This window comes from Petromyzon marinus, unplaced genomic scaffold (assembly GCF_048934315.1).
Source record: "Petromyzon marinus isolate PM22_M1 ecotype Great Lakes invasive population unplaced genomic scaffold, UKy_Petmar_22M1.pri1.0 PM_G_Scaffold_2, whole genome shotgun sequence".
NCBI lineage: Eukaryota > Metazoa > Chordata > Hyperoartia > Petromyzontiformes > Petromyzontidae > Petromyzon > Petromyzon marinus.
In genome coordinates this window covers 5452056-5524144 of record NW_027422761.1, presented here as the reverse complement: position 1 = coordinate 5524144, position 72089 = coordinate 5452056, and the positions used below count along the sequence as shown (strand labels likewise).

At 49.1% G+C, this 72089-nt stretch overlaps 2 protein-coding genes across 2 annotated transcripts; both read left to right on the top strand.

Moving 5' to 3' along the window:
- The first annotated feature begins 1593 nt into the window (after positions 1–1593).
- Positions 1594–5183, top strand: LOC142912338 (gap junction gamma-1 protein-like). The gene is made up of 3 exons (XM_076060507.1): positions 1594–1994; positions 2143–2484; positions 4421–5183. The coding sequence occupies exons 1-3, from the start codon at positions 1792–1794 to the stop codon at positions 4854–4856; spliced, it is 981 nt and encodes a 326-aa protein (XP_075916622.1). The 5' UTR covers positions 1594–1791; the 3' UTR covers positions 4857–5183.
- Positions 5184–12031: 6848 nt separating this feature from the next.
- Positions 12032–50483, top strand: LOC142912370 (uncharacterized). Its single transcript, XM_076060534.1, has 13 exons — positions 12032–12212; positions 22874–22933; positions 31778–31947; positions 37273–37409; positions 38015–38071; positions 38306–38384; positions 40663–40758; positions 43238–43411; positions 44288–44341; positions 44736–44872; positions 45738–45794; positions 46262–46346; positions 50445–50483. The coding sequence occupies exons 1-13, from the start codon at positions 12032–12034 to the stop codon at positions 50481–50483; spliced, it is 1326 nt and encodes a 441-aa protein (XP_075916649.1).
- The last annotated feature ends 21606 nt before the right edge of the window (positions 50484–72089 follow it).

Here is a 72089-nt window from a genome sequence, read left to right as displayed (position 1 = left end):
GAGTACTTTGTGCTATAGAGTCACTAAATATACTGTTATAGAGTCACTAAATATACTGTTATAGAGTCACTATTAATACTGTTATAGAGTCACTATTAATACTGTTATAGAGTCACTATTAATACTGCTATAGAGTCCCTATTGATACTGTTATAGTCACTATTAATACTGCTATAGTCACTAATAATACTGTTATAGAGTCACTATTAATACTGTTATAGAGTCACTATTAATGCTGTTATAGTCACTATTAATACTGTTATAGAGTTACTATTATTACTGCTATAGAGTGACTATTAATACTGTTATAGAGTCACTATTAATACTGTTATACAGTGACTATTAATACTGCTATAGAGTCACTATTAATGCTGTTATAGAGTCACTATTAATACTGCTATAGAGTCACTATTAATACTGTTATAGAGTCACTATTAATACTGTTATAGAGTCACTATTAATACTGTTATAGAGTCACTATTAATACTGCTATAGAGTCACTATTAATACTGCTATAGAGTCACTATTAATACTGCTATAGAGTCACTATTAATACTGCTATAGAGTGACTATTGATACTGCTATAGAGTGACTATTAATACTGCTATAGAGTCACTATTAATACTGCTATAGAGTCACTATTAATACTGCTATAGAGTCACTATTAATACTGCTGTAGAGTGACTATTGATACTGCTATAGAGTCACTATTAATACTGTTATAGAGTCACTATAAATACCGCTATAGAGGGACTATTAATACTGCTATAGAGTGACTATTAATACTGTTATAGAGTCACTATTAATAATGCGATAGAGTGACTATTAATACTGTTATCGAGTCACTATTAATACTGCTATAGAGTCACTATTAATACTGCTATAGAGTCACTATTAATACTGCTATAGAGTCACTATTAATACTGCTATAGAATCACTATTAATACTGTAGAGTCGATATCTACTGCTATACAGTCAGCATGTACTACTGTACAGTCCATTAATACTGCTATACAGTCAGCATGTACTACTGTAGAGTCGATATCTAATGCTATAGAGTCAGCATGTACTACTGTACAGTCCATTAATACTGCTATAGAGTCAGCATGTACTACTCTAATCATAGCAGGTACCACCACTTTCGCTTGCCCTGCTCTAATCATAGCAGCTTACACCACAGTATGCATGCACTGCTGCAGGGAAAGCAGGTACCACCACACTATGCACTGCTGTAGTAATAGCACGGACCACCACAGTCACTATGCACTGCTGAATTAATAGTGCTCAGTTGTGGCGAGAGTGCAGAGTTTCTCACATCTGCCCAGTGTGCTCATGACCGGCTCCGGTTTAACACCAGAGTGTGTGAGGACGGGTGAGACATCCTCTAACACAAGTGCGGCTACGCTTTTTTTTGGTCACGCTGCACAATGGTGCCGATCGCCGGGACTGGTTTACTACGGCCTTTGGAGCGGCTTTGCCAGTTTCGCCAGATCGGCCCAGGACCGCTGGATAATGTCGGATGATAATCGTGTGGTGACGGATAATCGATGACGATCGACGGTGTCTCGAGCTGAATGCGGTGCCCAACGTGCGACATTGGTTGACGCGCGGCCGGCCAACGCGCCGTCTAAATCCGCGTCTCTCTTCTGGAATTCTCAGGCGGGCAACGCTTTTGGTGAGCCGGCGGTCGCAATTAGCTGGAGCTTCCTGACCCGTCTGTTGGAGGAGATATCTCTGCACTCAACGTACCTGGGCAAGCTCTGGCTCACCACGTTCCTGATCTTGCGCATCATGCTGACTATCGCGGCGGGCGAATCCATCTACCACGACGAGCAGAGCTCGTTCATGTGCAACTCGCAACAGCCGGGCTGCACAAACGTCTGCTACGACTCCTTCGCTCCCCTCTCCTACGTGCGCTTCTGGATTTTTCAGATTATCACCGTGGCGGCGCCCAGCATTCTCTACCTCGCCTTCGCCATACACAGGATACAGAGGTCTAGTAGAGTTACGACGATGACGATAATCGTGATGATGATAATGACGATGAAGGCCCCCCCCCCCAAAAAAAAAAACCTTAATTCCACTCTTTGTTTTGGTGAGAAGGATATTTTTAAACTTTCATTCCCGCGTCGTTATCCGCAGGTCAGAAGGCTCGACCGGCCACAAAAAGCACCGACGGACCGAGCAAGCCGAGGAGAATGTCCAAGCGGAGAAAGGAGGGGAGTTTGCCGACGAGGCTGGCGAGGTCAAGAAGAACGACCACAGATGGCACGACGGGCGCCGCGCGATCCCGGCCGACGGCCTCATGTGGGCATACACGCTGCAGCTCGTCCTGCGCACGGTGGCCGAAGTGGGCTTCCTTCTGGGCCAGTACGTGATGTACGGCTTGGAGGTGATCCCCCGCTTCGAGTGCCCCCGCCGCCACCCTTGCCGCCACCGCGTCGACTGCTTCGTGTCGAGGCCCACGGAGAAGACCGTCTTCCTGTACGTGATGTACGCCGTGGGCGGCCTCAGCCTGGCTCTCGACCTGGCCGAGCTGACTTGTTGCCAGGCAGCCGAGCCAAGCGCCAGCAACGGTCAGGGCTGGATTAAGGTTCTTGTAGGCCCTAGACACTTCTGTCTCGTAGGCCTTCAGTCAGGGCCAGATTAAGGTTCTTGTAGGGCCTTGACACTTCTATCTCGTAGGCCTTCAGTCAGGGCCAGATTAAGGTTCTTGTAGGCCCTAGACACTTATATCTCGTAGGCCTTCAGTCAGGGCTGGATTGAGGTTTATTGTAGGCCCTAGACACTTATATTTCGTAGGCCTTCAGTCAGGGCCGGATTAAGGTTCTTGTAGGCCCTAGACACTTCTATCTCGTAGGCCTTCAGTCACGGCTGGATTAAGGTTCTTGTAGGCCCTAGACACTTATATCTCGTAGGCCTTCAGTCAGGGCCGGATTGAGGTTTATTGTAGGCCCTAGACACTTCTGTCTCATAGGCCTTCAGTAAGGGCTGGATTAAGGTTCTTGTAGGCCCTAGATACTTCTATCTCGTAGGCCTTCAGTCAGGGCCAGATTAAGGTTCTTGTAGGCCCTAGACACTTCTATCTCGTAGGCCTTCAGCGGTAATGTTCTACAGCTGCTACTGCTGCTAACCCATGTCACTAACTCCCTCCGCTGTCACTCGGCTTCCTTCACGCGGTACTTGAAACTGGACGTGCGTCGTCGCTGCTGACACGTTCATTACTTAGCCAGTGCCCTCGTTCGACGGGAGGGCGCGCTGCGTGCCCGCACTTCTGCAGATTCCTACTTGAAGTCATTGGGGAGAGGAGCAAAAATATATCACGCGAGGTAAGCCTCGAAATATCGAACGCGGAAATGTCTTCCGCTATTTATTTTTTGACCGCGGCTATCGCGTGGGATGCCGTTTGTTTTCACCGATAACAAATTCGACGTCACCATGGGACCTCCCATGATGTAGCTGCACATGATGTAGCTGCTCACAACGAGCTCTCAATGTGCTGATAGTGGCATTGTGTCTGTGCTGTTCGCCTTTTGGCATCCTCTGGTCTAACACTGTTTGAGGCTAGGCTCTAAAGATAGCTCTCCCTGGTGTGGACCAATCAGTTTCAAAGACAATGCATCATATACTACCAGAGCATGTTTGTTTGCATGTTCACCACAAGTGTAGCGACATAAATGGTGTCACTACTCTGTAGCGACAGTAGCGAGTGAAGAGTGGTGCTGTATGCGTGGTGCCGCTCTATGGTACCAGAGTGAGCACGGCACGGAATGGCTCACTAGAGGGCAGGGTCCGGGTGTCGCTGAGGTCGGGTCAGGACATGATATCCTGGGTGAACCCGAGAGGGCACGTGACTGGACGAGGGGGCAAGGGGGGACGTGAGGGTTACGTGATAAGGACCCAGGGTCCATCCCGGAAGGATCTGGAAGGGGGCGTGGCCAAGGGCAGAGCCGGCCACGCCCCCTCCCGGAAGGATCTGGAAGGGGGCGTGGCCAAGGGCAGAGCCGGCCACACAGTTATAAACCAAGTCCCGGGTGGGAGCGGGGCTGCTGGGTCAACTCTGGGAATGAAGCCGCCATCTAAGGTCCTCGGTCTCCGGTCTCCGCTAGTGGACCAGGCAGCGTGTTGAGCTGTCCTGGTCCGGTAATATAATTAGCTAAGTTGGGAGCGGTGGTTACCGCCCTATGTCGTCATCCTGTTGAGAGTTACCTGTTGCCTCCAGTTCTAGTGTGCGCCTAAATGGAACCCACCACACAAGTGCTGCGTGTGGTTAATGTGAACTTGATTCCATGCAAAAGGTTTCTATTTGGCGTTCCAACATCTGAACACAACTCGTGCTTTATTGCCAGAAAGGGTACGGGCTTCCTCCCTGACGCTCAAAACGTGCCGTTCCCGCTGCTACTGTCGTTGCCATGAACAGGATTGCGAACGGCGATCCTCCTCCTCCGCCTCCTCCTCGTCGCGCGGCCGAGACGGAGGAGGCCGCCCCCCGGCAGGTGGCGATAACGCCGGCGGCTGCGTCGCAGCTGCAAGGTTACCTGCGCGCGATACAGCGGCGGCTGGAGCTGACGGTTTCCCCACCACCCCGACGGGCCAGGGCAACGCGGGGATACGGGGAGAGCGGAGCAGGGAGAGGTGGGGGAGGCGGAGAGGGAGGACGGCGGGAGACTCCGGCCTTACGCTCGGCCGCGGTGGCCGTGAGCAAAAACCCCCAAGTGCAGCTCGGCAAGAAATACGAAGTGGCGGCGGCGGCAGACGAAGTAGGAGATTCCGGAGAAGAACAAGGAGAGGTCAAGGCCGCCTCTAGGAAGGGAAGGGCCGTCCGAACGAAGAAATATCCAACCATCTCAGTTTAAGTTTCCTTACTCTTTGGTCCTTTCGGTAAAGTCACGTCGGTAGAAATAAACATTTTACTTTTTATTCTTGGTTCTTTCGGTAAAGTCACCACGTAGAAGGGAAACTATAAAATAATAAAAATATAAAGCAATAGAATTATCTTATTGTTTTATATTTTTTATTTTTTTATTTTATTGTTTCCCTTCTACGTGGTGACTTTACCAAAAGAACCAAAGAGTGTGAATCCCTGCAGTCGCGAAAGCTTCAAGTCGAGATTTAAGTTTCCTGTTTTGAGTTGAACGCCGAGTTATTCACGAATAAAGGTTTTCTCTTTTGGGGGGGTCAGATCTCGCTTGTGAGTTGTAGATATGTCGTTGAGCACTCCACCACCCGGCATCAGCCAGCAAGGTTGTGTCACGTAGACGAAACCTCGTGCCGGGTGGTTACTACTGCAGCCCACCAGTGTGTTTGAGAGAACAATTGTGAGCATGGATTTATTCTCCCAACACTATACACTGCACTACTATACACTACACTATACACTACACACGGCACTATGCTTTACCTGACTATACACTATACTACTATACACATCACTACTATACATTACACTACTATACACTACACACAATACTGTACATTACACTACCATACACCACTATGCACTACACTATTATACACTACTCTACATCACTATACACTTTAGTAATATTCACTACTATACACTACACTATACGCTGCTATACACCACAGTAATATAGGCTACACTACTATACACTACACTGTACACTGCACTATACACTACTATACATCACTATACACTATAGGAATACACCTTGCTATACACTACACTATATGCTGCTATACACAGTAATATAGGCTACACTACTATACACTACACTATACACTACACACAATACTGTACACTACACTACCATACACCAATATACACTACTATACATCACTATACACTAGTAATATACACTGCTATACACTACACTATACCCTGCTATACACCACAGTAATATAGGCTACACTACTATACACTACACACAATACTGTATACTACACTACCATACACCACTATACACTACACTACTATACACTACACCATTATACATCACTATACACTATAGTAATATACACTGCTATACACTACTATACACTACTATACACTACTATACACTACACTATACACTACACCACTATACATCACTATACACTATAGTAATATACACTACTATACACTGCACTATACACTACTATACACAACACCACTATACACACTATACACTACTATACACTACACTATACACTACTATACATGACTATACACTATAGTAATATACACTACTATACACTACACTATATGCTGCTATACACTAGACCACTATACACTACTATACACTACTATACATCACTATACACTATAGGAATATACCTTGCTATACACTACACTATACGCTGCTATACACAGTAATATAGGCTACACTACTATACACTACACTATACACTACACACAATACTGTATACTACACTACCATACACCACTATACACTACACTACTATACACTACACCACTATACATCACTATACACTATAGTAATATACACTGCTATACACTACTATACACTACTATACACTACACCACTATACATCACTATACACTATAGTAAAATACACTGCTACACACTACACTATACACTACTATACACTACACCACTATACATCACTATACACTATAGTAATATACACTACTATACACTACACTATACACTACTATACACAACACCACTATACACCACTATACATTACTATACACTACACCACTATACACTACACTATACACTACTATACACTATAGTAATATACACTACTATACACTACACTATATGCTGCTATACACTAGACCACTATACACTACTATACACTACACTATACACTACTATACACTACACCACTATACATCACTATACACTACACTACTATACACTACACCGCTATACACTACACTATACACTACTATACATGACTATACACTTTAGTAATATACACTACTATACACTACCCCACTATACACTACACCACTATACACTACACTACTATACACTATAGTAATATACACTACTATACATGACTATACACTAGTAATATACACTACACCACTATATACTACACCACTATACACTACACTACTATACACTATAGTAATATACACTACTATACTATACACTACAATACACTACACCACTATACACCACTATACACACTATACACTACACCACTATACACTACTATACACTACTATACATGACTATACACTATAGTAATATACACTACTATACACTACACTATATGTTGCTATACACTAGACCACTATACACTACTATACACTACACCACTATACATCACTATACACTACACTATACACTACTATACACTACACCACTATACACTACTATACATGACTATACACTATAGTAATATACACTACTATACACTACACGACTATACACTACTATACACTACACCACTATACACTACTCTACACTACACTATACACTACTATACACTACACTATACACTACACCACTATACACTACTATACACTCTGCTATGGGTGGGGGGGAGGGGCTGTCTCGTGCTGAGGGGGCTTTGAGGAGGGAGGCGATGTGAGCCAATCAGGGGGTGTGCGTGTCACGTGAACAAAGGAATTGCTTTTTTCGATTTAAAGCTTTCGTGACTGCAATGATTCATCTTCTTTGGTTCTTTCGGTAAAGTCACGTAGAATGAGAATAAAATAATAAATTGATAAAATAAGGCCGCTTGTGTTGTGGCCGAAACGTCGTGAGAATATTATTGTGTTATTTTATTTTATCAATTTATTATTTTATTCTCATTCTACGTGACTTTACCGAAAGAACCAAAGAAGAAAAAGGAATTGCTTGTCGAATGAATCGTTTACCAAACGATTCGCCTGCCGAAGAATCGACGTTTAATGCCTGCGGCAATTCCGGATCGACTCGACAAGAGGGAATCGACGATAAAAACCACGATTCGCGATCCGCAATGGCGGCGCTGCTCCTGTGCCCACGTTGACGTCTCCAGCTGCAGACTGATCACCTCCAGTAGGGCAGTGAAGATGCGGCTACTAGTACCAGTACTACTAGTACCAGTACTACTAGTACTGGTAGTAGTAGTACCACTAATACTACTAGTTGTATTAGTACTAGCGGTACTACTACCACGAGTACCACGAGTAGTAGTACCAGTACTACTAGTACTGGTACTACTACTACCACGAGTAGTAGTAGTACCAGTACTACTAGTACTGGCACTACTACTAGTAGTACTAGTAGTAGTGCCACTAATACTACTAGTTGTGGTATTAGTACTAGCGGTACTACTACAAGGCCTATGACAACTAGTACTACTACTGTACTACCACTACCAGTATTACTACCAGTACTACTACTACCAGTACTACTACTACCAGTACTACTACCAGTACTACAACTACTACTACCACTATTACCACTACCAGTACTACTGCTACCAGTACTGGTACTACTACCGCTACTACCAGTACTACTACAACCAGTAGCACCGGTACTACTACTACCACTGCTACTACTACCAGCACTACTACCAGTACTACTACTACCAGTACTACTGCTACTACTACCAGTACTACTACCAGTACTACTACTGGTACTACTACCGCTACTACCAGTACTACTACAACCAGTAGCACCGGTACTACTACTACCAGTACTACTACCAGTACTACTAATACTACTACCACTATTACCACTACCAGTACTACTGCTACCAGTACTGGTACTACTGGTACTACTACCGCTACTACCAGTACTACTACAACCAGTAGCACTGGTACTACTACTACCACTGCTACTACTACCAGTACTACTACCAGTACTACTACTACCAGTACTACTGCTACTACTACCAGTACTACTACCAGTACTACTACCGGTACTACTACTGGTACTACTACCGCTACTACCAGTACTACTACAACCAGTAGCACCGGTACTACTACTACTACCAGTACTACTACCAGTACTACTACCACTATTACCACTACCAGTACTACTGCTACCAGTACTGGTACTACTGGTACTACTACCGCTACTACCAGTACTACTACAACCAGTAGCACCGGTACTACTACTACTACCAACTGCTACTACTACCAGTACTACTACTACCAGTACTACTACCAGTACTACTGCTACTACTACCAGTACTACTACCAGTACTACTACTGGTACTACTACCGCTACTACCAGTACTACTACAACCAGTAGCACCAGTACTACTACTACCAGTACTACTACTACCAGTACTACTACCAGTACTACTAATACTACTACCACTATTACTACTACCAGTACTACTGCTACCAGTACTTACCAGTACTACTGCTACCAGTACTGGTACTACTGGTACTACTACCGCTACTACCAGTACTACTACAACCAGTAGCACCGGTACTACTACTACCACTGCTACTACTACCAGTACTACTACCAGTTCTACTACTACCAGTACTACAACTACTACTACCAGTACTACTACCAGTACTACTACTACCAGTACTACTGGTACTACTACCGCTACTACCAGTACTACTACTACCAGTACTACTACTGGTACTACTACCGCTACTACCAGTACTACTACTGGTACTACTACCGCTACTGCCAGTACTACTACAACCAGTAGCACCGGGTCTACTACTACCACTGCTACTACTACCAGTACTACTACTACCAGTACTACTGGTACTACTACCGCTACTACCAGTACTACTACAACCAGTAGCACCGGTACTACTACTACCACTGCTACTACTACCAGTACTACTACCAGTACTACTACTTCTACCAGTACTACTACTACCAGTACTACAACTACTACTACCAGTACTACTACCAGTACTTCTACTACTAGTACTACTACCAGTACTACTACTACCAGTACTACTACCAGTACTACAACTACTACTACCAGTACTACAACTACTACCAGTACTACAACTACTACCAGTACTACTACTACCAGTACTACTACTGGTACTACTACTACCAGTACTACTACCAGTACTACTACTACCAGTACTACTACTACTACTACCAGTACAACTGGTACTACTACCGCTACTACCAGTACTACTACTACTAGCAGTACTACTACTACCAGTACTACTACCAGTACTACTACTACCAGTACTACTACTGGTACTACTACCGCTACTACCAGTACTACTACAACCATTAGCACCGGTACTACTACGACTACAACTACCACTGCTACTACTGCCACTATATCTACGAAAAATACTACTACCACTATAACTACTCATCAATTACTACTACTACCACTACAACTCAATCGGAGGTGAGGTCTTGAGTCTATGGGCAATGTTGAGCATATGGGTAGTTTTGAGTCTGTGGGCAGTGTCGAGTCTATGGTGCAGTGTTGAGTTTATGGTGCAATGTTGAGTCTGTGGTGCAGTGTTGAGTCTGTGGGCAGTGTTGAGTTTATGGTGCAGTGTTGAGTCTATGGTGCAGTGCTGAGTCTTTGGTGCAATGTTAAGTCTATGGTGCAGTGTTGAGTCTATGGTGCAGTGTTGAGTCTGTGGTGCAGTGTTGAGTCTATGGTGCAATGTTGAGTTTATGGTGCAGTGTTGAGTCTATGGGCAGTGTTGAGTCTATGGTGCAGTGTTGAGTCTATGGGTAGTGTTGAGTCTATGGGCAGTGTTGAATCTATGGTGCAATGTTGAGTCTATGGTGCAGTGTTGAGTCTATGGTGCAATGTTTAGTCTATGGGTAGTGTTGAGTCTATGGTGCAATGTTGAGTCTATGGTGTAGTGTTGAGTCTATGGTGCAATGTTGAGTCTATGGTGCAATGTTGAGTCTATGGTGCAGTGTTGAGTCTATGGTGCAGTGTTGAGTCTATGGTGCAGTGTTGAGTCTATGGTGCAGTGTATATTGTAGTACAAATACTTACACCATGATCCGATGTTCTAGTGTGCAGGTGGAGTCACCGGTAGAGGCGGCCTGCAGACGCCGTCGGAACGCCCTCCCCCCGTAGGAGGGGGTTGATTCTCTGGTTCACTCACCCACTCACCCAGTCAACCACTCACCCACTCACTCACCCACTCACCCACTTACTCACCCAGTCAACCACTCACTCACTCACTCACCCACTCACCCAGTCAACCACTCACTCACCCAGTCAACCACTCACTCACCCACTCACTCACCCACTCACCCACTCACTCAACCACTCACCCACTCACTCACTCACCCACTTACTCACCCAGTCAACCACTCACTCACCCACTCACTCAACCTCTCACCCACTCACTCAACCACTCACCCACTCACTCACCCACCCACTCATCCACACACCCACCCACTCACCCAGTCAACCACCCACTCAACCACTCACCCACTCATCCACTCACCCACCCACTTATCCACACACCCACAATCACCCACTCACTCACCCAGTCAACCACCCACTCACTCACCCACTCACCCACCCACTCACCCACTCACCCACTCACTCACCCACTTACTCACCCAGTCAACCACTCACTCACCCACTCACTCAACCACTCACCCACTCACTCAACCACTCACCCACTCACTCACCCACCCACTCATCCACACACCCACCCACTCACCCAGTCAACCACCCACTCAACCACTCACCCACTTATCCACTCACCCACCCACTTATCCACACACCCACAATCACCCACTCACTCACCCAGTCAACCACCCACTCACTCACCCACTCACCCACTCACCCACCCACTCACCCACTCACTCAACCACTCACCCACTCACTCACCCACTCAACCACTCAACCACTCACTCACCCACCCACTCAACCACCACTCACTCACCCACTCACCCAACCACTCACTCACCCACTCACTCACCCACCCACTCACCCACTCACTCACCCACCCACTCACCTACCCACTCACCCACTCACTCACCCACTCACCCATCCACAGGTCCGAGAGAGCCCACGACTCCGTGAGAGGAGGAGGAGGAGGCCTCGGGTGGGCCGGGACGCCCAGCTGACGGAGGTTGTCACGCTACACTCCCGTGGCAGTCGAGCGAGTACAAGGTGGCCGCCAGTCCGGACGCCCATGGCGGCGTCTGCAGAGGCGTCTCTTCTCACCCGACCAGGAAGCGCCCCCCACGCTTTGGGGACGCCGCCGGAAGAGCCGGCGCCGCTGACGGGCGCCGAGCCCCCGGGCACGGCGATCAACGCGGGCTTCATCTTCGCCGGGTCGGCGGCGGCGGCGGCGGTGGTGGTGGGGGGGCTCCGTTGAAGGCTCCGCGGTTGGCACGATGGCGGTGCTGGAACCCAGAGAGAGACGGCGAAGGGTCCCCCTCAGGGAGTGATGTAGGATCACCCTGAGCGGGGGCCCATACCATTGGCTGCCATCGGAGCAGAAACCGCGCAAAAAATCCCCTAGGCCCCGTGGTAAAATCCCCTAGGCCCCGTGGTAAAATCCCCGAGGCCCCGTGGTAAAATCCCTAAGGCCCAGTGGTAAAATCCCCGAGGCCCCGTGGTAAAATCCACTTGGCCCCGTGGTAAAATCCCCTTGGCCCCGTGGTAAAATCCACTTGGCCCAGCGGTAAAATCCCCTTGGCCCAGCGGTAAAATCCCCGAGGCCCAGCGGTAAAATCCCCTTGGCCCAGCGGTAAAATCCCCGAGGCCCCGTGGTAAAATCCCCTAGGCCCCATGGTAAAATCCCCTAGGCCCCGTGGTAAAATCCCCGAGGCAATACCTTTGCCCTAAGGCTGTGATTCCCACATTGGAGTACGAGCGTGGAGATGATTGTGTTCTCTACGTAATGATTCTAAGGCATCTTCTTTGGTTCTTTCGGTAAAGTCACATAGAATGAGAATAAAATAATAAATTGATAAAATAAAATAACACAATAATATTTTATTAATTTATTATTTTATTCTCATTCTACATGACTTTACCGAAAGAACCATAGAAGATGAATCCTTGCAGTCACGAAAGCTTTAAATCGAAATTGTAATGCAATTTTACTCAATCCCAGTAATGTTTGCGTGGATTTCGTTGCGATATCGAATGGCCTCAGTTTGAATGTTTCCCCTGAGACACATTCAAACTGTTAAAAAAACATGCCTGAGTATTGCAATTACGTTTGCATTTTAAACAATTGTATAGTCTGTTAGCATGTGTGTTGCAGTGTCACCATGAAAGTATGCTTGAATTCCAACCCCTACGTCACAAAGTTTTGAACATGCACTTGTTATCGCGTGTAAATGTACAATTTTATAGTTCTGACAAGATTGTTGGCTTGTGTTGCCACTGTTCCTCTGACTGTCGCCGTGTTTTTTCACGGTAATTTGTACACTAACATCGCTGTGCGTGACAATAAATTAGCCGTCTCTGTTCAGGGCTTGGTGTTGCAATGCCACATTCCCCAAATTAGAAGTGGATAAACTCAACATTCCCCAAATGAGAGACGGATAACCAGAGTTCACCCGTATGTCTATTAACATGGAGTTATATAAATATAAGTGTATTGGTAATAATTATAATTTGAAGCTCTTTGTCAATCCACTGCTACGATGGAGGCCTTCTCGTTCTTTTCAGTCGCGTGGCTAGTTTGACCATACTTCGTGGAGTTGCAATGATCATGAGAACGGTGAGGAATCAGCCCAGAACTACACGGGAGGATCTTGTCAATGATCTCAAGGCAGCTGGGACCATAGTCACCAAGAGAACAATTGGTAACACACTACGCCGTAAAGGACTGAAATCCTGCAGCGCCCGCAAGGTCCCCCTGCTCAAGAAAGCACATATACATGCCCGTCTGAAGTTTGCCAATGAACATCTGAATGATTCAGAGGACAACTGGGTGAAAGTGTTGTGGTCAGATGAGACCAAAATAGAGCTCTTTGGCATCAACTCAACTCGCCGTGTTTGGAGGAGGAAGAATACTGCCTATGACCCCAAGAACGCCATCCCCACCGTCAAACATGGAGGTGGAAACATGCTTTGGGGGTGTTTTTCTGCTAAGGGGACAGAACAACTTCACTGCATCAAAGGGACGATGGACGGCGCCATGTACCGTCAAATTTTGGGTGAGAACCTTCCCTCAGCCAGGGCATTGAAAATGGGTCGTGGATGGGTATTCCAGCATGACAAGGACCCAAAACACATGGCCAAGGCAACAAAGGAGTGGCTCAAGAAGAAGCACATCAAAGGTTCTGGAGTGGCCTAGCCAGTCTCCAGACCTTAATCCCATAGAAAATCTGTGGAGGGAGCTGAAGGTTTGAGTTGCCAAACGTCAGCCTCGAAACCTTCATGACTTGGAGAAGCTCTGCAAAGAGGAGTGGGACAAAATCCCTCCTGAGATGTGTGCAAACCTGGTGGCCAACTACAAGAAACGTCTGACCTCTGTGATTGCCAACAAGGATTTTGCCACCAAGTACTAAGTCATGTTTTGCAGAGGGGTCAAATAATTATTTCCCTCATTAAAATGCAAATAAATTTATAACATTTTTGACATACGTTTTTCTGGATTTTTGTTGTTATTCTGTCTCTCACTGTTCAAATAAACCTACCATTAAAATTTTAGACTGATCATTTCCTTGTCAGTGGGCAAACGTACAAAATCAGCAGGGGATCAAATACTTTTTTCCCTCACTGTATATAAATCAGCACTGAAGAGACTAAAGCGGCCAGGTGTGGTGCTGGCCACCCACCCCCTCGCGTGTGCTGCTCGCTAACAGCACTTGTCCCACCTGTCTGTTAAGGCTATACGGGGGGGGGGGGGGGATCTTTGCGCAGTGGACGAACGAGTGAGTCGAGAGCTCGCCTACACACAGCTCAAGATCGGCGAAGACGCCGGAACGAGTCCACAGATGCTCATTCAGACGGGGCGCTCGGGCGGCGGTGGCATCGGAGCCGAGAAAATAAATCCACACCTTTTTTATGTTTCGGTCGGCCGTGGGTGTGGTCGTTTGACCATACTTCACCACACTGGTCAGTACAGGTTGTTGAAATCAGGAAGCATAGCTGTGAGAGCATGGAAGTTAAATAAAACAATAGAATTTGCAGTGCAGCACTCTGATATTTAGTATATTGTAAAAAAAACCCAGTTAAAATCGGTGGCATTCGATGTCTGAACCGCTGCTAGGCCCTTCTCTTCACCTACCCACAATGACCAGCGTGGTGAAGTATGTTCAAACAACCTCCGCTTAACTGACATAGCGGCCAAGTAAATAATTCCCATGTATTCATAAATATTTGTTGCTTTTGTAACCTGCAGGGGCGCATCTCAATTTGTGGCAATTTTGCGATTCAGCGCCCTACTTGGTGGAATTTGCTATGCGGGGGCTTGCACGGGAATAGCGAATCAAGGAATTGTGGTGGAGGTGGGGGTGGGCGGGCTAGGAAGAGAGGAGAGTAGGGGTTTGATGTTGCAAATTTTAAACACGAATTCCCCACGGCATCGCAGTCATTGCATCCCAGATCGGAGGCGCACGTTTCCACATTTTCATGGTAACCGCAGTCAGACTGCCGGGATCACTTTGACAAATCACAGTGGTGAGGTTTTGATGCTGCCACGGAAACGCCAAGGTGCTCGCGCCGATTTCCATCGCTGAGCGAAATAACTACCGCTATTTCTTACACCACCACCCAAACCATTCCCTCCACGCTCACCGAATGTTTAAAGAGAACATTTTTTTAAAGTAAATAAATAACGCCAACCGTGCAGGTCACAGGTTGCCTTTTTGTTACAGCTGACCTGCATTCAGGGTCAATTCTGATGGTAAAAAAATAAAATAACTCGTGTAAGTGATTACGCAGATGCGTTTTTTTTCCCCCGCTGTTTGTGTATGTGTATACAAACGCACTGCAGTTACGTACTGCGAACATAGTTACATACCGTGTGTCTATTAACATGGAGTTATATTAGGTGTGTTTGCGCTGCAGGTAACAGCGGGAACATTGTGTACAAAAGTAACCCGGTACCATTACTATTTGCAGACAGGCTTCGAGTGCTTCTGCAGTGACATTGAATTCGTTTGAAAAGGGTGGAGTGGAAGAAGAGGGGGTAGAGAAAAAGTTCGCTCTTATTACAACACAGCTTATAATCCCACCAATCGGTCATCTTGGTTTTTCGTGGCAGTGCTAATTAGCTCGAGCACGAATATTTAAAAGGTCAGAAAAAGTTTAAATTTCAAATCCTGGAATTTTTTTGAATTACATTTTTTTGTTACTCTGTTGTAATTATTATCATATATATTTTTACGCGTTCCAGCCACGTACTTACGCTCATTACAAAGCGGAAGTGGAGGTCATGCAGCGGCTCAGTGCGCCAAGCAGGAGTTGACTCATTAACCCAAACCAACTTAGCAAAAAAATCCTCTCAAATTGTTTTTCGGGGAGTAAATATTGCAACGTATTTAAAATAAGGAGAACTTTACGTTGCGGATTACGTGCGTGTGTGCCAATAACCAGGATAATTCATGTTTGCAACAGCATTTGCAGGGATTGTTGGCCAAGGTTGACCCGCAAAAGATTTCTCGGCAAAAGGTTAACATCTTTACACTCCATCAAAGACTTCCGTGGTGGGCCCATTAATGTTCCGCATTGCTGATAGGTCCCGTACGGACTCTTAGACGCTCAGTTGTTATGTTTTGATGTGCTTTTCATGCCTCTTTTTACTTAATTAGAAATGTGGGAGCTTTAATGGTAACATAACCAACAATGTTCTTTCAAGGTTAACCCGTACACTTTGGGCGTAGACAGTCTTAAAATAACGGTCGATAGAGCACTGCTTCAAATTTGTGTGTAAGTGGCAGTGGCCAAAATTTGGCAAATCCTTGGTGGAGTGGCATCACAGCTGCGCAAAACAGTCTGGGTAATTGCAATATGGCGGCAATAGCAGTGTCTTGCATCGTTGGGATAGCAGCGTTGTGCGATTATGGTTCTGGTGAATAAAACTTTGAAGGGAGCTGAAATGTATGGAGAGGTTAGGGTGTACACTTCAGCGGTGAAAATGGTTTAAGAAGGTGGATGGATTGGATGCATGTGTTCCAGAGATGTCTACGCTTCTGGCATTTACATGGTACAACACTGATGAGGCACGTTCGTAAGTGTAGCAGGGAACACGAGAGTGGGAAGGTCTCCGTCCAGCAGCGGGTTGAGAAAGGTCTCCAAAATAAATGTACCGCATTCTTTGTCAATCACAGCGGCAATCGGTCGCTGCTGGTCAACCTCCAACTGAGGAATATTGCCGAATGCTCATCGAGTCTGTCTCGTTTGTGGACACATCAAATAGCGGAGCCTTAATCCGAATTCATCTTTTACCTGTGTCAGCCCACGACTGTTTCGGTCGTGAGGGTGGTTGTTCATGAACATACTTCACCACGCTGGGCAGTGCGGGTTGGTGAAGGAAGTGGGGGCCGTGTCCAAGACTGGTTTCATATATCACCCGACCACCGCTGACCTGGCGATCCGAACTCGGATCGCCAGGTTTATAACACAGTGTGCCAACTAACCATTGCTCCATAGGTGCACATCACGAGTCAATATAAAAGGGGGGGGGGGGCAGCACTTTGGAGCATGCCGTTTGTAATTGCAGAAGCAAATCCTCGTTTTTTTCTGTGGCTGACGCCGTGTGGAAAGACCCAGGGGGATTGTGGGGGAAGTGGCGGGCCTCCATAGGTGGCTTCGATATGCGGCAGGATGGGTCAGAAGCCTCTTGAACGGATTCGGTGATCTTCCCGCATCAACTACAACCGAGAACGGGCCGCGATGGCGATGTTTTATGAAGGGCCTGCTTTTCGACTCAGAAGTTCAGAGGTCGAGAGTTGACCCCGCAGCAGCGTGAACGGTGGCGCAGCTTAAAAAAAAAAACACTTAACCCACTCCGCCAGACGCGTTCCAACTTGTTGCCATGCAAAGAGTAGCAAAATGCCCTTTTGTTTGCAAAGGCCGCTGCCATTAGGAACAGGTTTTACCCTTTTAACTGGCACAAAAACTGACACCTTTATTCAAGGCATCGTGTCTGCAATAAACACAACACAAGCAGTCAAAGTGCAAACAAAAAAGACTGCTTGATGAGTAACCTGTGACCTTCGGTAAAGTCACATAGAATGAGAATAAAATAATAAAACCAACACAAGCGGCCTTCATCGTCGTGAGAATATTACTGTGTTATTTTATTTTATCAATTTATTATTTTATTCTCATTCTACGCGGTGACTTTACCGAAAGAAACAAAGAAGATGAATCCTTGCAGTCACGAAAGCTTTAAATCGAAATTTAACCTGTGACCGTACAACCTGCTCCGTCGATGCCGCGGTTTACGCATTGGCGTCTATCCACCGCTGGGTTGAAGGTCTCTTAAATTTCGATTTAAAGCTTTCGTGACTGCAATGATTCATCTTCTTTGGTTCTTTCGGTAAAGTCACGTAGAATGAGAATAAAATAATAAATTGATAAAATAAAATAACACAATAATATTCTCACGACGTTTCGGCCACAACACAAGCGGCCTTCATCAGGTGAAGGGGACGAGAATGTCTGGTAGGACAGTGCTGAAGGCCGCTTGCGTTGTGGGCGAAACGTCGTGAGAATATTATTGTGTTATTGTATTTTATCAATTTATTATTTTATTCTCATTCTACGTGACTTTACCGAAAGAACCAAAGAAGACGAAGGTCTCTTCCCCGTGCCGTCGTCGTTGCGACGACACCGCAACGCGTCTCACTCCGGCACGTGAGGCAGGGCCCTTCATTGTAGTGGGCAACGTTCGCCGATTGAATGGTTTCTTCTTCGGGGACACGCGTCGATTACGGTTGCTTTTCGTTGTCGGTTTTCCAAAAGCACTCCAATCCTGCTCTCGTGTGTTGTCTTAACGGTGTGCAAAATAAAAATAATAATAAACCAACGGAATAAATTGGCTGTATTATTCTACACAGGGGTTAAACTGTTCGAAAATGCAATTGCCAGAGATTCAGAACTCCCCGTACTTTTGATTTGCCTCAATATAAACAGTGTACCGAAGCCCCTGCATCATGATTAAGACAGATGCACTGCTTGTAGCTTGGAAGAGTCCACAATGATGGGGTGGGATAGAGGATATTATTTACCTCTGACTTTATCCCAGGTTTATACGGTGGAACTGCTTGTCCAAAGAATGTAATATTGCGCTTTAAAAATGGATCAAATATGAGAACAAATGCGCCGTCGTTCACCCTGTCAAATCTCTGGAATTAGACATTTTATTTTGAAAACCATTTTTACACAACGCATTTTTATCATTTGGCACTATTCCGTGTGCCAGAGGTGATATAAATTGGAATGATATCAATCTGTATTCTTAGCTCTTTCGGTAAAGTCACGTTGAAGGGAAACAATAAATAATAAAATATATATAAAACAATAAAAATTCTCACGACGTTTCGACCATAACACAAACGGTCGTCATCAGGTGACGACCGTTTGTGTTATGGTCGAAACGTCATCAGGTGACGATCGTTTGTGTTATGGTCGAAACGTCGTGAGAATTTTTATTGTTTTATATATATTTTATTGTTTCCCTTCAACGTGACTTTACCGAAAGAGCTAAGAATACGAATTACTGCAGTCACGAAAGCTTTAAATCAAAATATCAATCTGGTTGGTGCGTACAACCATTCCAGAGATGATTCCTCGAGACGTCTTTGCAGTAAATATTGTGGCACGAAGCCCGCCTTAAATATCGCAAATTCTCCAAGCCAGCCTCCGATAGAGCTTGTAGTGAAACGTTTCTGGATTGAGAAAGGTTACTCTGCCACCCAGCCTGACCTCGCGGTAACCCCACGAGTTCCCATTGCAGCAGGTCTGGCTGTATGGGAGAAAGCGGCTGCGGTACTATTTGTGGGGGTGAGTTGTGGGGGGGGGGGGTGCTGGGGAGATGTAGTGATGGGGAGGTGGGGCTGAGGGGATGTAGTGATGGGGAGCTGGGAATTAGAGGGATGAGGCTAGTGGTGGTGGTGGGGAGAGAGAGAGAAAGAGGTTGCGGTGTGGAGGGGAGTTCAGTTGCCACGTTGTGTTGTTTGGCGGTGAAGTAGGTCGAGAAACGGGAATGGATAGACAGACAACCAGGAATGGATGGACACATAATGGGGAATGGATGGACACACAACTGGGAATGGATAGACACACAACTGGGAATGGATAGACACACAACTGGGAATGGATAGACACACAACTGGGAATGGACAGACACACAACAAGGAATGGATAGACACACAACCAGGAATGGATGGACACATAATGGGGAATGGATGGACACACAACTGGGAATGGATAGACACACAACTGGGAATGGACAGACACACAACAAGGAATGGATAGACACCCAACCAGGAATGGATGGACACATAATGGGGAATGGATGGACACACAACTGGGAATGGATAGACACACAACTGGGAATGGATGGACACACAACCGGGAATGGATAGACACACAACTGGGAATGGATAGACACACAACAAGGAATGGATAGACACACAACTGGGAATGGATAGACACACAACTGGGAATGGATAGACACACAGCAAGAAATGGATGGACACACAACGAGGAATGGATAGACACACAACTGGGAATGGATAGACACACAACTGGGAATGGATAGACACACAACTGGGAATGGATAGACACACAACTGGGAATGGATAGACACACAACTGGGAATGGATAGACACACAACTGGGAATGGATAGACACACAACTGGGAATGGATAGACACATAACTGGGAATGGATATACACACAACGGGAAATGGATAGACACACAACTGGGAATGGATAGACACACAACTGGGAATGGATAGACACACAACTGGGAATGGATAGACACACAATGGGAAATGGATAGACACACAACAAGGAATGGATATACACACAACGGGAAATGGATAGACACACAACTGGGAATGGATAGACACACAACTGGGAATGGATAGACACACAACTGGGAATGGATAGACACACAATGGGAAATGGATAGACACACAACAAGGAATGGATAGACACACAACTGGGAATGGATAGACACACAACTGGGAATGGATAGACACACAACGAGGACTGGATGGACACAACGGGGAATGGGTGGACACACAACCGGGGAACGGGTGGACACACAACCAGGAATGTATGGACACAACGGGGAATAGGTGGACACACAACCAACGTTATTTCCCTGTTGTTCTTTCACGCCCTACCTATTTCAGACCCGTAACGTCCCTCTCTATTATGGCAAAAGGCTTGAGAACAACGCCCCGCTGGTGTGGCATCGTAGGCCTACATGGTAATCTGCGTGTGACACAGAGATAAGTGCGGGCGAATACCGGCTGCATCGCACGCGTGAACGTGAAGTGAGCGCGGCACTGTCGGTGTTTGAAACGGTTAGAAAATGAAAGGAGACTCAGAAGAAGAGGCGATTGAGCTAAATTTGTGGAGGGTGGGGGGCGGTGAAAATTTTATTTAAGAGCATTTTCATCCCACCCCCCCCCCCCCCCCCCCAGAATCTATAAAATAAACACAATGACAAGCATCATGTTAGGCATCAGAATGGCTGTTTTGATATGGTGTGCCAAGATCAAATGTAACGCGGAGAATGTGGTTTGCAGGGCCGTACAAATGATGATGGGTCATGACAATGTTTAAGGCCCACTGTTTATGTACTTATGCTGTTGCAACGTGGGGTGAAGGCATCGATGTACAGAGTTATGCTATAGAGGAATGGCATGCAAACTGTTGGTTTATGTATTCATTTAACATTCCATTACCAAAAACGTTCTTCCGTTATCTCGGAACGTAACGTGTTTTATTTTTATAACATTCTTCGTACAACGTGAACAGCCCTTGTCACAGGCCACTTCTGGATGAGGACTTCCCCCTTGCCGTGCGGGTTGTGGAGGTCATTTTACCACGCCGATCCGTGCGAGTATTATGAGGCGGGGGACATAGGAGTAGAGTACAACAGCGTACCGTACTGCTTCTAACAGGCTCGACGTAGCCCACAACACACGACGTTCGGTTCGAAGCACTTGGTCTGTGCGCCCTTCAGTTGCTTGGGTCAACAGTGGGGCTAAGTTTTTGCCCAATCATCGCCAGCTGGATCAAAAACGTAATGAACTGACACCGATGCTCAGCTCCGTGATGACCCATTAAAACACTATCCAGTCTCAACCCTTTGCGTACCATAATATTTGCTTCATATTCTTAGTTCTTTCGGTAAAGTCACGTTGAAGGGAAACAATAAAATAATAAAATATATATAAAACAATACAAATTATCACGACGTTTCGGCCATAACACAAACGGTCGTCATCAGGTGTGTCGGTTTGCATTAATTTATTTATTTTTAAACGGTGTATTTATTTATAAAAAAACGTCAGCGCCACGCGCAGCGATTTGGCAGTTTATTTAGAAGGACTAGTCCATCTATGTTCTGAAAAGAGGAGGGGGGAGACGAAAAAATTAATGTATGCTGTCTGAAAGCCACTGTAAGCGTGAACAATCAATTAAGACCTTATTTGATAAACCATTTCAGGTCTTAATTGATTCTTCACCCTTACAGTGGCTTTCAGACAGCATACATTAAATTTTCCGTCTCCCCCCTCCTCTTTTCAGAACATAGATGGACTAGTCCTTCTAAATAAACTGCCAAATCGCTGCGCGTGTCGAAACGTCGTGAGAATTTATTTTATTGTTTTATAGATATTTTATTATTTTATTGTTTCCCTTCAACGTGACTTTACCGAAAGAACTAAAAATATGAATTACTGCAGTCACGAAAGCTTTAAATAAAAAATATTTGCTTCATTCATCTTTCTCTGTCTCAACTCACGTCGTCGTCATCGCCCTTGCTGTTGTTGTTGTTGCTGTTGTTGTTTTTTGCCGTTGCCGTTTGTGTTTCTGTGCAGGTTCATCAACGCTCGCCGTCGGGATAGTGCAGCCCATGATTGACCAGTCCAACCGAGCAGGCAAGTGTCCGCTCGCTGACTGAGCCATCGCCACAGAGGCACAGGCACACGAACACCCCCCCGAGTTGGTTGCTGCCGTGTCGGCTGTCAGGAGAAATTTGACACCAAAACAACAGCTTACGACTCGTGCCAATTCTAAGTTAGATTTTCCAAAAAGTACGGTGGGGGGGGAGGGGGGTGGAAATAAAAGTCCACTTATTTATTTTCTGACAGTTTTTACGCACGCTCGCCAGGGAGTCGCAACTTCTCGAGGAGCCTGCCGAAATTGTCAGCGCGGCCAGAACTATTTTTGTAAAGATCCAGTGCACAAGCGGCGTGTGAACACAGCACGTGAACACAGCACGTGAACACACAGCACGTGAACACAGCACGTGACACACAGCGCGTGAACACAGCACGTGAACACAGCACGTGAACACAGCACGTGAACACAGCACGTGACACACAGCACGTGAACACAGCACGCGGGTAGATGTTGCGTATGCGATGCGCCACCTTGCCAAGGCTTGCCAGCCACAGCGTCGTTGCCCGTGCAAACTGGCACTGGTGGTGCCATCGTTTTACAAGTTTTACAAGTTGTGGGGGAGGGGGGGGCTGACAGCGCAATGGGGAGAGGACGTATGATTTCGGAAAGGGGGTCACACCAACAGGCCAGACTATCGCATATGGTAGGTCCGGATGACCTCCGTCGTGGCCATTAAGCCGACGAATCAGTCGAATTATAAAATCTGTGATAATTCTTGTATAATTATTTAAATCATTCGGGCAGGATCTGCATGTCGTAGGCCTAGCCTAGGACTCCCCATGTATTGAAATTGGCAGAACGGTTTCGGTGATATTCTCTGAACCACCATACGTATACATACGGATAGATCAAAGGATTATTAAATAGATGTGCTACTCAAGTTACATGTCAGGGCATCAGCCACTGGGTCACGAGCGTTAGTGTTTGAAATGGAATCCCTTCCTGAATACCGTGTGCCGTTCTACAGATTGGACACTATGCAAGATTTGTTCCCTCTACTTGCAAATACTATAGGTTCTCTCTCTCTCTCGCATTTCCACTGAAGCTATGCCAATGAAGACTTGGCTTGTGACTAATCGTATGAATGCTCGAATCAAATTAACATGTTGGCCATTCTCAGTCTACTTATGGATGGATGGATTGATTCCTCCCTGATGCCTTGTCGGTCATGGGGGTTTTAGCCGTGTATCACCACGCTGGCCAGAGCAAGTTTGTGAAAGGAAGTGCCCAGGACCGGATCAGATGTCACTCACTATTGATTTGAGCTGTGGCAAGGAATTGAACTGCGGTACTCTAACTACTACGGCACTGTTCCCCCCGTAAGTGATCATAACCATTCATTATTAATGTCACAGATCAACTTTGACATCTAGTTAGTTATTCTGTTAATTTCTATTCAGCCATTGTGGCAATGCTTTGAATTAATATCTGAATGAGCAGGAGTTTGTATGAACTCCTCCTGTTCTGCAGAGTGAGAGTGAGTGGAGTTTGTATAACCTCCTCCTGTTCTGCAGAGTGAGAGTGAGTGGAGTTTGTATGATCTCCTCCTGTTCTGCAGAGTGAGAGTGAGTGGAGTTTGTATGATCTCCTGCTGTTCTGCAGAGTGAGAGTGAGTGGAGTTTCTATGACCTGCTGTTCTGCAGAGTGAGAGTGAGTGGAGTTTGTATGATCTGCTGCTGTTCTGCAGAGTGAGAGTGAGTGGAGTTTGTATGACCTCCTCGTGTTCTGCAGAGTGAGAGTGAGTGAGTGGAGTTTGTATGATCTCCTGCTGTTCTGCAGAGTGAGTGGAGTTTGTATGACCTCCTCCTGTTCTGCAGAGTGAGAGCGAGTGGAGTTTGTATGATCTGCTGCTGTTCTGCAGAGTGAGAGTGAGTGGAGTTTGTATGATCTCCTGCTGTTCTGCAGAGTGAGAGTGAGTGGAGTTTGTATGACCTCCTCCTGTTCTGCAGAGTGAGAGTGAGTGAGTGGAGTTTGTATGATCTCCTCCTGTTCTGCAGAGTGAGAGTGAGTGGAGTTTGTATGATCTGCTGCTGTTCTGCAGAGTGAGAGTGAGTGGAGTTTGTATGATCTCCTGCTGTTCTGCAGAGTGAGAGTGAGTGGAGTTTGTATGATCTGCTGCTGTTCTGCAGAGTGAGAGTGAGTGGAGTTTGTATGACCTCCTCCTGTTCTGCAGAATGAGAGTGAGTGAGTGGAGTTTGTATGATCTCCTGCTGTTCTGCAGAGTGAGTGGAGTTTGTATGGCCTCCTCCTGCTCTGAAGAGTGAGAGTGAGTGAGTGGAGTTTGTATGATATGCTGCTGTTCTGCAGAGTGAGAGTGAGTGGAGTTTGTATGACCTCCTCGTGTTCTGCAGAGTGAGAGTGAGTGAGTGGAGTTTGTATGATCTCCTGCTGTTCTGCAGAGTGAGTGGAGTTTGTATGACCTCCTCCTGTTCTGCAGAGTGAGAGTGAGTGGAGTTTGTATGACCTCCTCCTGTTCTGCAGAGTGAGAATGAGTGAGTGGAGTTTGTATGATCTCCTGCTGTTCTGCAGATTGAGAGTGAGTTGAGTTTGTATGATCTGCTGCTGTTCTGCAGAGTGATAGTGAGTGGAGTTTGTATGATCTCCTGCTGTTCTGCAGAGTGAGAGTGAGTGGAGTTTGTATGACCTCCTCCTGTTCTGCAGAGTGAGAGTGAGTGGAGTTTGTATGATCTGCTGCTGTTCTGCAGAGTGAGAGTGAGTGGAGTTTGTATGATCTCCTGCTGTTCTGCAGAGTGAGAGTGAGTGGAGTTTGTATGATCTGCTGCTGTTCTGCAGAGTGAGAGTGAGTGGAGTTTGTATGACCTCCTCCTGTTCTGCAGAGTGAGAGTGAGTGAGTGGAGTTTGTATGATCTCCTGCTGTTCTGCAGAGTGAGTGGAGTTTGTATGGCCTCCTCCTGCTCTGAAGAGTGAGAGTGAGTGAGTGGAGTTTGTATGATATGCTGCTGTTCTGCAGAGTGAGAGTGAGTGGAGTTTGTATGACCTCCTCGTGTTCTGCAGAGTGAGAGTGAGTGAGTGGAGTTTGTATGATCTCCTGCTGTTCTGCAGAGTGAGTGGAGTTTGTATGACCTCCTCCTGTTCTGCAGAGTGAGAGTGAGTGGAGTTTGTATGATCTGCTGCTGTTCTGCAGAGTGAGAGTGAGTGGAGTTTGTATGACCTCCTCCTGTTCTGCAGAGTGAGAATGAGTGAGTGGAGTTTGTATGATCTCCTGCTGTTCTGCAGATTGAGAGTGAGTTGAGTTTGTATGATCTGCTGCTGTTCTGCAGAGTGATAGTGAGTGGAGTTTGTATGATCTCCTGCTGTTCTGCAGAGTGATAGTGAGTGGAGTTTGTATGACCTCCTGTTGTTCTGCAGAGTGAGTGTGAGTGGAGTTTGTATGACCTCCTGTTCTGCAGAGTGATTGTGGCGTTTGTAGATTATCTCCCCCAGTTCTGCATCTGTTTCCTCTAGATTTTCCATCATTCCTCCTCCCGCAGTTAAACACAAACACAAGTGCAAACTGGAATTGATTTAATAAATATCCCAGTGGCTAAAAAAAAGTACCGGACGATTACTCATTCGGGATTACACGCAGCAGCAGCGGCAGCAACAGCAAAATCGCTCTCCCTACCGCGGACAACTTTGGCAGGAAAAGTCTTGAGACACGTGAGTGAGGCTTTGAAGTCAACACCTCGATATGCGTACGTTCGATATCTCGAACTTTGGATTTGTGACCATTGCTTTAAGCAGAGGAAGGACCTAACAGAGAATGGGTTGACGACAGCGGAAGAGATTGGGTGTCAGTGTGATGTGGTGCACTACTTGAGCGTAACACAAAGCAGAGAGAGAGAAAAGTGGAAATGACAAATGATGGAATGTGCAGTGGACACCTAACGGGGCCACGTGTCCATGAATCGTGGTGATGATGATGATATAATTACTTTAAACGAAAGGCTAAATATAAAGTATGATCAAGTATAAAATACAATATAAGTGTACGACGCTACAGGAAGGCATAATACAGAGTGGTTTTTGGGGGGTTAGATCGTGTAAATATACATGTGTCGTTAAACCCACTGACCACCCGACACAGCCAATTACTAAGGTTTGTCACGTAAACAAACTTTACATAAACCGTATTAACTTCACATCTCTATTTACGCGATCTACCACCCCCCCCACTCACCCAAAAAAAATAACCCTGTACTATGGATTATATTGGTCGCGTCAGCCTGCTTGTTAAGCCGAGGTTTTGCAGTCCATGAAGGAGTCGTGGTAGCTGTGTTCTGATTTAGATCTGGAGCGATGGGATAGCTTCGTGGGTAGACGCTGCTGGGTTGAGATGCCGGCAGTGGCTCAGGGAGGCCTTCATCCAGCAGTGGATTGGTGCGAAAGAATCCTAAATACATGGCTGATGATATTATTGACCCCATGCACAACACCGCAGGTGTTCTCTCTCAAGCGAGAATGTTCACAGCTGCCAGTGAGTTGAAGGATTTCGAATTTTTAATCCGACTTGGGGGGGTTGGCTCAACCCATCATCCTCTGCCTCCAGCGGAGGTGGGGGGAGGGTCGATAAATTGGGTACCACTTTGTTTTGGAAGTCAACAGCGATTTGCCTTCACAAAAATGAACTGAAATAAAATATAATTATATGAGCAGTCTCCAACCCTTATACATCGCTCTCTGGGCTATGTGCAGTGTAGGAGGGCCATTGTCCGAAACGTCGCCTTATACAGGGACTCCTCTGCTTACGAACGTTCGACTTTCAGAGATTTGAAAAACCTGTCCGTATGTCATGTAGATGCTACATGAAGAACCAGTGGCATCTACATCTACAGAACGTGAAGAACCAGTGGCATCTACATCTGCAGAACGCGAAGAACCAGTGGCATCTACATCTGCAGAACTTAAATAACTAGTGGCATCTACATCTACAGAATGTGAAGAACCAGTGGCATCTACATCTGCAAAACTTAAATAACCAGTGGCATCTACATCTACAGAACGTGAAGAACCAGTGGCATCTACATCTGTAGAACGTGAAGAACCAGTGGCATCTACATCTGCAGAACTTAAATAACTAGTGGCATCTACATCTGCAGAACGTGAAGAACCAGTAGCATCTACATCTGTAGAACGTGAAGAACCAGTGGCATCTACATCTGCAGAACGTGAAGAACCAGTGGCATTTACATCTACAAAACTTAAATAACTAGTGGCATCTACATCTGCAGAACGTGAAGAACCAGTAGCATCTACATCTGCAGAACGTGAAGAACCAGTGGCATCTACATCTACAGAACGTGAAGAACCAGTGGCATCTACAGCTGCAGAACGTGAAGAACCAGTGGCATCTACATCTGTAGAACGTGAAGAACCAGTGGCATCTACACCTGCAGAACGTGAAGAACCAGTGACATCTATATCTGCAGAACTTGAAGAACCAGTGGCATCTACATCTACAGAACGTGAAGAACCAGTGGCATCTACATCTACAGAACGTGAAGAACCAGTGGCATCTACATCTACAGAACGTGAAGAACCAGTAGCATCTACATCTGCAGAACGTGAAGAACCAGTGCCATCTACATCTGCAGAATTTAAAGAACCAGTGGCATCTACATCTACAGAACTTGAAGAACCAGTGGCATCTACATCTGCAGAACATGAAGAACCAGTGGCATCTACATCTGCAGAATTTAAAGAACCAGTGGCATCTACATCTACAGAACTTGAAGAACCAGTGGCATCTACATCTGCAGAACATGAAGAACCAGTGGCATCTACATCTACAGAACTTAAAGAACCAGTGGCATCTACATCTACAGAACTTAAAGAACCAGTGGCATCTACATCTGCAGAACTTAAAGAACCAGTGGCATCTACATCTGCAGAACTTAAAGAACCAGTGGCATCTACATCTGCAGGAGATTATACAACTTTTAAAGCGCATTCCCCGTGTTTAGTGTACACGCCGTACAACACGTTTGGAGTAAAGTTACGAACAGAGACCTCTGGAACGAAACTCGTTCGTAAGTCGAGGAGTCCTCGTTGTATATAAAAAGTCACTGCCAAAGCACAATCACCAAATTCTAAGTTCTCTCTCCCTGTGTGGACGTGGGAGGGGTGCGGGTTCCACCGACCACTGCTCCACCCTCTATGCTCCACGCTCATCCCCGTCCAGAGGAATGTGGAATTTCCACCGCCGTGCAAGCACGTGGCTCTTGACGTCTTACGGCCTCTGTGGCCGCCATGTTGGGTAAGTAGGTTCCGCTGTTTTGGACGAGCGTTTGCAGCCATGTTGGGTGAGTAGTTTCAGCCATCTTGGGTGAGTAATTTGCCGCCATTATTGGGGGAGGAATTTTTTGCCTTGAGGGCCGTTTTCACAGTAGCAGTCAAAGTAATCGACTCAGCAAAGGCCCTGTGAATCGATTCCAGAGACGAACCATAGCATCAGATTAAAATTTACGATTCCCAATTTTGTATGGCAGTAATCGAAGAATCGATTACTGTTTGTATTTTGCAGGCGAGGTAACAGAAGCGACCCGCGCAAAAACTCCTCCTCGACACGATTGTTCCCTACATAGTACAGCGTAATTAATTAACACAATTAATGAACACTTTACCTCATAATTTACCTCATGATTATCGTATTTTAGCTTAAGTCGAGTTTTTTTAAAATTTTGTTGTTGTTGTTCACTGGTGGTGGGGTGGGGATTGCTCAATATTGGTGACGACCTCGAGCAGAGAGACGGGGTCAGGGTCAGCGTGACCTGGCTGAAGGGAGGGGTACGTGAGGGATACATGAGGGGGATACGTGAGGGATACGTGAGGGGATACGTGAGAGGGATACGTGAGGGGGATACGTGAGGGGATACGTGAGAGGATACGTGAGGGGGATACGTGAGGGGATACGTGGGGGGATACGCGAGGGGGATACGTGAGGGGATACGTGAGGGGATACGTGAGAGGGATACGTGAGGGGATACATGAGGGGGATACGTGAGGGGATACATGAGAGGGATACGTGAGAGGGATACGTGAGGGGATACATGAGGGGGAAACGTGAGGGGATACGTGAGGGGGATACGTGAGGGATACGTGAGGGGATACGTGAGAGGGATACGTGAGGGGATATGTGAGGGATACGTGAGGGGGATACGTGAGGGATACGTGAGGGGATACATGAAGGGGATACGTGAGGGATACGTGAGGGGATACGTGAGGGGGATACGTGGGGGGATACGTGAGGGATACGTGAGGGATACGTGAGGGGATACGTGAGGGGATACGTGAGGGATACGTGAGGGGGATACGTGAGGAGATACGTGAGGGGATACGTGAGGGGATACGTGGGGGGATACGTGGGGGGGATACGTGAGGGGGATACGTGAGGGGATACGTGAGGGGGATACGTGAGGGGATACGTGAGGGGGATACGTGAGGGGATACGTGAGGGGATACGCGAGGGGATACGTGAGGGGATACGTGAGGGGGATACGTGAGGACGTGTGACCAACAGCACAAAGGCGGTGAGGAGGAGGAGGGCGATGTTGGTGATGTCGTGTAAAATGATGAGTGATGTGGAAGATGATCACAACGCGTGGTGGTGATGGCGTAAGACGGTGCTGCGGGTGTAGATGTTGGTGTTGGTGAGTGACGGTGAAGTGGAGGTGGTGATGGTGTGGAGGTGATTGTGATGTGTGTGTGATAGTTTGAGTGTTGTTCGTGTGTGTGGAGGGGTGATGGTGTGGAGGTGATTGTGATGTGTGGGTGTGATAGTTTGAGTGTTGTTCGTGTGTGTGGAGGGTGGGGGGTGATGGTGTGGAGGTGATTGTGATGTGTGGGTGTGATAGTTTGAGTGTTGTTCGTGTGTGTGGAGGGTGGGGAGGGTGATGCAGCGTAAGGGGTGTGAGAGAGTGTGATAATGGGGGATTGATGTGAGTGATAATGTGATGGTTGTGGTGTAATGGTGTACATGACGATGATATGGAAATGATGATGTGGTGGTGTAAGTGTTGCGAGGGATGGTGGGAGTCATGGTTCGAGTGATAGTGGAGTAGGTGACGGGAGTGATTGTGTAAGACTTGATGTTGTGAGCAGTGCCGTGATGATGTGAATGGTGATGGGAGAAATGCTGCGAATATTGGTAGTGAGTGATGTTGGAAGGGGCACTGCGGAGGTGAGATGTTAACTACCTCGCCAGGTGTACAGAAAGTCGTGGGTTAGATCCCGACCCTGACGACGCCTGCTGTGTATTTGGAGTTTGCGGTGTCTCTCTCTGTGTGGTGAGATGTCAACTACCTCGCTAGGTGTACAGGAAGGCGTGGGTTCGATCCCGTCCCTGACGACGCCTGCTGTGTATTTGGAGTTTGCGGTGTCTCTCTCTCTCCCCGTGGTCGCGTAGATTTTTCTCCGGCTCCGGCTTTCCCTCCACATTTATATAATCAACGTGCGTTTAGAGTATTTGGCTGCTATACATTTCCACGTGAATGAGCCACTTTGTTGAGCTATAATTTGTGGCCAGGTCGCTTCTGAAAAAGAGCTTTACAGCTCGGTGGGATTTACCTTGTTAAATAAATACTGTATAGTAATTTACCGTCTATTGGAACCCCACTTCTCTGCTTTCTCTATGTGCTGTGAAGAAGGGCCATTGCCTGAAACGTCACCAGTAAATATACCCTTTCTTTTTAAGGTGACAGTCCTCTTGACGAATATGTTGAATTTTATTCGTGACACCACTGCCAATGCAGCAGCGTCGCCGCCACATACATTTTAGACCGATATCATTAGACTTGGCTCACCGTCTCCGCTGTGTGCAGGAATGCTCCAAGAGGAAGCGGGCCGGGGTGAGTGTGGGGGTGAGGAGCGGACGCAGGCCCTGCTGGTGAGTGACTGCCTGCCGTGCGGAGGGTGTCCGTCGGCGGGTGAGCGCGTGCTCATGGCTCAGCGGAATCCCAAGCAGCTGATGGACGTGCTGCACCCGCCAGAGGTGACGATGCTCTGGGGGAAACCACGACTACATTCGCACAACTGTAAACACACACTCGGTCACCTGCGCAGCTACGAACACTGCAACAGCAGCAGCCGCCGTTCGCCACTAAGCGGCGGCGATGTCACCACTGCGTCCTGCGCCAGGCCGGGTGCACGTTGAGGACGCGTGAAGTGTCGAAGGCTCGCTGACGGGAGCTCACGGAACAGACCCAGGTGGTACCGTGGGTTGACTGACTGAGGCGATTGGTAGATGCACCACCAGCTGCGTGCCGCCTACCGTACCCAAACTCGCTGCATTTTAGCCGCCCCTCTCGCTCCGCTCGTCGTTCCCGCTCGTCGTTGTGAGCGTCGCTCCTCCGCCCTCCGTTGTTGTTGGAGGGCGACCGCCTCCAACCGCCCGGCTACAAATACATCCGCGTGTGTAAGTACGGTGACGTGCGCAAAGACAAATACCCCACCCGTGGCGTTGACGGGCCTTTGGGGCGAGCGCCGTGAAGACCGGCACGGCGCGCGAGGCAAACGTTTACCACGCACCGCACCGGGGCGCTCGTTCTAAGAGTCGGCCGAGGGGAGGCCCGGGACCGGTTCGCGTCTGTCGTCACCGAGGTTGGCCGCGAGCGAGAATCGATCCCGGGTCATGGGGGGGGCCTCGTCGACGCGGTGCGTGAACCGCCGCGCCGCTGCTCGCCGCTACGCCGACCCGCACGCGCCCCAAACGCGACCGCCGCCTACGCCGCCGCCCCGTGGACTCGCGAGCGCCGAAGGCCGTGTCGGCCGAGTGGCTGGCGTGGCTGGCGGCGCTGCGTGGACGTGGCGGAGAAGGCACGCAGACTCACGGAGCTTCCTGCACGGCCTGGGTGAGGGGCCCTCGATCGCAACTCGCACGGTCACACCCCCTCACTCACTCACTCACACCTCCTCACTCACTCATACTCACTCACTCACACCCCCTCACTCACTCACTCACACTCACACCTCCTCACTCACTCACTCATACTCACTCACTCACACCTCCTCACTCACTCACTCACACTCACTCAAACCTCCTCACTCACACACACTCACACCCCCTCACTCACACCCCCTCACTCACTCACACTCACATCTCCTCACTCACACTCACTCACACTCACACCTCCTCACTCACTCACACCCCCTCACTCACTCACTCACACACTCACACCCCCTCACTCACACACTCACACCTCCTCACTCACACCTCCTCACTCACTCACTCACACTCACACCTCCTCACTCACTCACACCTCCTCACTCACTCACACCTCCTCACTCACACCCCTTCACTCACACCCTCACTCACTCACACTCACACCTCCTCACTCACACCTCCTCACTCACACCCCCTCACTCACACACTCACACCTCCTCACACACTCACACCTCCTCACTCACTCACACCTCCTCACTCACACCCCCTCACTCACACCCCCTCACTCACACCCCCTCACTCACACTCCCTCACTCACACCTCCTCACTCACTCACACCTCCTCACTCACACCCCCTCACTCACACCCCCTCACTCACACCCCCTCACTCACACCTCCTCACTCACACCCCCTCACTCACACCTCCTCACTCACACTCCCTCACTCACACCCCTTCACTCACACCTCCTCACTCACACCCCCTCACTCACACTCCCTCACTCACATCCCCTCACACTCCCTCACTCACACCTCCTCACTCACACTCCCTCACTCACATCCCCTCACACTCCCTCACTCACACCTCCTCACTCACACTCCCTCACTCACATCCCCTCACACTCCCTCACTCACACCTCCTCACTCACACTGGCTCACTCACACCTCCTCCTCCAAACACGGCGAGTTGAGTTGATGCCAAAGAGCTCCATTTTGGTCTCATCTGATCACAACACTTTCACCCAGTTGTCCTCTGAATCATTCAGATGTTCATTGGCAAACTTCAGACGGTCATGTATATGTGCTTCTTGAGCAGGGGGACCTTGCGGGCGCTGCAGGATTTCAGTCCTTCACGGCGTAATGTGTTACCAATTGTTTTCTTGGTGACTATGATCCCAGCTGCCTTGAGATCATTGACAAGATCCTCCCGTGTAGTTTTGACATGCGTTTTTATGGATTTTTTGGTGTTATTCTGTCTCTCACTGTTCAAATTAACCTACCATTGCAATTATAGACTGATCATTTTTTTGTCAGTGGGCAAACGTACAAAATCAGCAGGGGATCAAATACTTTTTTCCCTCACTGTAAGTGGGTGAGTGGGTGGGTGAGTGGGTGGGTGAGTGGTGGGTGAGTGGGTGGGTGAGTTAGTGGGTGAGCGGGTGGGCGAGTGAGTAGTTGAGTGGGTGTGCGGGTGGGTGAGTGAGTGGGTGAGCGGGTGGGTGAGCGGGTGGGCGAGTGAGTAGTTGAGTGGGTGAGCGGGTGGGTGAGCGGGTGGGTGAGTGAGTGAGCCTCACCTGCAGCGTGGGTGGACAGCAGCTCGGCCGTCACCAGCGAGTGAGTGAAGTGGAAGAGGGACGACGTGAACTCCTCCTCCTCCGCAGCTGCCCACCGTGCACACGAGGCCACCGCGGGGTTCACCGCGGGGTTCACCGCGGGGTTCACTGCGGGGTTCACCGCGTTCTACTAAAACAAACTAAAACTGCCTTTTATTTGACCTGGCAAGGCCCCGGTGTGTTGCTGTGCAGCGCTGTTTTAGAAGCGACCCCGGCCACCGCAAATGACAGCCCCACGAAGTGGGCCGCTGTCGTCGCCGCGTCAAGAAGCGTGAACAACAATAATGTTAAATCGAAGGAGATGGTGCTCGTAACGTTACGAAAGAGGGCAGAATGAAAGTTCTCGATTTGAAGCTTTCGTGACTGCAAGGATCCACGCTCTTTGGTACTATTCGGTAAAGTCACTTAGGTAAAAAAATTTAAACAAAAATCACGACGTTTCAGGCCACAACACAAGCGGCCTTCATCAGGTGACAGTCTGGTCCCTTCACCTGATGAAGGCCGCTTGTGTTGTGGCCGAAACGTCGTGATTTTTGTTTTAATTTTTTACCTACGTGACTTTACCCAATAGAACCAAAGAGTACAGAATGAAAGTGTTAATCTTTTTTAAAAAAATAAACTTTTTTGGAAGTGTTGCATTCACAACTTTTGCTCAAATTTTTTTTTGTTATTCATGGCAACCCATTTTTATAACCATCCATCCATTTGGCGTTAAAAACTATTTAACGCTACTGCTACCTCACACCTCCAATGTGCACGGTTGGTTACGTACAATGCGAAATACGTTCAACATACACACATACCCTCTTGTGTCCATCTGACTGAAGTGTAAGTGTGATCATAAATGCATTCTTTGTTAAGTAAAAACAAACACAATTTTAATAATTTTAATCAGAATGTCTTAGTGACTGGCAATCATTACATACTTTATTAAAATCGATTTTTTTATTTGTTCATTCATGCACCATTATGATTTTGTTGAGATCTCTGCTCCACATCTTAAACCACACATTTCTAACTTAATCCCTTTGTACTGCCGGTGTGCACAGAGGAGTGGAGGGATAGGGGGATTAAAATAACGTGCCCATTATTTCATCTGCTCCACCGCCGGGGGCAGCGGTGGTGGTGGTGCCCGGCACCAGCTGCAGCTGCAGGGTGACAGCCGCTCACTCAGCCAGCCACTCACTCAACCAGCCACTCACCCAGCCACTCACCCAGCCGCTCACCCAGCCACTCACCCTGCCACTCACCCAGCCACTCACCCACCCACTCACCCAGCCAGCCACTCACCCAGCCACTCACCCTGCCACTCACCCAGCCAGCCACTCATCGAGCCACTCACTCACTCACTTACCCACTCACTCACCCACCTACTCACCCACTCATCCACCCACCCACCCACTCACCCACCAACTCACCCACCCACTCACCCACCAACCCACTCACCCACCCACCCACCTACTCACCCACCCACTCACCCACCCACTCACCCACCCACCCACTCACCAACCCACTCACCCACCCAACTACTCACCCACCCACTCACCCACTCACCCACCCACTCACTCACCCACTCACCCACCAAACCACTCACCCACCCACCTACTCACCCACTCATGGGTGAGTGGGTGGGTGGGTGGGTGAGTGGGTGGCTGCGTGGGTGAGTGAGTGAGGCGTGGATGGGTGGGTGGTTTGGTGAGTGGGTGGGTGGGGGGTGGGTGGGTGGGTGAGTGAGTAGGCGGGTGAGTGAGTGGGTGAGGGAGTGAGTAGGTGGGTGGGTGAGTGAGTGGGTGTGTGAGTGAGTGAGTGGGTGAGTAAGTGAGTGAGTGGGTGGTGGTGATGCTGCCGCTGACGATGGTGACAATAATGATGTTGATTATGAGTTTCTCACACCATCAGCTTCAGCAGAATCATCAGCATCATCATCAGAATCATCAGCATCATTAGCATCATCAGCATCATCATCAACTTCATCATCAGCATCATCATCGGCTTCAGCAGAATCATCATCAGCATTATCGGCATCTTCATCGTCATCACCGTCACTGCGGTGGTGGTGGTGGTGGTGACGGTGTTTGTGAGCTGACTCACCGTGGTGACGGTGATGGTTGTGACGGTGATGGTGAGCTGACTGTCACCATGGTGACGGTGGTGGTGAGCTGACTGTCACCATGGTGACGGTGGTGGTGGTGACGGTGGTGGTGGTGAGCTGTCACCATGATGACGGTGGTGGTGAGCTGACTGTCACCATGGTGATGGTGAGCTGACGGTGATGGTGAGCTGACTGTCACCATGGTGATGGTGAGCTGACTGTCACCATGGTGACGGTGGTGGTGAGCTGACTGTCACCATGGTGGTGGTGAGTTGACGGTGATGGTGAGCTGACTGTCACCATGGTGGTGGTGAGCTCACCATCACCATGGCGACGGTGGTGGTGAGCTGCTGACCGTCTTCGTGCCTTCAATGTCTCCCCCAGCTCCTCTACGACTTCCACCCCAAGAAGAAGCAGAAGACCAAAGGCGTCTACAAGGTGAGTGGCTGGTGAGCGAGCCACTGGTGAGTGGGTGAGCGGGTGGGTGAATGGGCGAGCGGGTGGGTGAGCGGGTGGGTGGGTGGGTGAGCGGGTGGGTGGGTGAGTGGGCGAGCGAGCCGCGGGTGAGCGGGTGAGTAGCCGAGTGAGCGGGTGAGCAGGTGAGCTAAGTGGGTCTCATGGTGATGGTGGTGATGATGATGGCGGCGATGATGATGGCTGTAGTGGGTCTCATGGTGGTGGTGATGATGATCATTTGACTGCTTCCCTCCCTCCCCCTCTCTCCCCGCGTAGACGAAGAGCAGGCAGCCGCTGTGCACCAGCCAGATCTTTGCGCAGGACGAGCACACGGCTCAGACGGAGCTCTTCTCTGCCAAGTTTGAGCTGGCGCGGAGCAGCGCTGCCAAGCGCAGGATGTCACTCAAACCCGTGTGGGTGCCCGCACGCTCACCCACCCACTCACTCGCTCACCCACTCACTCACTCACTCACCCACTCACTCACCCGCCCACTCACTCACTCACCCACCTACCCACTCACCTACTCACCCACTCACTCACCCACTCACTCACCCACCCACCCACTCACCCACCCACCCACTCATTCACTCACTCACCCACCCACCCACCCACTCACTCACCCACTCACTCGCCCACTCACCCACAAACTCACCCACCCACTCATCCGCTCACTCACCCGCCCACCCTGACGTTGCGTGTGTGCGTGTGTGTGCGTGTGTCTACGTGCGTGTGTGTGAGTGTGTGTCTGCGTGTGTGTGTATCTGCGTGCGTGCGTGTGTCTGCGTGCGTGTGCGTGCATGTGTGTGTCTGTGCATGTGTGTGCATGTGTGTGTCTGTGCATGTGTGTGCGTGTGTGTGTCTGTGCATGTGTGTGTCTGCGTGCGTGCGTGTGTCTGTGCATGTGTGTGCGTCTGCGTGCGTGCGTGTGTGTGTCTGTGCATGTGTGTGTGTCTGCGTGCGTGTGTGTGTGTCTGCGTGCGTGTGTGTGACTGTGTGTGTGTGCTGCGCTCTTTTCAGGTTGGGGACAAATCTCTTCCAGAAGAATCCCAAGCACGTGTCGGTGCTGTCGGAGAGGTGAGCACCCCGCACCGCTGATGGTGATGATGGTGATGGTGTTGATGGTGTTGATGATGGTGTTGATGATGGTGTTGATGGTGTTGATGATGGTGTTGATGATGGTATTGATGTTATTGATGGTGTTGTTGATGTTGTTGATTGTTGTTGATGGTGTTCTTTATGTTGTTGATGTTGTTGATGGTGTTTTTGATGTTATTGATGGTGTTGTTGATGTTGTTGATGTTGTTGCAGCGGTAACAGCTACGAGACGCCGCTGTCACCTGTCCAGGTGGCAGCGCTCAGGGCGGAGAGAATCGCTAAGGAGAAGAAGGTGAGAGTGGGGGGGGAGAGTGGGGGGAGAGTGGGGGGTGGGGGGGGGAGAGTGGGGGGAGAGTGGGGCGAGGGTGGGTGACTGAGTGCGTGGGTGAGTGGTGGGTGAATGGGTGAACATGCAAACACACATGACTCTGATAATAACAATATGATGCATTGTCTTCAATAACAATGTAACTTGAACGATATGATGCATTGTCTTTAATAACAATGTAACCGTAAAAATAGTATGCATTGTCTTCAATAACAATGTAACTATAACACTAGGATGCATTGTCTTTAATAACAATGTAACTGTAACAATAGGATGCATTGTCTTTAATAACAATGTAACTGTAACAATAGGATGCATTGTCTTTAATAACAATGTAACTGTAACAATATGATGCATTGTCTTTAATAACATTGTAACTATAACACTAGGATACATTGTCTTTAATAACAATGTAACTATAACAATAGTATGCATTGCCTTTAATAACAATGTAACTATAACACTAGGATGCATTGTCTTCAATAACAATGTAACCGTAAAAATAGTATGCATTGTCTTCAATAACAATGTAACTATTACACTAGGATGCATTGTCTTTAATAAGAATGTAACTGTAACAATATGATGCATTGTCTTTAATAACAATGTAACTATAACACTAGGATGCATTGTCTTTAATAGCAATGTAACTGTAACAATATGATGCATTGTCTTTAATAACAATGTAACTATAACAATAGGATGCATTGTCTTTGATAACAATGTAACTATAACAATAGGATGCATTGCCTTTAATAACAATGTAACTATAACACTAGGATGCATTGTCTTTAATAGCAATGTAACTGTAACAATATGATGCATTGTCTTTAATAACAATGTAACTATAACAATAGGATGCATTGTCTTTGATAACAATGTAACTATAACACTAGGATGCATTGTCTTCAATAACAATGTAACTATATCTTCTTTGGTTCTTTCGGTAAAGTCACGTAGAATGAGAATAAAATAATAAATTGATAAATTGTAACTATAACAACATGATACATTGTCTTTAATAACAATGTAACCATAACAATAGGATACATTGTCTTTGATAACAATGTAACTATAACAATATGATGCATTGTCTTCACTAACAATGTAACTATAACGATATGATGCATTGTCTTTAATAACAATGTAACCGTAATAATATGCATTGTCTTTAATAACAATGTAACTATAACAATATGATGCATTGTCTTCAATAACAATGTAACTATAACAACAGGATGCATTGTCTTTAATAACAATGTAACTATAACAACAGGATGCATTGTCTTTAATAACAATGTAACTATAACAATAGGATGCATTGTCTTTAATAACAATGTAACTATAACACTAGGATGCATTGTCTTTAATAGCAATGTAACTGTAACAATAGGATGCATTGTCTTTAATAACAATGTAACCATAAAATATGATACATTGTCTTTGATAACAATGTAACCATAAAAACAGGATGCATTGTCTTTAATAACAATGTAACTATATCTTCTTTGATTTTTCGGTAAAGTCACGTAGAATGAGAATAAAATAATAAATTGATAAATTGTAACTATAACAATATGATACATTGCCTTTAATAACAATGTAACCATAACAATATGATACATTGTCTTTAATAACAATGTAACCATAACAATAGGATGCATTGTCTTTGATAACAATGTAGCTATAACAACAGGATGCATTGTCTTTAATAACAATGTAACTATAACAATAGGATGCATTGTCTTTAATACCAATGTAATCATAACAATAGGATGCACTGTCTTTAATAACAATGTAACTATAATAACGGGATGCATTGTCTTTAATAACAATGTAACTATGACAATATGATACATTGTCTTTAATAACAATGTAACTATAACAATAGGATGCATTCTCTTTAATAACAATGTAACCATAACAACAGGATGCATTGTCTTTAATAACAATGTAACCATAACAACAGGATGCATTGGCTTTAATAACAATCTAACTATAACAATAGGATGCATTGTCTTCAATAACAATGTAACTATAACAATAGGATGCATTGTCTTTAATAACAATGTAACCATAACAATACGATGCATTGTCTTCAATAACAATGTAACTATAACAATATGATGCATTGTCTTTAATAACAATGTAACCATAACAATAGGATGCATTGTCTTTAATAACAATGTAACCATGACAATAGGACGCATTGTCTTTAATAACAATGTAACTATAACAATAGGACGCGGCGGCCGCGGGCGGTGTGGGGCCGCCGCCGCCGGATCTCACCGCCGACCAGCCGCAGTGGCTTGTCAACGAGGACTGGGCCCTGCTACAGGTGACGCGGTGGGGGGTGAGGGTGGTGGGTGAGGTGGGGAGGGTTTAAGGGTTTACATCACGGTTAAGGTTTAGGGGTTTAGGCCACCCACCCACTCGACAACAACCACCGCTGCGGTGTTGTCGCTTGTTCCAAGTGGAGAGGCCCAAGTGCTACTAAAGCACTTGCTGATGGCAACTTCTTCTTGGGTTCTTGCGGTAAAGTCACGTAGAATGAGAATAAAATAATAAATTTGGTAAAATAAAATAACACAATAAAATTATCATTTATTTGATCAATTTATTATTTTATTCTCATTCTACGTGACTTTACCGAAAGAACCAAAGAAGATGAATCCTTGCAGTCACGAAAGCTTTAAATCGAAACATGGCAACTTCGCCAGCCAGCCCAGGCCTCCCCGCATGCTGGAGCTGGCTTCTCATTATTGCCGGGGACGTCGATTTTAATCCAGGCCCCGTCTTTCCCTTGTGGCGACTGCGGCATGAACGTCAATGCAAATTCCATCCAACGCGACGGTTTGCAAAGCTTCGTAACGCAAACGCTGCGCTGCTTTAGCCCGCATCCCCAGCTCAAATTCCGGCCGGTTCTGCAAATCGTCCAGTCCAACAACTCCACCTTGCACAACCACAACACGAAACGTCCACGACAAAAACGACCTTAAAATCCTTCGACCAAAACATCGACGGCGTCAACGACAAATCTCTTGAACTCTGGCACCTTCCTACAAGATAACTCCATTGACGTAGCCGCCATCAAAGAAACAAAATTAAAATCCACTTCTCGCGTGCCCCGACTTACAAAATGTCACTTTCCTCCGTAAGAGAGACCGACCAACAGCCGGTGGCGGTCTCCCTTTACCTCATCCACGACAGCATTCAATTTGAAGATATTAAAATCCCAATGCCTCATTCTGATATCACCTTATCAAATCCCGTCTGGGCCCGCTCACCGTAATCAACGTCTACATCTCGGCGACGAGGTCTTGCCCTCGCAACTATGAGTTCAATATATATCGACTTTTACCAAACGACGACTCAATTGTTATTGGAGATTTCGACGCCCGCAAAAAAAGGCCGCAGTCTTCCCCTCCCCGATGCACGTGGCGACCTCATTGCTGGTATCTTGAACGGCTCCCCTTATGGGGTACTCGATGAAAAGAATCAAACCAGAGTTCCGTCATCACCTTGCCCTTCAATAGCGTCAGGAAAACTCCTTTCATCAATCGACTGGCGAGTCTTTTTGAGGCCCTTGGAGCCGACCGCCCACCTATTGCGTTGACCCTCAATGCCGCCAAACATTCACAAACTCCTAAAAACCGTTCACTCGATGCTTTCGGTAAAGTCACGTAGAAGAGAAATAATAAAATAATAAAACAATAAAATTCTCACGACGTTTCGATTGCTAAACAAACATGCAATCATCAGCAGGTGTGAAATCCACAGCGAGAAGATTTTGAAAAAAAAAGTGGCGTTTTTTTAATGATGATTGCAAATGTTGTGAGAATGATTTTTTAAAAATATTTTTATTATTTTATTGTTTCCCTTCTACGTGGTGGTGACTTTACCGAGAGAACCAAGAATATGAATCCCTGCAGTCACGGAAGCTTTAAATCTACATTTAAATCCTAAAAACCGCTTGTATTACAACTTTAAAAAAGGAAACTGGCCACTTTTCACTTATGGTTCAGAATAATTATTCACCGACAACATCAACCATAGCCACACATCCGCAAATAACTCTGAAAAGAATTTCAGAAACATCATCGCGACTACCACCAAGCACACCGTCGCTGGGGGGTTGCTGCAAGCAACACCTTCCCTGCCTCCCTAAACAAGCCTCAACGCTAATAAACCAACGGAACACCATTAGGACAAACAATCCTACATCACCACAAATCCTCCCGGCCTTCAATATTGAAATCACAATGCTAATCAATCAAGCCAAAACAGGGAACGCTGGCACGAGTTTGTCGAATCTTTTGAACACCGCCAAAACTCATCAAAACTTTGGAAGACCATCAAAACCTTAGACGGACACTCCAAACCGCCAATTGCACAACCACTTTCAACAACATATCCGATCTTGAAACTACTGGTACCAGTCATCGGCAAGTCCACTCAGCTCCACGTCCTCCTGTACCATGTCACTCCATCTCTTCTCTGGCCCGGGCCGTGCCCGTTTAGCCCCCTCTATCCGGCAGAACAAAAGCTGTTTAGGCATGCCGGACCACAGACACACACGCACACAAACTTACCCACTCACCCACCCACCCACTCACCCACCCACCCACCCACTCACCCACCAACCCACTCACCCACCCAACTACTCACTCACCCACCCACCCACTCACCCACCCACTCACTCACCCACTCACCCACCCACCCACTCACTCACTCACCCACTCACCCACCCACGCACTCACCCAACTACTCACCCATCCACCCACCAACCCCCCCCTCCCTCCGTGTCTCCTCACCAGGCGATCCAGCAGCTGCTGGAGCTGCCGCTGAACCTGGCCCTGGTGTCCCCGGCGCACACCCCCAACTGGGAGCTGGTGAGCGATGTGGTGAACGTGGTGAGCCGCGTCTACCGCTCACCCAAGCACTGCCGCTCGCGCTACGAGGCCGTTGTGGTGCCACGCGAGGAGGGCAAGGTGGGTGGCTGGGTGGGGGGGTGGGTGGGTAAGTGAGTGGGTGTGTGGGTGGCTAGTGGGGGGGTGGGTGGGTAAGTGGGTTGGTGGGTGAATGGGTGAGTGGGTAGGTTGGTGAGTGAGTGGGTGGGTTAGTGAGTGGGTGAGTGGGTGGCTGGGTGAGTGAGTGGGTGCATAGGTGAGTGGGTGGGTGGGTGGGTGGCTGCGTGGGTGAGTGAGTGAGGCGTGGATGGGTGGGTGGGTGGTTTGGTGAGTGGGTGGGTGAGTGAGTGGGTGGGTTAGTGAGTGGGTGAGTGGGTGGCTGGGTGGGGGGGTGGGTGGGTAAGTGGGTTGGTGGGTGGGTGAATGGGTGAATGGGTGGCTGGGTGAGTGAGTGGGTGAGCTGACTATCACCATGGTGACAGTGGTGGTGGTGACGGTGATGGTGAGCTGTCACCGTGGTGACGGTGATGGTGGTGACGAGCTGACTGTCACCGTGGTGATGGTGATGGTGAGCTGACTGTTACCATGGTGACGGTGGTGGTGAGCTGACTGTCACCATAGTGATGGTGAGCTGACGGTGATGGTGAGCTGACTGTCACCATGGTGATGGTGATGGTGAGCTGACTGTCACCATGGTGATGGTGATGGTGAGCTGACTGTCACCATGGTGACGGTGATGGTGAGCTGACTGTCACCATGGTGACGGTGGTGGCGAGCTGACTGTCACCATACTGATGGTGAGCTGACGGTGATGGTGAGCTGACTGTCACCATGGTGATGGTGAGCTGACGGTGATGGTGAGCTGACTGTCACCATGGTGGTGGTGAGCTCACCATCACCATGGTGACGGTGGTGGTGAGCTGCTGACCGTCTTCGTGCCTTCAATGTCTCCCCCAGCTCCTCTACGACTTCCACCCCAAGAAGAAGCAGAAGACCAAAGGCGTCTACAAGGTGAGTGGCTGGTGAGCGAGCCGCTGGTGAGTGGGTGAGCGGGTGGGTGAGTGGGCGAGCGGGTGGGTGAGCGGATGGGTGGGTGGGTGAGTGGGCAGGCGGGCAAGCGGGTGGGTGGGTGAGTGGGTGAGCGGGTGGGTGGGTGGGTGAGCGGGCGAGCGAGCCGCGGGTGAGCCGGTGAGTAGGCGAGTGAGCGGGTGAGCAGGTGAGCTAAGTGGGTCTCATGGTGATGGTGGTGGTGGTGATGATGATGGCGGCGATGATGATGGCTGTAGTGGGTCTCATGGTGGTGGTGATGATGATGGCGGCGATGATGATGGCTGTAGTGGGTCTCATGGTGGTGGTGGTGATGATCATTTGACTGCTTCCCTCCCTCCCCTCCCTCCCCGCGTAGACGAAGAGCAGGCAGCCGCTGTGCACCAGCCAGATCTTTGCGCAGGACGAGCACACGGCTCAGACGGAGCTCTTCTCTGCCAAGTTTGAGCTGGCGCGGAGCAGCGCTGCCAAGCGCAGGATGTCACTCAAACCCGTGTGGGTGCCCGCACGCTCACCTACCCACTCACTCGCTCACCCACTCACTCACTCACCCACTCACTCACCGACCCACTCACTCACCCACTCACTTACTCATCCACTCACTCACCCACCCACTCACTCACCCACTCACCCACCCACTCACCCACCCACCCACTCACTCACTCATCCACTCACTCACCCGCCCACTCACCCACTCACCCGCCCACCCACCCACACACACACTCTTCCACCCACTCACCCACCCACTCACTCACCCACTCACTCGCCTACCCACCCACTCACTCACCCACTCACCCACTCACTCGCCCACTCACCCACTCACTCACCCACAAACTCACCCACCCACCCGCTCATCCACTCACTCACCCGCCCCCTCTGACGTCGCGTGTGCGTGCGTGCGCATGCGTGTGTCTACGTGTGCGTGCGCGTGCGTGTGTCTACGTGCGTGTGTGTGTGTGTCTGCGTGCGTGCGTGCGTGTGTCTGTGCATGTCTGTGAATCTGCGTGCGTGTGTCTGTGCATGTGTGTGTGTCTGCGTGCGTGTGCGTCTGTGTCTGCGTGCGTGCGTGTGTGTCTGTGCATGTGTGTGTGTCTGCGTGCGTGTGTGTGTGTGTCTGTGCATGTGTGTGTGTCTGCGTGCGTGTGTCTGTGCATGTGTGTGTGTCTGCGTGCGTGTGCGTGTGTGTGTGTGTCTGTGCATGTGTGTGTGTCTGCGTGCGTGCGTGTGTGCGTCTGCGTGCGTGCGTGTGTGTGTCTGTGCATGTGTGTGTGTCTGCGTGCGTGTGTGTGTGTGTGTCTGCGTGCGTGTGTGTGACTTTGTGTGTGTGTGACTGTGTGTGTGTGTGCTGCGCTCTTTTCAGGTTGGGGACAAATCTCTTCCAGAAGAATCCCAAGCACGTGTCGGTGCCGTCGGAGAGGTGAGCACCCCACACCGCTGATGGTGATGATGGTGATGGTGTTGATGGTGTTGATGATGGTGTTGATGCTGGTGTTGATGGTGTTGATGATGGTGTTGATGATGGTGTTGATGATGGTGTTGATGATGGTGTTGATGGTGTTGATGATGGTGTTGATGGTGTTGATGATGGTGTTGATGGTGTTGATGATGGTATTGATGGTGTTGTTTATGGTGTTGATGTTGTTGATGGTGTTGTTGATGGTGTTGTTGATGGTTTTGATGTTGATCGTGTTGATGGTGTTGATGCTATTGATAGTGTTGTTTATGGTGTTGATGTTGTTGATGTTGTTGATGGTATTGATAGTGTTGTTGATGTTGTTGATGGTGTTTTTGATGTTGTTGATGTTATTGATGGTGTTGTTGATGTTGTTGATGGTGTTTTTGATGTTGTTGATGGTGTTTTTGATGTTGTTGATGTTGTTGCAGCGGTATCAGCTACGAGACGCCGCTGTCACCTGGCCAGGTGGCAGCGCTCAGGGCGGAGAGAATCGCTAAGGAGAAGAAGCTGAGAGTGGGGGTGGGGGGGGGAGAGTGGGGGGAGAGTGGGGGGAGGGTGGGGGGAGAGTGGGGGGAGAGTGGGGCGATGGTGGGTGACTAAGTGCGTGGGTGAGTGGTGGGTGAATGGGTGAACATGCAAACACATATGGCTCTGATAATAACAATATGATGCATTGTCTTCAATAACAATGTAACTATTACACTAGGATGCATTGTTTTTAATAACAATGTAACTGTAACAATATGATGCATTGTCTTTAATAACAATGTAACTATAACACTAGGATACATTGTCTTCAATAACAATGTAACTATTACAATAGGTTGCATTGTCTTCAATAACAATGTAACTATTACAATATGATGAATTGTCTTCAATAACAATGTAACTATAACAATATGATCCATTGTCTTCAATAACATTGTAACTATAACACTAGGATACATTGTCTTAAATAACAATGTAACCTATAACAATATGATGAATTGTCTTCAATAACAATGTAACTATAACATTAGGATGCATTGCCTTTAATAACAATGTACAGTGAGGGACAAAAGTATTTGATCCCCTGCTGATTTTGTACGTTTGCCCACTGACAAAAAAATGGTCAGTCTATAATTTTAATGGTAGGTTTATTTGAACAGTGAGAGACAAAATAACAACAAAATCCAGAAAAAAAGCATTTCAAAAATGTAATAAATGTATTTGCATTTTTATGAGGGAAATAAGTATTTGACCCCTCTGCAAAACATAACTTAGTACTTGGTGGCAAAACCCTTGTTGGCAATCACAGAGGTCAGATGTTTCTTGTAGTTGGCCACCAGATTTGCACACATCTCAGGAGGGATTTTGTGCCACTCCTCTTTGCAGATCTTCTCCAAGTCATTAAGGTTTCGAGGCTGACGTTTGGCAACTCGAACCTTCAGCTCCCTCCACAGATTTTCTATGGGATTAAGGTCTGGAGACTGGCTAGGCCACTCCAGGACCTTAATGTGCTTCTTCTTGAGCCACTCCTTTGTTGCCTTGGCCGTGTGTTTTGGGTCATTGTTATGCTGGAATACCCATCCACGACCCATTTTCAATGCCCTGGCTGAGGGAAGGAGGTTCTCACCCAAGATTTGACGGTACATGGCCCCGTCCATCGTCCCTTTGATGCAGTGAAGTTGTTCTGTCCCCTTAGCAGAAAAACACCCCCAAAGCATAATGTTTCCACCTCCATGTTTGACGGTGGGGATGGTGTTCTTGGGGTCATAGGCAGGATTCCTCCTCCTCCAAACACGGCGAGTTGAGTTGATGCCAAAGAGCTCCATTTTGGTCTCATCTTACCACAACACTTTCACCCAGTTGTCCTCTGAATCATTCAGATGTTCATTGGCAAACTTCAGATGGTCATGTATATGTGCTTTCTTGAGCAGGGGGACTTTGCGGGTGATGCAGGATTTCCTTCACGGCGTAGTGTGTTACCAATTGTTTTCTTGGTGACTGTGGTCCCAGCTGCCTTGAGATCATTGACAAGATCCTCCCGTGTAGTTCTGGGCTGATTCCTCACCGTTCTCATGATCATTGCAACTCCACGAGGTGAGAACTTGCATGGAGCCCCAGGCCGAGGGAGATTGACAGTTCTTTTGTGTTTCTTCCATTTGCGAATAATCGCACCAACTGTTGTCACCTTCTCACCAAGCTGCTTGGCAATGGTCTTGTAGCCCATTCCAGCCTTGTGTAGGTCTACAATCTTGTCCCTGACATCCTTGGAGAGCTCTTTGGTCTTGGCCATGGTGGAGAGTTTGGAATCTGATTGATTGATTGCTTCTGTGGACAGGTGTCTTTTATACAGGTAACAAGCTGGGATTAGGAGCACTCCCTTTAAGAGTGTGCTCCTAATCGCAGCTCGTTACCTGTATAAAAGACACCTGGGAGCCAAAAATCTTTCTAATTGAGAGAGGGTCAAATACTTATTTCCCTCATTAAAATGCAAATTAATTTATAACATTATTAACATGCGTTTTTCTGGATTTTTTTGTTGTTTTTCTGTCTCTCACTGTTCAAATACACCTACCATTAAAATTATAGACTGATAATTTCTTTATCAGTGAGCAAACGTACAAAATCAGCAAGGAATCAAATACTTTTTTCCCTCACTGTACCTGTCACCGGATAAGTAAGCTCTTGAGTGAAATAAAATTCCTTGGCTAAAAATCATTGCTAATCCCATTTTATAAGAATGCATTTTTCCTTGTGGGATGCTTTGGTCTCTAATTATATTCTACCAGGTTCAAAGCGTTTTTCCAAGATGCATTTTTGTTCATAGGTTGCATTGAGCAATTCACACAGTTTTCCTGTGCAGCAGAAGTGTTATTTTTACATCACCATAATGATTTAGAAATACAATACTATGTTACTTGATGATGATGACGACGGCAATGTTGATATGCAGTATTTACTTTTTTAAATGGAAAATAATACAAAAATAAAACTGAGACACCTTTATATATCGTCATCATCATCAGCCATGGTCAATGAATGGAGGCCTCCCCAACCCACCACCTTTGACGATGCTATGATGTAATAATCCAACTATGACCTGCACACGAGCTGATTTCATTGCTCCATCTCCCAACTGATGCGCTACATCCTTTGACTGCCATGCCTGTTAACAATGGTTACTTTACAAATAATTCTGGTCCCACCATATGGTGTTGTTCAGGAGATTAATTTGCTAATTGACATTGTTTTGATCTCTCAGTTGTTCAGCAACAGTACTTGCATGTAGCAACAATAATATATCTTCATCAACATCACGATACACTAAATATGAGCTTGGGTAAACAATGATCTTTTAATGAATTATATGTGCTGATCTCTCATTGCTTAGCTTATTGAAAATGTGGAAGAAGATACCGTATTATAGACCAAAAAATATCCATAATATACAATCACAAAGCAAACATTGTGTGTCATTGCCGAGTACATGATATGAACTGGATAATGCAATAATTGATTCACATTCTAATACATACGTGTGCACATCTGTTAATATTTTTTTCACCTTGCGCAACAAATACGTTACAAATGTGAAATTAAATTTAGTATGCGTGGAGAACGTCTTTCACACCGTACGTAGCCAACCGTGCTATAATCGGAGCTGCGACATGATTCCCTGATTGCATGTGCATCCATGTGTTGCTTTGTGCTCGGATTGCTTCTTTTTTCATCGTCAACAGTTACAACAATAAACGCACATCAGTGCTTTAATCAAGCATTCTTATTTTCAGTGGTCGTAGGTGCTGTGTCAAATTATTTCCATGCATTTAGGGCGATTTTAACTTGGGGACAAATGATCGGAGTAGGTTACATGTCAAGACGTTATGTAAAGACCGCGAGAGGTCGCTTAGTATATCAACTAAATGTTGCAAATTCTTGGTTCTTTCGGTAAAGTCACGTAGAAGGGAAACAATCAAATAATAAAAATATAAAACAATAAAATTCTCGCTAGAAGGGAAACAATAAAATAATAAAAATATAAAACAATAAAATTCTCTATTATTTTATTGTCTTCCCTTCTACGTGGTGGTGACTTTACCGAAAGAACCAAGAATATGAATCCCTGCAGTCACGAAAGCTTTAAATCAACAATTTAAATGTTGCAAGTTTGACAAATGAAAGAAAGTAAATTGAGTTATGTAGAAAAAACAGCTTGCACAAGCTTCTGCCCACCCCCCAGCACACAAATCCTCCCAATCCCTCCCCCCACTTCTCCCTTTCCACCTCCCCACCAGTATATAGCAGCCTATAAATGAAACATGCAAATAAAACAATATGCAGCAAAATCTTGGTTGCATGCTCGTTTCAAATTATTTGAATGATAAACAAAGCTTCGAGGGTTATTTTGCATTTTAGTAAATACCATAACCAAGCAAATGTGAAATAGAATTGAGAATCCAATGACTTATCATCAAAGTCATTCTCTATCCGCTTCTGGAAGAAGGCCTTCCAATGTCCATCTCTCAATTGTCTTGCGAGTGATCAGAAACAATGATCAGGAACGGAACTCACACTGACAAATCAAATGTAACAATCGCACACGTTGGGAATTTCGCTGCGAGACAGAAAGCGGAACACAAAATGGATGAGCACAAGTGCGAGTAGAGCATATAAGTACAGTACAACAATGGATCCTTCAGCTGACCACCTTGCACCCCTGCAGCTGCCCATGCCAACCTGCTATGCGTGTGGTCAGCACTGCGCCAGCAACATCCAAGTTAAAACCTGATTATCTTCCAGGATTTGACTAGATCGGGTACATTCTGGGTTATTTGGGCATAGCTGCTGCTGCAGATGATGATTGAAAAGTTTTCATCCTGTGAACAAACGTAGCCCCCCATTATGGGAATGTGGAAATTTCACCTTGTTTGGTTGCTGGCATTGGTGATGAGAGTCACTCGATGCTTTTTATGTAAGCAAGAAAACACTTCGTATTTTTTTTATGGAATTGATTGACAAATTGTACGTGATTTAAATAATATGAACAAACTGCCTTGTATTCCTGGTTCTTTCGGTAAAGTCACCACGTAGAAGGGACACAACAAAAACAGGTCCCTGCAGGGTGGGCTGGTAGGAACGCAATTTTATTACATTGTTACTTCCAAATGTTGGGTGCAATAAGACATATCAAGTCTCTGCGCTGTCTATTGCTGATTTTACACCCAACAGCATGAGATTTCACTTCGTTAAAGTATTGAAAGGGGACGGACGGACGGACACATTAATCTATTGCAGGCTGGTACACTCAGTTTACAACTTCGTTCCTACCAGTATAATAAAAATATAAAACAGTACAATTCTCACGACGTTTCGACTGCAACACAAGCAATCATCATCAGGTGTGAAAACCACAGCAAGAAAATTTGAAAAAAGTGGCAGTTATTTTTAACGATAGCACCACGGAGAACGATTTGGCAGTGATTCAGATGGACGAGTCCATCTATGTTCGGAAAAGAGGAGGGGGGGAAACGAAAATAATGGATGCGGTCTGAAAGTCACCGTAAACGTTAAAAACAAACGCAACTTTTTTCAAATTTTCTTGCTGTGGTTTTCACACCTGATGATGATTGCTTGTGTTGCAGTCGAAACGTCGTGAGAATTTTATTGTTTTATATTTTTATAATTTTATTGTTTCCCTTCTACGTGGTGACTTTACCGAAAGAACCAAGAACATTAATCCCTGCAGTCACGAAAGCTTTAAATCAAAAAGTAAACTGCCTTGTATTTGGTTTAACACGTCGTAGGCTTTCGTGACCAATATCATCCCATAATACAGATTTTTTTTGCGTTAGATCGCGTCAATATATAAATGTTGTGTCGTTAAACCTGCCACCACCCGACACAGCCAATAAGTAAGGTTTGTCACGTGAACAGAACGTGCCAATTCGTTACTGGTACAGCACATCGGTGTGTTGGAGCGCACAATCACAACATTTACAATCTGAGTACGACGTTTCGCTAGTAATTACAACAAGCCTTATCTGGCGACAGCCAGATTTGTGGATAAATCCTCCTGCTTATGCAATCTAACCCCCAAAAAACTATAAATTATGGATGATATTGGTCGCGAAAGCCCACGTGTTAAACTGACAAAACTCTTTGTTGGCGGTTCAGTGATGAGGGCGGATATGCTATAATGCAAAACAATCGTTTAATTAAATCTGAGATGATTTACAAGCATGCGTGTGACATTTTATAGCACACTATACACGGCAACATTATTATGTAAGCGCATAGCGTGTAAAGATGTGAACCATTAATTTTCATAAATTATTTTCACTTGTGCAAAACGGGAGAAAAACAGTTAATCATGAATTCATGAAATAACCTTGCCTGTAAAAATAGCTATCACAATGATTTCAATGTAATATTTGGTCATTAACATCGGCCACAATCGGAGGAAGTGGGAATATTTCTGGCTGTATAGCATTGCCACTAAAATGCAAAGCCATTCTATGGCAGTTTAGCAATGAGCAATTCCTGAAACTCAAGTTCATCCTCTTTAGGGCAATGTGTTTGACAAATGTCAGTTTCTTTGTTATTTTGTACTTGCACATCATTCCAGGTCCCTCGATTTACAAAAGGGATGCCGTTCTTAAACAAAAAAAGGACTTAAAACACGTGGAAAGCGAAACTGCGTAAATTTAACGATTTTCCCACTTTCATTTAATTTTCGGGATGCGTTTCGGACGGCCACTCCAACTCTACTCCTAACCTAAAAACAGGTCCCTGCAGGGTGGGCTGGTAGGACCAGTCTCTGCGCTGTCTATTGCTGATTTTACACCCCAACAGCACGAGATTTCACTTCGTTAAAGTATTGAAAGGGGACGGACGGACGGACACATTAATCTATTGCAGGCTGGTACACTCAGTTTACAACTTCGTTACTACCAGTAAAGTACACACCTATATCGCTTGTCACAGCGCAACAAAAACTACAATAGAGAACACAAATACCAAACAAATGTATATTAAAGTTAAAGCGAAGACGAAAAAAAATTAACCAGTTAAAAGGGTAAAACCTCTTCCTATATCTTGTTACTGGCAAATGAGGTCTCATAATGTAAATGCTCACCCCAAGCACCTCAATACTCTGATAGTGCGCTGTTTTTGAGTTGTACGCCTTTTGGCGTCTTCTGGTCCAACACCAATGGAGACTAGGCTCTAAGAAAAGCTGTCTCGGGTGTGAACCAATCAAATTCAAGGACAGTGCATATTATTATCAGAGTTGTCTCTTTTGTTTGCATTTTGACTGCTTGTGTTGTGGTTATTGCAAACATGATGCCTTGAATAAAGGTGTCAGTTTTTGTGCCAGTTAAAAGGGTAAAACTTATTACTATAACTCGTAAAAATCTCTGCATGTTGGAATGACTGGAAAGTTGACGTGCTGTAGGGATGCTGAGACTCTCTAGCGGATGGATGACGCAGCCTCACGGCCTGTTCTCGATTGATCCGGTGACACGTGCAGTGTGAAATTTCGTTCACGCGGAAAATCGATTTCGTGAATCGAAAAGTGTCCGTAATTTGTACAATTGCGTGAGCTAATTCCTTTGTCAAAGCGTTTTGCTTCCTCTCACACGGCTTAAAGGACGCGACCTGGGCTTGGCTGTTTTCACTCCAACGCTGTCCTCATGACAGCACGGTCCCTTCACCTGATGAAGGCCGCTTGTGTTGTGGCCAAAACGTCGTGATTTTTGTTATTTTATTTTTTGACCTACGTGACTTTACCGAATAGAACCAAAGAGTGATTGCGTGAGCGCCAAATGTCTTGAGCCGAACGTTCGTAAATCGAGGGACACCGGTTGTCGCAACTTGCCGTTTCTTATTCCGCTATCGTCAAATGGAACAACGGGAAAAATGAGTCGATTGTTAACCTCCCTAACGCGTCTATTGGTACAGAACACCCTTACAAGTGTCTCTCTGAACTCGCGAGCGTGTAAGCCATACACAATGGGACTCGGACCTTGAGCATGAGGTTCTGCACCACGTGCCTCTTCATAATAATCAAGAACGCGTTTTTCGCCATAGTACAGAAACACCGGCAGCGCGAAAAAAGAAATCTGCACCAAGTGGTACGTGACGGTTTTGCGAGCGCGCTTGGTTCGCCATCCCTAAGTTTCCCGCTGCGCTTTCCTGCAAATTGTATACAACGCGGTTGAGTGAACAGAACTTCGTCGTGCGAGTTGGAATAAGCGAATGTATGGCTGTTTCTGCGTAGCATCACGCATGGTGGGATGCTTCTGGATACTACCCACGTGCATCAAGTCTTTGTTCAGCTTGCATACTCATCTCACGTGTTATCGCGGATTGTGATTTACCACCATTTAAGTTGTTATAACGCGATGTTTCCATAACGCGCAGTTCTTCAGGAAAGCAACTACCATATTTGTTTCTATCTACGTGGCTTTACCGAAAGACCCAAAGAATAACTACCATATTATATGAGAACACATATAGCTTACAACTGTAATTGAACTCAGGCCGATGGATAAACTTGCGGTGTGGTAACCACCGTGCCACTCATGCCCCTAGTTTGCATAACAATTGCTATTTTTTTAATGTTACGTATGAATTGCTCTTACCTGATATGAATATAATCAACACTTGATGTAATCGAGTAACAAGTTGTAACGTCCGCTACTGTCATATTATACGTGTAATTAAGTAAAGGGCTGGCCAAGCGAATTGTGTGGTGCTTTGTTAATCAAAATAATCCCTAAAGATGTGGCAAGAGCCAATGTTCACGATTGTGTGGACCGGGTGAGTTTTATGCATTCTCTAATGATCTCCCATGAAACTTGGCAGCCTGAGCAATTAGCAATTTGTCACCAAGTTCCCATGGGATCGAGCGTCCCCTGCATCTTTTTGCAATGTAACAAGCTGAACGTGTGGCAGTGTTTTTTTATTCATTGCAAATGGAACAACCTGGAATCGTGAGCCTAATTAGAGCGTAACATGAGTTGAGCTCTCGATACAGATGTACGTATATTGGTATACACTCGTGACATTAAAAAGCATGACAATTATAGAGCAATAATACAATGTGACACTTCAAATGAAGAATGCATGCATTTGTATGTAATTTCAGCATGGACACATTGTAATGTAATTACGACATGGAAGCATCAACTATGTTTATTACATCCCTGCGTATAATGAAAATGTGGTCAGGACCTAAATGGCAATTTGTCGAGGTCTGCTCTCCACGAGAGGGGGCTTCAGGAGAGAGTTCGTTTAGTTTTGCTGTTCCTCCGTTGAAGGAGCGCAAGGCCACAGTGATTTGCAATGTGGGCCGTAGTTTTGTCACTGGGCACCGTCTTACAGTCTTCTATTTATGATGGAGAGCTTGCCGAGAATGAATGGCAGGCCTATAGTAATAGATTTTACCCTTTTAACTGGCACAAAAACTGACACCTTTATTCAAGGTGTAGTGGAGTAGATAATGCGCATAGGAATTGGCCATGTACAGTACATACAGACAGACAAGGAGAACGGGTCACACGAGGTCGAACAGGTGGTCGAGTCGCAAGTGCTGTAAACAAACCCAAGTTATTAAGGGAGTCGTGGCACAAGGGCTGTGATTGGTCGAGAGGCTGTTAGCGTTAAGTGGTGGCGTCGGAATGTCTGATGAGGGGGACAGGTGCGGGCTGGCGGGAAACGGCCAGCGAGCCACGTGGCAATTAATTAAGGCTAATGGGAGAGGGGATAAAACGCGAGGTGATTTGAACGGAGGGGAGTTGCTGTTGGTGGTTGCTGTTGGAGAGTTGCTGCTGGGAAGTTGTTGCTGGGCAGTTGTTGGCGAGAGGTGAAGAGATACGGAGAAGACAGCTGGAAATGTTAGGGAAGAATAGATAGAGAGCCGAACCCCAAAGACAGTAAATAGCTATAGGGAGAGTCAGCGTTAGCGGAGATAGATAGAGTCACTGTGTGTGAATAGATGGAAGTCACTGCGTGTGAAGAGATAGTGGCGATACTGTGTGTGAGGAGATAGACGACGAACCATTGTGTGTGGAAGAGATAGAAGACGAACCACTGTGTGTGGAAGTGATAGAAGACGAACCACTGTGTGTGGAAGGGAAGACACTGTGTGTGAAGAGATAGGCGAAGAAGCACTGTGTGTGGAAGGGGATGCACGGACGATGCTGAAGTAAATCGGAGTGTCCGAGTTAGCGGAGCACGGAGAGAATTACTGTGTGTACGGAACGATGGAATAAAAGTGACGGCGTAAAAAGAGACGGTTGTCGTCCGAGTGAATTCACGGCACTACATTTGGTGTCAGAAAAAGTACGGAACACGCCACGATGTCAAGGAAAGCGGCAAAGAAGAGAAATGTGCCAGTGGACTCGGGCGGCGACAGCGACAACGACGATTTGCAGCCCGGCCAGATGGCCGGCAGTACTCTGGACGGTGACAGCGGTTCGGGTGGTGCTGAAGGCCCGGGATCGCCGGAGGATTGGCGAGTCCTCATGACCCAGTGGGAGGCCAGAATGGAGAAGTTGTCGGAGGAATTCCAGAACTTGACGGAGAACCGCATTCAACTACCCGTACCGAGTCCACCACCGGAGGTTGCCGCTCAGCCGGAGCGGTTGGAAGAAGATGACGACGAAGACGACCAGTCGGAGGGACCGCCACGACGACTACACGTACAACGATTTGAGGCCAAGGTGGGAGATTGGACGGCATTCATACGAAGATTCCGTGCGGCTTACGAGTCCCTGAAGTGGACGGAGAGTGCCGCATTACGAGCACTGCCGACGGCATTGGATGATGACTCCTTGGCGACTTTTAACGGACTCCCTGCCGCTGTCAGAAAAACATTGGACGGTGCTATTGCGGCAATGAGGAAGGTCTACGAGCCGCGGTCGGTCGCCAAACGTCGATTTCAACAGAGGAAACGGGAGGCCATGGAGTCCCCCCTGGCATTTCGCAGCACCTTGCTGGCCCTCGCCCAGGTTGCGTACCCGGCGATGGACGAGGAGGGCTGGGACTCCCTGCTGCAAGAGAAGATGGTACAGCTGGCAAAGGAACTGAAAGTCGTCTTGTCGCTCCCGGACAAGGATGATGACGACGACGTGTCATCGTTGCTGATCGCCAGGAACATACAAGTCAACATTGATATACGAGACGAACCAGCGGCGGCGGTAGCGCAGCCGTCGCTGACGAACCCTGCCGGGGCTGCGAGCACGGTGGCGGTGGTGGTGGACGAGGCGCCGCCGATGGCAGCGGCGGCCGGAGTGTCGACCGGAGACCGACGGCGTCGTCCCGGGGCATATGGAGACGGCGTGCATCGGACATGACTTTGGGGGGTTTGGGGATTCTGTATAAAGGTGTTGTGTGAGTGTCGTTGTGTGGTGCATGTCGGGTGGTTATACAAAATGGTTATGTGTTGCGAGTGCGTTCTGTATATATGTTATCGTTCCATCCGCTTCACTCCACTACTCCAATTCGAGTATAGCGTAGCTGGGGACGGCTAGGTTCTTTCATCACGGGGCGGGGGTGGGGGGGGGGGGTGATGTAGTGGAATAGAAAATACACATGGGTAAATTGGCCATATACAGTACATACAAACAGTGTGGGTCATGTAAGTTCGAGCAGGTGATGAGGTCACGGGTGGCGTAAACAAGCCAAAGTAATTAAGGGAGTCAAGGGACGAGGGCTGTGATTGGTCGAGAGGCTGTTAGCGTTAAGTGGCGGCGTCACAGAGTCTGGGCCGTTGGACAGGTGCGGAGCTGGCGGGAAAATGCCAGCGAGGCACGTGGCAATTAATTAGGCTGATTGGAAAGGGGATAAAAACGCTAGGTGATTTGGACGGCAGGGGAGTTGGCGAGAAGTGGAGACAGCAGCGGGTAGAGAGAGATGCGAAGAGGCGAAGCCGGCAAGTGTTAGTGGGAAATAGATTGAGAGCCGAACCCAGGGGACAATAAATAGCGATAGCGAGAGTTAGCGTTAGCAGAGTGGAGATTACGGTATAGGTTGGTACAGGGAGAGTTAGTGATAGACAAGTCACTGTGTGTGAAGAGATAGACAAGTCACTGTGTGTGAGGTGATAAACAGGTCACTGTGTGTGAAGAGATAGAGTCACTGCGTGTGAAGAGATAGAGATAGAACTACTGTGTGTGCGGTGAGGAGATAGACGAGTCACTGTGTGTGAGGAGATAGAGATAGAACCACTGTGTGTGCGGGGAGAGAAGAAGAGACTGTGTGGGGAGACGAGTATGAGCGGACGGTGCTGAGGGGAATTCGAGTGTTCGAGTTGGCGGAGCGCGGAGAGGAGAAATTATAGTGTGTGTGTGTGAAATTATAGTGTGTATGTGTGAAATTATAGTGTGTGTGTGTGTGCGGAACGATGGAAATAAAAGTGACGGTGGAAGAAAGGCGATTGTCGTCCGAGTGAATCCAAGGCACTACATATATAGAGAGCAGTTGATATTGTTGATGGTATCACGTGCTAATGCTCCATCACGTGTTTTACATCTATTACACAGTGAATATTGAACTGAAGCTTCACTTAACAATGAGGCGCGTGTCGCACAAACGGCTCGCCCCACGATATTTTCCCTTGCGGGTGCCCCTTGGGTTGTCGCTTCCCTGCTTCTGTGCTGGAAAGAAGTCGAGCAATAAGCGATGCCAAAATCTGCCATCGGGGCACGGTTAATGCTGAACCATCCTGAATCTGCAGACTCCTCGCAATCTACAGGGGCATCCGTTAAACAAACTAAAAAAGAGGCGTTGTCCACGATTAAATTAGTTTTTTTTATTCGTCGGAAGTTACAAACGCACGGCTCAAAGTGTTGGCTCAATGCGCATCCTCTTCGCTTAGATTGCGTTTCGAGCTGAAGAGATGAGAGTGAATCTTCAGCGGCGCACTGCGTGAGAATCCGAAAACACAATCAACAATCCCACGACGGCTGGGCAAAAAACAACCGTGACTTTCTAAACTAGATCCCCGCTCGCTGGCAAACGGCCGTGACGATTGTCTGAACTGGTCATCCCTGGGCCTCCCCCCCAGGTTGACTCGGGTTCAAATGGGTACCTGGCGCGTTGTGCAAAAACATCGACACTGGGGAGACAAAGGTGGACGTGCGTGGTTTGCTGGCTACCTACCGCCTCGTGCCCGATGCCAGCCTTCACAACACGAGGTGCCGCTGGCTAACGCCGCTTGCTCCAACGGTCGGATAAAGGCTAGACGGGGTATTTCTGTCTTTTTAGTTCAACCGAGTTCAATGCGCTGTCAAATAATGAATAGTTAAACAATGGACAAAGAGCTTTCGTGAACGGCGCGCAAGAGATAAGTGACACGGGCCACCACCAGGGTTGTACCAATAATCCACGCCGAACGGAATTCCTTTCGGGCCACGAGCGTCTCCTCGTTATCACTTCGAGCGTAGACCTCTAAGACTGTGTGGGTGGAGTGGGGGGTGGGGTGGGGGGTGGAGTGGGGGGTGGAGTGGGGGGTGGAGTGGGAGGGTGGGGTGGGGGGTTGGGTTGGGGTGGGGGTGGAGTGGGGGGTGGGGGGGTGGGGTGGGGGGTAGAGTGGGGGGTAGAGTGGGGGGTGGAGTGGGGGGTAGAGTGGGGGGTGGAGTGGGGGGTGGAGTGGGGGTAGAGTGGGGGGTAGAGTGGGGGGTGAGGTGGGGGGTAGAGTGGGGGGTGGGGGGTAGAGTGGGGGGTGGAGTGGGGGGTGAGGTGGGGGGTAGAGTGGGGGGTGGGGTGGGGGGTAGAGTGGGGGGTGGAGTGGGGGGTGGAGTGGGGGGTGAAGTGGGGGGTGGAGTGGGGGGTAGAGTGGGGGGTGGAGTGGGGGGTGGAGTGGGGGGTAGAGTGGGGGGTGGAGTGGGGGGTGGGGTGGGGGGTGGGGTGGGGGGTCGGGTGGGGGTAGAGTGGGGGGTAGAGTGGGGGGTGGGGGGTGGGGGGTAGAGTGGGGGGTGGAGTGGGGGGTAGAGTGGGGGGTAGGGTGGGGGGTGGAGTGGGGGGTGGAGTGGGGGGTGGAGTGGGGGGTGGGGTGGGGGGTGGAGTGGGGGGTGGAGTGGTGGGTAGAGTGGGGGTGGAGTGGGGGGTGGAGTGGGGGGTGGGGTGGGGGGTGGAGTGGGGGGTGGAGTGGTGGGTAGAGTGGGGGGTAGAGTGGGGGGTGGAGTGGGGGGTGGAGTGGGGGTAGAGTGGGGGGTAGAGTGGGGGGTGGGGTAGAGTGGGGGGTAGAGTGGGGGGTAGAATGGGGGTGGAGTGGGGGGTGGAGTGTGGGGTAGAGTGGGGGGTAGAGTGGGGGTGGAGTGGGGGGTAGAGTGGGGGGTAGAGTGGGGGGTGGAGTGGGGGGTGGGGTGGGGGGTGGAGTGGGGGGTGGAGTGTGGGGTGGAGTGGGGGGTGGAGTAGGGGGTGGAGTGGGGGGTAGAGTGGGGGTAGAGTGGGGGGTGGGGTAGGGGGTGGAGTGGGGGGTGGGGTGGGGGGTGGAGTGGGGGGTGGAGTGTGGGGTGGAGTAGGGGGTGGAGTGGGGGGTAGAGTGGGGGGTAGAGTGGGGGGTGGGGTAGGGGTGGGTGGGGGGTGGAGTGGGGGGTGGGGTGGGGGGTGGAGTGGGGGGAGGAGTGTGGGGTGGAGTGGGGGGTGGGGTAGGGGGTAGAGTGGGGGGTAGAGTGTGGGGTGGAGTGTGGGGTAGAGTGGGGGGTAGAGTGGGGGGTGGAGTGGGGGGTGGAGTGTGGGGTAGAGTGGGGGGTAGAGGTGGGGGGTGGAGTGGGGGGTAGAGTGGGGGGTAGAGTGGGGGGTGGGGTAGGGGGTGGAGTGGGGGGTGGGTGGGGGGTGGGGTGGGGGGTGGAGTGGGGGGTGGAGTGTGGGGTGGAGTGGGGGGTGGAGTAGGGGGTGGAGTGGGGGGTAGAGTGGGGGGTAGAGTGGGGGTGGGGTAGGGGGTGGAGTGGGGGGTGGGGGTGGGGGGTGGAGTGGGGGGTGGAGTGGGGGGTGGGGTGGGGGGTGGAGTGGGGGGTGGAGTGGTGGGTAGAGTGGGGGGGTAGAGTGGGGGGTGGAAGTGGGGGGTAGAGTGGGGGGTAGAGTGGGGGGTAGAGTGGGGGGTGGGTAGGGGGTGGAGTGTGGGGTAGAGTGGGGGGTAGAATGGGGGGTGGAGTGGGGGGTGGAGTGTGGGGTAGAGTGGGGGGTAGAGTGGGGGTGGAGTGGGGGGTAGAGTGGGGGTGGAGTGGGGGGTGGGAGTGGGGGGGTGGGGGTGGGGGGGTGGAGTGGGGGGTGGAGTGTGGGGTGGAGTGGGGGGTGGAGTAGGGGGTGGAGTGGGGGGTAGAGTGGGGGTAGAGTGGGGGGTGGGGTAGGGGGTGGAGTGGGGGGTGGGGTGGGGGGTGGAGTGGGGGGTGGAGTGTGGGGTGGAGTAGGGGGTGGAGTGGGGGGTAGAGTGGGGGGTAGAGTGGGGAGTGGGGTAGGGGGTGGAGTGGGGGGTGGAGTGGGGGGTGGGGTGGGGGGTGGAGTGGGGGGTGGAGTGTGGGGTGGAGTGGGGGGTGGGGTAGGGGGTAGAGTGGGGGGTAGAGTGTGGGGTGGAGTGTGGGGTAGAGTGGGGGGTAGGTGGGGGGTGGAGTGGGGGGTGGAGTGTGGGTAGAGTGGGGGGTAGAGTGGGGGGTAGAGTGGGGGGTGGGGTAGGGGGTGGAGTGGGGGGTGGAGTGGGGGGTGGAGTAGGGGGTGGAGTGGGGGGTAGAGTGGGGGGTAGAGTGGGGGTCGGGGTAGGGGGTGGAGTGGGGGGTGGGGTGGGGGGTGGAGTGGGGGGTAGAGTGTGGGTGGAGTGGGGGGTAGAGTGTGGGGTGGAGTGTGGGGTAGAGTGGGGGTAGAGTGGAGGGTAGAGTGGGGGGTAGAGTGGGGGGTGTGGTGGGGCACCCACAGTGCCAGCTGTCCCGGCACACCCGGCTGGTCACTGCTGCGCTCGTCACGCCGCTGCCGCTCCCCCGGCCGCTCCGGCACCTCGCGGCTCCGCCTCGGCCAGGGGCTGCCCCCGCTGGGGAGTTGTCGCTGCACGGCCCGCCAGCGCTTCCCTCCTCCGCCGCAGGACCTCGTGCGCCACACGCGAGAGCCGGGGGTGGGGGACGAGTTCAGGGGCCGAGGCGCAGGGGCGGAATCGGTTTGTCACTGGGGATTGTTGTTGTGTCCGTCCGTCGTGTATCCACAAATGGGAGGGGTGGGGAGGGTGGGGAGGGTGGGGAGGGGCTGGGTGGGGAGGGTGGGGCTGGGTGGGGGTGGGAGGGGTGGGCATGGTTGGGGAGGGGCTGGTCACCCCGTGGTGCCCTTATAAAACTCAACCCAACGTTCCCCTACCGGCTCCCTCCGGCAGGAATGTGTTTCTCACGCCGATGTCGGCGCGGCGGCCTCCACCCGGGGCGGGGGGGGGGGGGGTCAAGTGACCCCATCCCCCTACCCCGCCGTGAAGGAGCGGACCTCCTGCGTGCCCTCGCCCGCTACGCAGGAGGTCGTGGGGTTCCATCCCGACCCCGACACCTACTGCGTGCGTATTTGGGAGTTGGCGTGCGTCTCTCTCGACGTCGATTTCCCCCCAGGGTTCCTCCGGGTTTTTCACCCTCCGCATTTTGTAATCGACGTCGCACGTTCGGAGAGTACTCGGCCTACCACGAAACATTTTCCATGCGGTGATAATAATGAGCCACTTCCGCTTGGGCTATCGTCATTTGTGATCGCCAGGCAGCTTACGATACGGCTCAGTGAGCCTTACCTGGTAAAATAAAATAAAAAAACAGTTGATGATCGTTGAAATAGTTGAAATCAGAATCAGAATAATTATTTATACTGGAGGAATCCGATGAGCTGCGGAGTGAATTTTCACAGATGTCCAGTAGGGGCAGATAAAAACGTTACAGTAACAAACAGCAAAACAAATGACCCAATCGCATGCAAATGAAACTAAACCATCCCCGTGGCCAGAGGAGAAGAGGAAGGCCCTAAGTGGGGGCAAGAGTTCATCTTCTTTGGTTCTTTCGGTAAGGTCACGTAGAATGAGAATAAAATAATAAAATAACACAATAAAATAACACAATAAAATTCTCACGACGAAACGTCACGACGAAACGTCGTGAGAATTTTATTGTGTTATTTCATTATTTTATTATCATTCTACGTGACCTTACCGAAAGAACCAAAGAAGATGAATCCTTGCAGTCACGAAAGCTTTAAATCGAAATTTGGGGGCAAGAGGTCCGGCGGCACGGATGGTTCACGATGGATTTCTTTGGTGATGGGGCCGGTTGGGTCACCGCGTAAGTAAAATGTCGTGCGGCACACCCTCCTCCACCCGACGCGGCCGATGAAAACGGCCGTCACGTGGCGAACTGCAAGCGTCGCCATATTACGGCTTCGACAGCACCGCCGGGTGCTTCTTGCGGGAGAGCGATCCGCACGCGACGTTTGACCACACGGGACGGACGTTTTGCTGGCGGCTGCCGGCACAGATGGCTTCTTCACATCAGCGTACGTTGCAGGGATGCCTCTCTAAGCGGGAATGCCGTGTAAACCCCAACCCACAATGCCTTGCGAGGTGCGGCCACTCACCAGTGTGTGCCTGGAGTGAATCTACCACCACAGCGACACAAGATAAACCCCCTGGCGCAGATCAAATAAGACACGCGCGCAGAGTGTGAATATTTCCCTCTCCTGCCAACTTCACACTCTTTCGTTCTTTCGGTAAACTCGCGCAGGGAGAAATAAAAGAAAAATAATTTTGATTTCTTTTAAATTTGTGTTACTTATTTTTATTTTATTTCTAACTACGTCACTTTACCCTACACCCCCCCCTCCCTCTCTCTATCTCTCTCACCTTGCTCCTCCTCCCCCCTCTCTTACCTACATGGCCTCTTGTCACGGCAGCCCTTCTGCCTACTTCAGCAACTGTCTCCTTGCTGTGGTTGTCTCCACCTGGTGACGTACAGCTTCGTGTTGCGCCCATAACCGTCGCGGATTTAAATTTCTATTTAAAGCTTTCGTCACTGCAAGGATTCATCTCCTTTGGTTCTTTCGGTAAAGTCACCACGTAGAATGAGAATAAAATAATAAAATAAAATAACACAATAAAATTCTCACGACGTTTCGAAGGCCACTTGTATTGTGGCCGAAACGTCGTGAGAATTTTATTGTGTTAGTTTATTATTTTATTCTCATTCTACGTGGTGACTTTACCGAAAAAACCAAAGAAGACATCGCGGATTTAATTTATTTTATTCCCGCTTGGACTTTACCGACGGAAGCAAAGAGCACGTGGTACCTATTGGTCCCATTTTGTAGTTGCTCACTACCAGCTGTAAATGCTCCGATAGCGACCCTTTGTCTTTGTACTTGTGTCATCTTGATGTGCTCTGGGGGTACGACTCTGAGTGTAGGGTGTGGGCCAATCAGTTTCAAAGACAATGCAAATGTGATCGGAGCGTGTTTTGTTTATATGTTCAACACAAACACTGTCTCCGTGTGTGCGTGTGGTTAATGCAGATTGTATTCGGTTTCTATTTTTGGTGTTTGAACATCTTAACGCATTTAATTTTTCGATTTAAAGCTTTCGTGGCTGCAGGGATTAATATTCTTGGTTTTCACACCCGATGATAATGATGATTGCTTGTGTTGCAGTGTGAGTGTGATGGGGTGTGGAGTGTGATGGGGGTGTGAGTGTGATGGGGGTGTGAGTGTGATGGGGGTGTGAGTGTGATGGGGGTGTGAGTGTGATGGGGGTGGGAGTGTGATGGGGGTGTGTGATGGGGGTGTGAGTGTGATGGGGGTGTGAGTGTGATGGGGGTGTGAGTGTGATGGGGGTGAGTGTGATGGGGGTGTGAGTGTGATGTGGGTGTGAGTGTGATGGGGGTGTGAGTGTGATGGAGGTGTTGGTGTTATGAGGGTGTGAGCGTGATGGGGGTGTGTGATGGGAGTGAGTGTGATGGGGGTGTGAGTGTGATGGAGGTGTTGGTTGTGATGGGGGTGTGAGTGTGATGGGGGTGTGAGTGTGATGGGGGTGTGTGATGGGAGTGTGAGTGTGATGGGGGTGTGAGTGTGATGGGGGTGTGAGTGTGATGGGGGTGTCAGTGTGACGGGGGTGTGAGTGTGAAGTGGGTGTCAGTGCGATGGGGTGTGAGTGCGATGGAGTTACCGGGAGCTCACACTCTGTGTTGCAGCCCTGGCTGAGTGGCTCGGGCCGCCGATTTCAAAACGCGCCGAAACATGACACCGCAAAACCAAACATGTGCTAGGTGAGGTTTCAGATAACGGCCCTTTTCCCGTCGCTCTCTTACTACGCGCCACGAAGACAGGCCATCGACCCAGGTGGGCCACTGACCACCGCGCAACGTGGCATCACGAAACAATATTCCACGAGGGAGGGTGCGGCACACACGTGCATGTGGGGGCCTCCCCCCCCTCTCTCCGTGTCGATACGCCGACCACGTGACCGATCGCGCCGCGGCCAACCGGTTGGCCGCCCGGCCAGCAGACGTGGACCCGTGGGCGAACCTCGAACCGCGAAACTCCCTGCGACGAGGGCGGCAAGACGCTCCCCCCCGCCGCCCCCCCCCCCGCTCGGCCGCGGTGCCACTGCCTGGGGGCTCGTCCGGGCACACCCCTCGACGGGACTCGCGGAAAGGGCGTCGGGAGGGTCGGGCTTGTTTCACGCAAAATGCCGATCTCGTCGGGGACCGCAAACCGCCGCCCGAAACTTCTGGGGCGGCCTCGCGAGCGGCGGCGGCGGCTTTGCGCTGACCGTCAAACGGAGCCAGGATGTGCGTTCGTGCCGGAGGAATCCGATGAGCCGCGAAGCTCTTTTTCACTGGACGTTCGAGAGTTGCGCAGATGCCTAAAAACAAAGGCGGTCACCGCATCGCGCGCTTTCAGGAGCGCTCCTGCGGCCGTCTGGAAAGCTCTTCCTTCTGATATCAGGAAGCCACCGGAGCTATGCACGAGATTGACAAATTCATTTTTTAGTAAAACTGCTTCCCGTGTTTCAGTTTGTTGTCCTTCCGCCGATCGTTCGATGAGCACGGTTGGCTCCAAACGGTGCGAAAGACGTTCAACATTCACAAATAAAGACAAAGATCCCCATATAGCCTTAACAGCCCGTTGAGACAAGTGGTGTTAGCGAGCAGCACCTATGAAGGCTGGAACGGCACACGTGGGGGGGAGGGTGGCCAGCAACACGCAAGGCCACCTTTGTCTCCCCAGTGGCGATGTTTACACACCGCACCGGGTACTCATTTGAGGCCGAGTCTATCTAGGGGAGGCCCAGGACCGGCTCAGATAATCGTCGCCGGTGTTGGCCGTGAGCGAGAATCGAACCCGGGTCGCCGGGTTCGTAGCGGGGCGTGCCAACCGCTGCACCACCGCTCCCCACAACACAACACACAAAGTGACACACACACACACACGTACACACACGAACACACAACAACAACAACAACCGCCATTCGCCACTAAGTGGCGGTGACGTCACCACGACGCTTGTGCCAGGCTATGTGCACCCCGTGAAGTATCGAACGCCCGCTGGCAGGAGGTCACGAGGCAGACCCAGGTGCCACGGGTCGACTGACTGAGATGACTGGCTGATGCACCACCTGTGCCCCCTACTGTGCCAACCTGCTGTGCTTTAGCCACCCGGCGCTCCGCTCGTTGTTCTGAGCGTCGCTCCTCCACCCTCCGTTGTTGTTGGAGGGCGACTGCCTCCAACTGCCCAGTAGCATCCTTCACGAGCCTCCTCCACAGAGGCCGATCTTGACACCGCTGGTACCAGTCATCGGCAAGTCCACTCAGCTCCACGTCCTCCTGTACCACATCACTCCATCTCTTCTCTAGCCCATGCCGCGCCCGCTTAGCCCCCTCAATCCGGCCAAACAAAAGCTGTTTCGGCATGCGGTGGCTGGGCATGCGGGCTACATGACCCAGCCATCGCAGCCTTGCCTGCCGGAGGAGCTCTCCGATGGGACCCTGCCCAGATCTTTCAAGGATTTGTGAGCTCCTCACACAATCCAGTCTGGTTAAACCCAGGATGGATCGTAGGCAAGCCAGCCTAAATGTTTTTAACCGGCGAAGATGTTCCATTAGGGGGGTCCACGTTTCGCAAGCGTAGAGAAGGGAGGGAATGACCGTGGCCGAGAAGACCTGAAGCTTAGTGTGGAGCGACAGACCAGGTAGCTTCCACACAGCGTTACGCAACCGATGAAAAGATATTGCCGCTCGACTGATTCGGAGTGAGACCTCTGCTGTTAAACTGGAGCCAGTCATAAGCACACTGCCCAGGTATGGGAAACTCTTCACTCTCTCCACAACCTCCCCATCACCGATTGGGAGTTGTGGGGGCGGAGTGTCCGATGGTACAAAATACCCAGGCAGGTGCTTAGTTTTGGTGGGGCTGATGGTAAGGCCCCACCTCTTAGTGGCACGCTCCAGTCTCAGCAGCAGCATCTCCAACTCCTCCTCTGACTGAGCAGCTATTACCAAATCATCAGCATACATAACGTGGTTGAGCAATAGGGAGCCATCCCTTGACCGCACCCGGGCATCGATTAGCCTCCCATTATATCTGTACCATATGGAGATTCCCCTGGTACAGCTATTGGAGGCTTCACGAACTACGTGGTCAAAATAGATGTTAAATAATGTGGGAGCCAGAGGACATCCCTGTCGCACCCCAAGGTGTACAGGGAATGGCTCTGACTCCCGGCCACGTAGTACACACACACACACGTAAACACACACGTACACACACGTACACACACACGCGTATACACACACACGTACACACACGTACACACACACGTACACACACACACACGTACACTTACACACACACGTACACACACACACGTACACACACATACACGTACACACACACGTACACTTACACACACACACATATACACACACACACGTACACTTAGTCTTACACACACACATACACACACAAAAAACAAAGATCCCCCATATAGCCTTAACAGACTGTAGGGGCAAGTGCTGTTAGCGAGCACCTATGAAGGCCGGTAACGGTACACGAGGGGGTGGGAGGCCAGCACCACGCCCGACCGCCTTTGTCTCCCCAGTGGCAATGTTTTTTATCAAGCGCACCAGGTACACATTTGAGGCTTAGTCGACCTAGGGGAGGCCCAGGACCGGTTCAGATAATCGTCACTGGTGTTGGCCGTGAGCGGGAATCGAACCCGGGTCGCCAGGTTCATAGCGCAGCGCGCTAACCGCTACACTACCGCTCCCCACACGTACACACATACACGTACACACACACACGTACACAACAACAATCGCCATTCGCCACTAAGTGGCGGTGACGTCACCACGACGCTTGTGCCAGGCCATGTGCACCTTGAGGCCACGTGAAGTGTCGAACGCCCGCTGGCAGGAGGTCACGGGGCAGACCCAAATGCCACGGGTCGACGAAGATGACTGAAATGACTGGCTGATGGACCACCTGTGCCCCCTACTGTGCCAACCTGCTGTGCTTTAGCCACCCAGTGCTCCGCTCGTTGTTGTGAGCGTCGCTCCTACGCCCTCCGTTGTTGTTGGAGGGCGACTGCCTCCAACTGCCCAGTAGCGTCCTTCACGAGCCTCCTCCACAGAGGCCGATCTTGACACCGCTGGTACCAGTCATCGGCAAGTCCACTCAGCTCCACGTCCTCCTGTACCACATCACTCCATCTCTTCTCTAGCCCGTGCCTTGCCCGTTTAGCCCACTCGATCCGGTGGCTGGGCTACATGACCCAGCCAACGAATCCTTGCCCGCCGGAGGAGCTCACCGATGGGACCTTGCCCAGATCTTTCAAGGATTTGTGAGCTCTTCACACAATCCAGCCTGGTTAAACCCAGGATGGATCGTAGGCAGGCCAGCCTAAATGTTTCAACCGGCGAAGATGTTCCATTAAGGGGGTCCACGTTTCGCAAGCGTAGAGAAGGGAGGGAATGACCGTGGCCGAGAAGACCTGAAGCTTCGTGCGGAGCGACAGACCAGGAAGCTTCCACACAGCGTTACGCAACCGATGAAAATATATTGCCGCTCGACTGATTCGGAGTGAGACCTCTGCTGTTAAACTGGAGCCGGTCATAAGCACACTGCCCAGGTATGGGAAACTCTCCACTCTATCCACAACTGCCCCATCACTGATTGGGAGTTGTGGGGGTGGAGTGTCCGATGGTACAAAATACCCAGGCAGGTGCTTAGTTTTGGTGGGGCTGATGGTAAGGCCCCACCTCTTAGTACACTCACACGGACACACAGACACACACACACTAGTACACTCACTCTGTGACACTCTCTCACACTCATTAACACTCTCTCACACTCATTAACACTGTGACACTCTCTCACACTCATTATCACTGTGACACTCTCTCACACTCATTAACACTCTGTCACACTCTCTCACACTCATTAACACTCTGTCACACTCTCTCACACTCATTACCACTCTGTGACTCTCTCACACTCATTAACACTCTGTGAAACACTCTCACACTCATTAACACTCTGTGACACTCTCTCACACTCATTAACACTCTGTGACACACTCTCTCACACTCATTAACACTCTGTCACACTCTGTCACACTCTCTCACACTCTGTGACACTCTCTCACACTCATTAACACTCTGTCACACTCTCTCACACTAATTAACACTCTGTGACACTCTCTCTCACACTCATTAACACTCTGTGACACACTCACACTCATTAACACTCTGTGACACACTCTCTCACACTCATTTACACTCTGTGACACACTCTCTCACACTCGCTGACCTTGGCGGGGATGGAGAGGCGTTCTTGTGCGTGCGAGAAGACACAAAGTGGGCAGCGAGTTGACGCCGAGACCCAGCACACAGAGGAGGCCTCCCCAGAGACCCAGCACACAGAGGAGGCCTCCCCAGAGACCCAGCACACAGAGGAGGCCTCCCCAGAGACCCAGCACACAGAGGAGGCCTCCCCAGAGACCCAGCACACAGAGGAGGCCTCCCCAGAGACCCGGCACACAGAGGAGGCCTCCACAGAGACCCAGCACACAGAGGAGGCCTCCACAGAGACCCAGCACACAGAGGAGGCCTCCCCAGAGACCCAGCACACAGAGGAGGCCTCCCCAGCGCATCGCTCACTCCAGCAGCAGCAGCAGCAGCAGTAGCGGTGGTGGTGGTGTAGGTGGTGGTGAAGGTGGTGGAGGTGGTGATGGTGATGGTGGTGGTGAAGGTGTTGGTGGTGGTGAAGGTGGTGGTGAAGGTGCCGGGCAGGGAGCAGCAGCAGGAGGGGGTGGGGTGCCCCACGCTCGTCTCCTCCTCCTCCTCCACCACCAACAGCCTCGCTTCTCAGCAGCAGCAGCAGGAGGAGCCGTGTCTCAACTTTCTCGATTTGCACCAAGCGCACTAATAATGATGATGATGCTGGCGTGTAGTTTGTGGACGCGGCTTTGCTGTCTGTGTGTTGTATGTTATATGTATGTTATACGTGTGTTGTATGTGTGTTGTATGTATGCTGTATGTATGTTATATGTATGTTATATGTATGTTGTATATATATGGAGATGTTGACATCGCACAGTACGTAGCCAAGCGTTTGGTGGAGTCAGCTGGACGACTGGGTGAGTGATAAGGTGGCTAATTGGCTGATAGGTTGAGTGAGGGGGTGGCTAATTGGCTGAGTGGGTGAGTGAGGGTGGCTAATTGGCTGAGAGGTTGAGTGAGGGGGTGGCTGATTGGCTGAGAGGTTGAGTGAGGGGGTGGCTGATTGGCTGAGTGGGTGAGTGAGAGGTTGGCTGGTTGGCTGATAGGGTGAGTGAGGGGGTGGCTGATTGGCTGAGAGGGTGAGCGAGGGGGTGGCTAATTGGCTGAGAGGGTGAGTGAGGGGGTGGTTGATTGGCTGAGAGGGTGAGTGAGGGGGTGGCTGATTGGCTGAGAGGGTGAGTGAGGGGGTGGTTGATTGGGTGAGTGTGTGAGTGAGGGGGTGGCTGATTGGCTGAGAGGGTGAGTGAGGGGGTGGCTGATTGGCTGAGAGGGTGAGTGTGTGAGTAATTGTGAATGAGTGGGTGAGTGAGTGGGTGTGTGAATGAGTGGGTGAGTGAGTGGGTGTGTGAGTGAGTGGGTGAGTGAGTGGGTGTGTGAGTGAGTGGGTGAGTAATTATGTGAATGAGTGGGTGGGTAACTGAGTGATTGGATGGGTAAGTGGGTGAATGGGTGAGTGAGTGGGTGGGTGAGTGTGTGAATGTGTGGGTAAGTGGGTGAATGAGTGAGTGAGTGTGTGAGTGAGTGGGTAGGTGAGTGAATGGGTGAGTGGGTGTGTGAGTGAGTGGGTAAGTGAGTGAGTGGGTGAGTGAGTGGGTGAGTAATTGTGTGAATGAGTGGGTGGGTGAGTGAGTCGGTGAGTGTGTGAGTGGGTGAGTGAGTGGGTAATTGTGAATGAATGGGTGGGTGAGTGGGTGGGTGAGTGGGTGGGTGACTGAGTGATTGGGTGGGTGGGTGAGTGAGTGGGTGGGTAACTGAGTGATTGGGGTGGGTAAGTGGGTGGGTGACTGAGTGATTGGGTGGGTAAGTGGGGGAGTGAGTGGGTGAGTGAACAAGTGAGGAACATATTTCAGTCTCAACTGCCAACAACCTCAACATTTTCAATCCCCTAGGAGGTGGTGTTGGTGATGGAGGAGTGTAGGTGCTGGAGGTGGAGGGGGTAAGAGGCCTCCATACTCGTACATCGCTCGCATAGCGATGGCGATTGTCATCCCGGCCGAGGGGCGCCTGACAGCGAGGGACATCCGTCGCTTCATTACCGAGAACTTCCCCTTCTATCAGAACAATAAGAAGTGGGGAAACTCTGTCCGTCGCTGCCTCACGTTTGAAGACTGCTTTGTTAAAGTGCCCAGAAGGCCGGGTCGGCCGGGCAGAAGCAATCACTGGGTCGTGGACCCGGTGGCTGCGGACATCTTTGATGACGGCTCGTATCAGCGCAGGAGGAAGAGGTTCAAACGGTGCGGTGTGGTGTGGGGTGAGTGGGCGAATGACTGGATGGGTAGATGAGTGGGTGGGTAGGTGAGTGGGTGGGTAGGTGAGTGGGCGAATGACTGGATGGGTAGATGAGTGGGTGGGTAATTGAGTGAAAGGGTGGGTGAATCGGTCGGCGGATGAGTGGAAGGGTGGGTGTGGATGTGTACTGTGGTGCATCTGCCAATTGTCTCAGTCAATCCATGGCATCTGGGTCTGTCCCGTGACCTGTCAGCGAAC

Excerpts from the sequence above, each read along its gene's own strand:
- LOC142912338 (XM_076060507.1), top strand. The coding sequence starts at position 1,792 with ATGCTGACTATCGCGGCGGGCGAATCCATCTACCACGACGAGCAGAGC. Across the intron at positions 1,995-2,142 it reads GCCATACACAGGATACAGAG|GTCAGAAGGCTCGACCGGCC; the intron begins GTCTAGTAGAGT and ends CGTTATCCGCAG. Across the intron at positions 2,485-4,420 it reads ACGGAGAAGACCGTCTTCCT|GATTGCGAACGGCGATCCTC; the intron begins GTACGTGATGTA and ends TGCCATGAACAG.
- LOC142912370 (XM_076060534.1), top strand. The coding sequence starts at position 12,032 with ATGGCGGCGTCTGCAGAGGCGTCTCTTCTCACCCGACCAGGAAGCGCC. Across the intron at positions 31,948-37,272 it reads ACGTGCTGCACCCGCCAGAG|ACGAAGAGCAGGCAGCCGCT; the intron begins GTGACGATGCTC and ends CTCCCCGCGTAG. Across the intron at positions 40,759-43,237 it reads AGGACTGGGCCCTGCTACAG|GCGATCCAGCAGCTGCTGGA; the intron begins GTGACGCGGTGG and ends TCTCCTCACCAG.